Source organism: Melopsittacus undulatus, chromosome 3 (assembly GCF_012275295.1).
Source record: "Melopsittacus undulatus isolate bMelUnd1 chromosome 3, bMelUnd1.mat.Z, whole genome shotgun sequence".
NCBI lineage: Eukaryota > Metazoa > Chordata > Aves > Psittaciformes > Psittaculidae > Melopsittacus > Melopsittacus undulatus.
Genome location: NC_047529.1, coordinates 87,267,926 through 87,340,014, shown reverse-complemented (window position 1 = coordinate 87,340,014; position 72,089 = coordinate 87,267,926). Strand labels below are relative to the sequence as shown.

The 72,089-nt window shown below is 37.8% G+C and overlaps 1 protein-coding gene across 2 annotated transcripts; it reads left to right on the top strand.

Moving 5' to 3' along the window:
• Nucleotides 1-34,377: 34,377 nt before the first annotated feature.
• On the top strand, nt 34,378-67,534 carry THBS2 (thrombospondin 2). 2 transcript variants are annotated; one of them, XM_034060473.1, is made up of 22 exons: nt 34,378-34,396; nt 35,753-35,827; nt 36,735-37,291; nt 38,839-38,923; nt 43,498-43,691; nt 44,605-44,745; nt 44,988-45,084; nt 46,114-46,284; nt 46,821-46,997; nt 48,307-48,480; nt 48,919-49,046; nt 49,147-49,299; nt 50,307-50,525; nt 52,824-52,931; nt 54,739-54,898; nt 55,869-55,987; nt 56,623-56,857; nt 59,880-60,107; nt 60,562-60,833; nt 61,769-61,866; nt 64,220-64,359; nt 65,015-67,534. In XM_034060473.1, the coding sequence occupies exons 2-22, from the start codon at nt 35,758-35,760 to the stop codon at nt 65,020-65,022; spliced, it is 3,534 nt and encodes a 1,177-aa protein (XP_033916364.1). In that variant the 5' UTR covers nt 34,378-34,396; nt 35,753-35,757; the 3' UTR covers nt 65,023-67,534. The 2 variants fall into 2 exon arrangements, with proteins under 2 accessions (XP_033916364.1, XP_030904358.1); XM_031048498.2 differs by lacking the exon at nt 34,378-34,396 and adding an exon at nt 34,566-34,636.
• The last annotated feature ends 4,555 nt before the right edge of the window (nt 67,535-72,089 follow it).

Sequence of the window (72,089 nt, the reverse complement as noted above, 5' to 3'; positions counted from 1 at the left end):
ATTTAACTTGTAATATTTATTGATCACATCGCTGTTAGAAATAAGTGAGCACTGTTAAATTTATCCAATTAGAAAAGCTTTGGTTCTCTAGAGCTTTTTTTCCCACACAATTAGGTTAAGTGTCATTAAATCCCTCTCTTTTAAAAAATTAAGAAGAAAAAGGAGAATAAGAAAGAGGAGAACATTAGGAAAGATTTCTTCACTGGAAGGGTGACAGCACTGGCACAGGTTGCCCAGAGAAGTTGTGGAGTCTTCATCCTTGAGATATTAAAATGTCATCTAGACATGGTCCTGGGCAATTTGGTCTAGGTACCCCTGCTTGAGCAGGAAGGATTGGACAAAATGATCTGCAGAGGTCCCTTCCAACCTTCTTCTTATAACTGTATTTGAATCTGCACACTTCCATTTTAAAAGCTTCTAAATTGCAAGCTGAATTAATAAATGTGGGCATCAATTTCTTGTAGTTGCACCAGAGTAAAAGCACATCTTGTGAGACAATTAGGTTAACTGGCTGTATCTATCAGTATTCAAACAACAGGAAAAAAAAACCTGCTACTGGAGGCGGCACAGAGGTTTATATTTATGTTTTATTTTGGTATTTAAACACTAACATATCCCGGGCAGCCCAGAAAATACTGTATGGAACGCACGGGGAGGAGGGAGTAGCCAGTCTTCTGAGATGAATCTTCATAAAATTACATTTCTTGGAAGAATACCAAGGAATGCTGCAAATAAAGCACAGAGTATGTATAAAGGCACTCTTGTCTAGACCACTGAGGATTAGGTGTTCCTTATTTTTTCAAAGTAATGCTGTCATTTCTGCAAGATGAAACTCAGTCCCCAGAATGTAGTTACTGGCTGTAAAGTAAACAACTTCCCATGGCAATTATTAGTTGAGCTTTGTTTTTAGAAACAAAAGTAGACTAAGCATGCCAAAGCTTAATATTATGAGAGTTCGTGATCATTTCTGTGTATTTGACTTCTCCTAGGCCTCATGTGCACATAACCTGACATCACTGATTTGCAATGCATGTATACTCTTCATTCTGTTAGTTTGCTAACAGAATATTTTCATAACCTTCTGTAATTAACTGAAACCTAGGTCAAAATAAAAATAATTCTATAATAAGTTATTTCTCTTTGGAGTGATGTAGTGAACTTGCACAGACCTCTCTAGTTGACTCATGCATGGATCCAGCCAATCTAGTCACCAAGGCTCAGAGAGAGGATCCAGGTACCATTCCCAAAAGTACAGCTGTACCTAATAGAGACTGGGTGGTTTGTTTCTTTCTGGTTTTGTTTGGGTTTTTTTTGGTTGTTTTTTTTTTTTTTCTACATCTCAGCTGCTCATAAGCATTATTAGAAAGCTAGTCTTTATTTTCTTTTTCCTCGCACAAGTTTAAGTACTGCCTCCTCTGCAGGTGACTAGAGTACCATTGCCATTGCCTTGAAGGGATATGCCTCAAGTTAATCACTACAGCCTTCTTCTAACATTTTCCTGATTTTCTATAGGTGGCACTACTCGAACCCTCCAATATTTATCAGCTGTACCTGAGGAAGTTATATAACTACTCACAAAAAAATCTCCAAAACATAACAAAACTCAGCAAAAAGACCATGGTGTTTATAATTTAATAAAGGCACCATTTAATAAAGGCACCATCTGAAAACTGGCATCCTCAGGGCTTTACAAATGAGAAATAACAAATTTCTAAGCAAGACTAGTAATTCTAGATAAAGAATTGCAAATAGTTAATGCAGCAAAGTAAAAACTCTTCCAGGTTTCCTTCCCAGAGCCTTCAATTTAGTGTTTTTAGTGAAATTTGCAATTTTTTCTTTTTTCTTAGCAGTTTGTTGAAGCAGTCATTACAGCAAACACCAAGTGGTTTCATAGCAAAAATTAATAGTGAATTAAGTGAATCGTCCAATAAATGCCAAGAGTGGGGGCTGCAAGAAACAGTTTTATTGGTTGGTGAAGCTCCTAAAAACATTCCAGATAAAAGTACTGTTCCCCAAAGACTTGGTCTGACAAATTCAGCGTGTGTATGCAATGTGAGCAAAATGATTGTTCAGAGCTAGAACAAGGTATACTTAATGAGGCAACACTAAGATAAAATTCAGAACTACTCACTATTTTCCCATTAGGCATATGCACATAACTGGGTGAACACCCAATGATACAAAATTCAGCATTTCAAGCAACTTAATAATGAAGAAAAGATGTAGAATAGATTTTGCAGCTCTAGAGATCTGCGGTTGTGAAATAGATGATTCAGTCTGTAAAATTACACTAAAAATATTTGAATGGGGAATTTTCCTTTGTGCACAGTTTACAATAAATACTAGCTATGTATGAATTGAGATGTAGATAAATTATCACATCATAAATCTAAATAACATTTAATTATTATTAACTGTAAATTTTTGTGAGGTAAGTGGAAACAAGCTAGTTGAAACCTTTAGTAGCTGAATGACACTTCCATCTTACATGGATACTTAACAACCTGATCTCTACTGGCACTTGGAACATGAAGGTGGAATTGTTAATTTTATTTTATCGTACTTGAAATTGACTTACTCAATTAACCTGTAGACTTAACATTTTAAAGATGGAAAACACTCAGCTCATTCTCAGAGAATGCAGAATAGAAAACTGGCCAGATGCTTGAAGACCCTGGCTTCTGTAATTTTCCTATGCTATATTTTTCCCTACCTTATGCTAGACATATCACATCATTACACAGTATTTATTTTCACAGCATCCTTTCAAAGTGCATGCACAATGTTGGCAGTGGACTTACACTGAACAAGGTGCAAAAAAATTCCTCAAGAGATTGCTGTGGAATTTTCAGTACTTGTACACTGCCTTTGGTTTATCCCCAAACAAGTAGGTATTCCCAGGTAAGGATTTTTTCCATGCAATACTTTCTTTCAAGAAATTATGTGAGCATGCTCCTCAAAAGACTTTGGATGATTTTGAAGATTTGGGTTTGTAATTAGGCTTAACATATGTTCTGAATTGTCTTGTAGCACAAGACAAAATTGAAGATTTAAGATTAAGAATTTTATGTCCATGATCCAAACATTGGCAACATGCTCACTAGGTTCAAAAACACCTGTACAGAAATGGAGGTGAGATAAGGCAAGAAAGAATTCTCCTTCAGGCCACATCTAGAGATGATAACACCATGACAGAAAATGATAAGAACATTGAAGAACAGATGACATTTTCACCAGCATTACGGAACAGAAAACAACTTTTTGGAACACTGGGATTTCTGGACATGATTAGTAGACATCCATCAGAACATTTTGTTCAAATTATTTCTCTTCAGATAGTTATTGTATTTAACAACAGAAAAGGAGATTAATGGGTTTGGAATGATCACAGTATAAAACAAAATTATGTAATATTTCACTTTTATTAATATTGTTATAAAATATCCTCTTGGCATTTATCATTTTAGTAGAAAAGTATTTCCAGGACAATATATTTTCTAACTTCCATGAAACATATACATGTGAGTTTTCAGAAAACAGAAATACAACCATTTAACTGGAATGCTTTGCAGGAAAGTTACATCTTTCTTCTTGTCTCCCAAGCATCAGATGTTAACCTACTAAACTCTATCTATGCTTATAATAGAAGAATGGAAGGAATGACAAAATAAAATTGTTACAAGACTATGGAGTCAGTTGTGTACTCTAACCTCTCCCTTTGCCTCTAGCGTAGCCTGTGGACAGCACCATGACACTGCTGGTTACTGGGGTATGCAGCCAGCACTTTACTGTTATTCAGACCATGTATTTGTTCAATGTAGCCAGATTGCAGCTTCTTTCTGCTTAACTCTTCTAAGATATGGCTCTCCCCTTAAATTAAAACTCAATTTCCTAAATTAATAGAATATTTTTTTTCCAACCTAGAAAATTTGTTTTTTTTTTTTTTTCTTATTAATACTGTTCAAGGAAAACTATTGCAAATTCCCATTTTCTTAGGCCACTGTATGTTACCTCTTTCTTTGCATCTGTTCCCATATTTTATCAAACACAGCCTACATATCTTCTATTTTTAGACTCTTCAAGTCCAATCTTTATTCCCATTGTCATTTTTAATTCATTGCTGGAAAACCCTGCTCCTGCTAATGAGCTTCACTCTCATCACCTGTTAGGTTTATTTCAAACAGGATGTTAATTCTTTTTATTATGTTAGTGTTTTTCCTTGGGAGGGTCTCCCTGAAAGTCAAATCATTGCTTTTATTTAAGTATCCCCTTGGGATTCTCCTTTTGTGATAATACCTGCAGAAAACTTGATACCTCCTCAGCCAAGAGATTGATTAATATCATCCTGTTCTCTTAAGCTCTCCTGCATCTACCTTAGCTTTCATTGCAATATTAAATATAACATATCTTTAATTGGCCTAGAATTTGTCTTCTTCTGTTTCTGGTTAACTGAGTATGATTAAGACTCTTTATCATTTAAAAATAGACAGAAATAATCAAGAAAATTATAAACCAAAATGAATTAAATACTAAAAAACACATGTTCTTTTTCCCACAAAGGAATTTATCAGCATTTCTCTAAGCCTTACAAGTTTGGTTTTGAATAATACCTGAGAAATGTCAATGCTGAGAATGTTCCCAGAAACATCAGCTTTGCAGACTTTAAATGGAAGGGTTTTGATATTATAATTTAAATTATTTGCATTTGCAAGTGCACAGTATCTGAACTTTTAGAATGGAAGCAGGATAAACACAAAGAACTAATAGTCAAAACAGAATAATTGGTATGAATACAGGTAGGAATAAGCCCTCATTTTAACCATATGGTTTTATTTTCCCATGTTCCTTAACAGTAGAGGAGCAAGATAAGTCAGCATTACCTTTTTTTTACTGCCGATACTTCAGTCATGCCTTCTAATCATTCCACCAAAGAGCAGTTGTATGTGTAGGCAGATCAAATACTAAGCCAATGCTCCTAAGTGCTGTACCATTCAACTTCATAAGCATAATATAGCCCAAATTCCACCATGATGTAATCAGGGACATCATTAGAGAGCCAAAGTAAATAGATGGTATATCAGCTGATACACTTAGGCCAAAATATATTCAGGAAGAATTCTTCAAAGCCAAACCAGGAATGCAAAATGCATTCATTATTTGTAACATGTCAACTAAGTATTTGTTCTGTGTCTCTGCACATATTTAAATGTAGATCCACACACCATCAGCTTCCTCGCATTTTTCACTGGCAATCATGTGATGTTGTATGATTAAGTAAATTTTATCTATATATGTTCTTCCTCTTTGAAAATCATCATCTGGACTAAGTGCAGTGAAAAAAAAATAATCTTAGACATGCCAGTAACAATTTGTCTTTACAACAATCAAGCTAAAGGTGAAATTTTGTTTGTCCTCCCTGTTCCCTCTTTCAAAACTCACAAATACATATTTCCACTCCTGTGTCCCCATCACAGCTGGATCCTCAGGCTTTGTGGTGGCCTTTGTGGTAGGGTTCCCTTCTGGTTGCTCTCCTTCTTATCCCATAACTTTCATGGCCACAGGTTTCAACAGCAGCTCTGGGGAGTGTTCTCTCAAATATCTGAAGGACTGTGCACCCAGTTAGTTAGACTGTGTGCCCTGAGAGGCAGCAGCTGTTAACCTGAATCCCTGGGGTGCAAAAGTCAGCTGAGCCTCCCCATATGTTAAGAAGAATCCAAAACATAGGAATATTCATCCTCTCCTCCACCCCTATCTCCCATGTGTTTCTCTGCGTTTGGTTTTGTCATTGTGTATTGGATGCAGTAGCTCTGGGGAGGTAGGTGGCAGTTCTACAGTGTAGGACTGTAGTCCCTACAGTGGGAAAGGTGCCACCATGCTCCACCAGGCAAACAGGGCAGCTCTTCTTCACAGGGAAAACTGCACCACTTGAACTACTTAAGGAAGTTTTGTGAAAAAATAGACAAACAAACAAAACCCCACAACACACACAAAAAACAACCCAAAAAAACCCCCAAACAAACAAACAAAAAACCAAATAATGCAAGCATCTGTGTCCTTTAGGCACCTCAGGAAGACAGAGAGGGTTTGTTTCTTTATCTTGGAGTTAAGAACATCAATGATAATTTGTGTGCTTAAATGATTTTTTTGGACCTTATCCTTGAACACATTACAAAGGCCTGAGATTTGTTTAATCATCTTTTATTTTCTAGTTTCATAATATTTCCAAACACTTTTCTGTTCCTCTCTTCCGTGAAGCTCATCCCAAAAATATTTATCTTGGCTGACAGTGAAATTAAGCAGTGTTGCTGACATCTGTCACACATTAGTGGATTGAAAAGTTACAAGAAATAAATTTGGTTATCTGTGACTGGTACCATTTGAAACATCTTTTCACTTTTTTGTGACAATAGATGGCTTATGCCTCCAGCTTTCCAAGTATGTAGCTACTACTAAAGCCTTCATATGTCTGATGTTTTCCAGATGATAACCGCCACCAGACAAATATGTAAATCAAATCTATGAACCAGTTATTGTGGAGTAAAATTTTTTTCCCCTCTGACCAAAAAATATTTGTGAATGATGCATTTATTATCTCATCACATGGCAATTCTTGAAGAGACCAAAGCAACTTGCGCTGGGTATTACTGAAGCACAGAACAAAACCATCCACTCCACACTATATATTTAAATGCAGGAACACGAGTAGTTCTATTAACCTCAAAGAGGCTATGTAAGTCCTTAAAGACATGCAGACTTGCACTGAGGTCCAAGTAAGACTAATAGTATGAAAACTACTGAAGAACATTTTCTTGCTCTTTTTCCTGTGCTGTTCCTGTGAGAAAAATTGCATTTCACATTGCTGCTTTAGAACTCTTTATTCCTCTTTGGCTTCTTTTCATTTCTGTTTCATAGTTTCTGGGAAAAAAAAAATCAACTAACTTAAAAGAACTCATTTCATAATGTGTTTTATAACAACCTCATGGATTACTACTGGAAAATTAGTTCACTACACTTACAGACCTATAAAATCTTTAAGTAACCTTTCCCAGAGTGGTAAACCATGTATTTTTCAGTAAAGTAAACAAATGTAATTTTGGACACACACAGGGATCAGAGCTGCTGAGTAAGAAGCTACTGCACTGACTTTATGGTTTAAGATCCTTGAAGAAAGGAAAAGTTGAAAATGGGGTAGAATATTCAGCTGTGATTCAACTATGATACGACGAGGGGGGACAGACAACACAGAGCATGGAACATATGAAATTAACATACTCAGATAAGGCAGCGGAAGTTAACAGGAAAAAAGCTTCAAGGGGGAAAAATTTAGAATAGCATCAAAAACTTGAAGTGAACTTTGAAACTGTTTTGAAATTAACAAAGACCTCTCCTGACTAGTGTTTTTTGAGTTTGGTTCATAGTGGAAGTCAAGGTAGAGACAGCAAAAAAAAGTGTGAGTGAAAGTGCCAAATTAATTTGAAAAGTATTTCGCTTTTGTTTTCATAAAGGAAAGATTATTTTGTGATGAATATATGGGAACATTATATGGGTACTAGTTTTACAGATACACTAGCATGACCTCAAACTAATGTCAAATACAACAGATCGACATTCTGGAAGGGATTAATTGAATATAACTTTAGCTGTTTAAAAATTAAGCATCTGGCCTAAACTACTTATATAGGCTCCCCATACTGTTAGTGGAACAGACAAATATCTCCAGAGGGTGATTCAATCTGTGCTGAGTTTGATGTCTAAGGTAGGTGAGATCAGTTATACTTTGGAGGTGAGATCAGTTATACTTTGGAGGTGTCACTGTTTATCTACTGCATATAGGCAGAAGTTTAAGAATTAATTTTTAGGCAATTCAGGAGATAAAGTCCACCATCCCAGTCTATATTAACAGACCTTATAACACTGATCCTCCCTTAAGTGACAGATTTGTGTGGTTGCCAGTATCCATTACAGATTTGTTACGATCACAAACAAAATACAATGTTTTTAACTTTTCTTTTGTGAATAGTTCAGCAACAGCAATAAAAATCAATGTTAGGAAATTACTCAACAAGCCACAAACGTCATTAGCAAGAGCTTTCACAAGAAGTTCAGACAAGTTGAACAAGTAGGCTAAGAATTCAGTTTTATAATTTTCCTTTTCATATACATCCTCTGCAAGAATCTTGTTCTAAGGAAACCATTGACCCTTTTTTTTTGAACTCTAAAGTACAACTCTCTCTTAGGTCCTGCGTGACACATTACACCTGTCAGGCTGGCATGCTCTGTGAGAAAGCACAGAAAGTTCACTTGCTTGCTTTACTCTGTTTTCTGCTATTCCATTTTTTTAAATGTTTTTTATTATTATATTTATTTTGCCCACCAGAAGAGAACAGTACCACAATACTGCTTATGAAGTTCCACATTCACTGGAGTGCAGAACTATGTTCATTTTGTATGCTTTATTTTTGGTGTGAAGATTCAGATTGCTGGGAAAAGAGGTTCTGAAGGAAAGGGTGGGAACAACGATGGGTACTGGAGGATTCCTCTGCCCTCCTTAGCCACTGCACTTCCCCTCTTATTGTCATAGGTCAGCGGTTAGAATCCTCACCGTGGATTTGAAACTTTATGTGTAGTGGAGGAGACTACCCATATCTTTCACATACTGTGTTTTGTCTGGTTTTGTTGTTGGTTTGGGTTTTTTCTTTTGTTTTGTTTGATTGGTTTTAAAAGAGATTGGTTTAAAACAAAGTGTCTGCTGTTGTATATTTTAAAGAGCCTTTAGGTATGTGTGACGTGGGCTTTAGTTAACTAACAGACTTGAGCCCTACAGTTCTTCAGCTTTTTAAACAAAGAAGTACCTATTATTTTTATTCTGATCACAGTGAGCCAGGCACTGAGATACCCACATTTCCTCACGCATATCTGAGATACCCAGGGAGGTTCAGACTCGGCTTCTGTAGCTTGCCTGCCTACAAGGTTGGGCAACAGATGGAACGAAGTTTTTTGGGATCAGTTTATGTCCCGTTTCCGGCCCACAAAGCTCTTAAACAACAGTGAAAATCAGAGTAAGTCTGGATACTGCTGGTGTTTAATGAGACCTGTGATACCATTTCTGCCATCTTAAGTCTTTCTTCCCTACTGTTATATGATTTCAAGGCAGTTAATCTGAATCTGTAACTCCCTTTTTATCTAACAATAAATTATGAACACCAGTATTGTCTGGAATGTTTTAGAAGAATCATGGGAGGACCACAAGTTGCTCAAAAGCCTGCAATTCAAGTAATAGGATGCTGAAAAAATTTTCCAGAGATGTGTGGTTAATATTCATCATGTGCATTTTTTCCATCATGACTAAAAAAGCTTTTAGGCCAGTCTTGCATTCCTGCTCACCTAATCCAAATGATGACACTGTGCAATCAGTCACAGTGAACGAAGTGTGCTTTGTAAGCAGTCAACACTTCTCATTTCCTAAGCCTGCTCCAGGACCACTCATCGTTTACTTGCTGAGAAACATGACATTGACCTTCCTGATTTCTGCTGGCTGTCTCTGATTTGTAAATCACATCTAGAGAGTGAGTACTCTCTGATAAGTACAGAGTTATCTCTGCCACTGCCAAGTATTTCGCTTGTGATAATTTTTCGTTTTGTGTTTCTTTTCTAAAAGATATCTCTACATAAAGATGAATGTTTCATTGCAAAAAAGTTTCACTGGGAGAATGGGGCAAATATGTGCTATTTAATTTTGCCTGGAAGAATCATAATAGATGCCTGTGAAAAGGGGTCTGAAACTGCCAGTAAGGGACTAGGCATCAACCAAAAGTGAAGCAGAAGCAGAGAAGAATGAGATAGCACAGACAGGGCCCTGCTGGGCTCAGGTGTTCCCCAGGGACAGAAGGAGCTATCCATGGGGGTCTGCCAGGGCAGATCCTGGCATCCAGGGCACATCCCACCCACAGCCAGCTGCAGGGCAGCTGGAACACCAGGCGAGCCCCAACCCCAGGCATTGGTCACCTTCCTGGGGACAGGGATGGGCTGAGGATGGTCCAGGATGTGGGCCCATTGTGGGGGGTGTAGGGATCTGGGCCTGCTAGAGGGAAATCAGGGTCAGATATGCCTCAGGAAGAGGCAGCAAGGCTGAGGGTGGGAGCCTCAGCTGAGGCAACCACCAAAGGAAGCAGCTCCTGCCATGGGCAAGCCAGCCCTATCTGCTACTGGCTGAACCCCTGGTAGGGGTGTGCTCAGGACAAGTCCCAACAAGGACTCTTTGAGTTGCTAATAGCAGTGTTTCTATCAACAAGAACATATATAGTGTTACTGTTTCTACAATGCCTTAGGTATGTGAGGCATTTTATTGGCAAAATGTAAGATATATTTAGTTACAAGGCAGGAGATTTCTCATAGCTGAGCACAATGGGCAGGGCTCCTCAAGCAGTGGTTTGTGGCCAAGCTCTATCTGCAGAGCACAGCCAAGTAGCATCATGCCACAGTGGCTACCAGATGTACATGAAAAGAAAAAGACTACTGGCTACTTAAGGTGAACACTCACAGAGTTCCTGTGCTATTGGATCATCTGAATCTGACACTGATTTGCTGAGTTACTTTGTCTTTTTACTCAAGATGCTAGGGGACCCAGGATGCATATGGGCATGCAGGACAACCTGGGAACATCGCATTCTGATGGACAAAAGAAGCATTTCTGTTTTTTTCCCTAGATGATGCTCAAGGCTTCTGGCTCCTGTGCTCTGCAGGACCCCATTACTGTTTGGTCTTTAGCTGTGGGAATTCTTAAAGAGCCAAGGCCACGTAGTGAGCGATCCTGATACCCTGAGCCTTATTACTGTAAAGTAAGAAGATTGTTGGCAGGCATAAGCAAGGTCAATTGTCTTGTTAGGCCTCTGTAATTTTCCACTGAAAACGTGCAGAGGATGATCTCTGCCAAAGTTGTAGTTTCCCACTGTATTTTTAGAGTAAGGTATTTAATCACAATTATAACAAGTTATAAACATTGGCTTTATAAACGGTAATAACCTCTAGACTAACCAATTAGAGCTCAGCATCCAAGGCTGTTACATAAGAAACCTAAGGGTGTAAGGTTATAAAAGGAGCACTGTATCTGAATAAACTTTTACAATCGCTTGATCACATTGATCGTCTCCGCGTTGTTTGTGACTCCTGTGTCGACACTTAGCTTCCTACTGCAGCCATTTCCAACTGCCTTGCAACATTTGGATAAGGTTCCAGTTATTAAGGGAAGCATGACAACATAGATGAAATAGGAAAAAAACCAGATACCTCAACAATGAAACCATCTGCATATAAAGCAAAACCACTGCCTTTCTTGAGCATTATGGTTCCACTAATGGTATTGTGGTGTCAACTGTATAACATGAGAAAAGAATAAAGTGAAGGTATGCTTCTCAGCTTTCCAGGAACTGGGCTCAGAATTCACAGCTCCTGCTCCAGTCTAATGTCTGTGAAACTGGGACATCCTACCACACAAGAAGACAAAATTTGATCTCCCCAAATGTTCACACTACTTGATTACAGGAGTCTTTGATAGGTCAGAGACTGAAACAGCAATCCAGCTGCCAGGGAAGAGGCATTTCCCCATGAGTAGCAATGAACATCCTTTACTGCTTCAACAACAGCTGTTGTTCAAGAGTTATTGCTTATAACCAAAACACTTTGCACCTGAGAAGAGCAACAATTGACAGACTGAAAAACACTCTTCTACTTGAAATCTGAGAAGCTACTTCAAATGCTCAAAGGGCTAGGGCACCCCTCCTATGAAGACAGGCTGAGAGAGCTGGACTTGCTCAGCCTGGAGAAGAGAAGGCTCCAAGGAGACCTTCGAGCAACCTTCCAGTACCTAAAGGGGGCCTACAAGAAATCTGGAGAGGGACTTTTTGTAATGACATGTAGTGTTTTGGCAAAAAGGAATGGCTTTAAATTGGAAGAGGGTAAATTTAAATTAGATCTTAGTCAAAAATTCTTTATTGCGAGGATGGTGAGACACTGACACAGGTTGCCCAGAGAAGCTGTGGCTGCCCCATTCCTGTCACTGTTCAAGGCCACGTTGAACAGGGCTTTGAGCAACCTAGTCTAATGGAAGGTGTCCCTGCCCATGGCAGGATCTTTAAGGTCCCTTCCAACTCAAATCATTCAATGATTCTATGAATCAATATGTCACTGTCATTTTCACATTATCTGAGTGAAAACAAAACATCTCTTCCTTCAACTAATCAACAGAAAACACGTGGGAAAGATGAGAATGTTCATAACTTTAAAATCCTGCATTCTTTAATTAATTATAGTATATTGTCTCAACTTTATGTTTGGGAATTTAATATTATGGTCCACATAGTATTATTTATTGCATAAAATAAAGTAGCATTTTATAGTCATAGGAAAATGCTGTTTATTAGTTACCAGATACGCGTGTATGAAGAGAAATGTCTTCTGAGCAACTATTTCTGTGCTCTGGCGGGAACTATCTTTCACCTCTTTAACAAGCAGCTGCTCTCACAGCATCCCTTCCCCTTTCTTCAGTTCTCCTCATAAACGTGTATATTTAGGTATTTATTTATCACCGTATAGCTTGTTAGTTTGTTTTTTAAGTTCTGCAGAACTTGTTCCAAAGTACTTGAGGATCTAGACTAAATTGTTTCCCACATATCTGTTATCAGCAATGTAGAAACCAATTCTCTTCATGATATTTCACTATGATACTTAGAGTTCATGCTACTACATCCTTGATGTTCTTTGCCCAACATCACAATTTACCGTTTAAAAGATAAATTAATTAAATAGGAACACAAATCGTAGTTCAGTGTTGGAGTCTGTGTTGTAACATTAATCCTAAACTACAGTGGAAATGTGTGAGAGTTTATTCCTTATGAGTTTTCAAAAAGCCTTGCTGAGTTCTATCTCCTAGGTGGTGAGCAACCAGTGCTCTAAAGCTCAACTATTTCACTCCTTGTTCCCTTTAGAATTCACAAGCCTTCTGACCAGTGATGCCTCTAGGGTTTCTAATTAATAAATGCTGAGACCACAGGATGCAAAGTAATAACCTGATATGGGCTCATTTTTCTGATTCAAATGAATGAAAAAAGCTTTAGCCTTTTAACTTAGTCTTTCCAAATTTCACCTTTAATCAACCACTGCCTAAGTCATCCAAGTTTTATGCCAAAGCAAATGTCTTCTGTTTCCCACAGCTGACACACTGTTGGCTTAAAAGCATAAAGCTGGCTATCTATATCCTGTGTCCTGAGTACTTGGTGCGAAATTGTGTGCCCAGGATTGACTTTTCTTTGAATATATATGTCTCAGTGATCTGGAAGCACATAGATCTGGTGTGAGTGACTTGAAAGTCACAAATACTTCTGATCTCTGCCTAGATTCTTTCCCAGAAAACTGCCACTTTAAGTTTGAAAGATAAGCTGTAGTTTAATTTATGGAGTTGGATTAATCATATAGGAGGTTTCACATTGACTTTGAGTTCACATTCTCCTACAGAAACAAACCCAGTTATTAGTGATAGTTCTTTCATTCTTCCTGAATTCTTTAGAAACATCTGGCCTTTTATAGTTCCCTGATAGGAGGCAGGCATTTCTGCCTTAGTGTACGGTAACATAATGTGTTATTGTAATGACTTAATTACCGACAAAGCAAAGTGATGGGCTGACACAATAGCCATAAAACATCTGAAGTCTAGTTGGAAAAAATACATCTGATGAAAAAGATCAAATGAGAGTTTGTTTTCCTTTTCCTTCTTTTTTTTTTTTTTTTTTAATGCTCATGGTAAATAAGACTCAGAAGACCTTACAGTATGAGAAATCTTAATCTGCTATTTCAATTACTAATATATAAGAGACTGTGGGATGAGATAAATTATGCTACTGACTGAAACAGGAGAATACAGCAGATTTTTTTTTGCAATCTGTACCTAAAAGCCCAAGGGAAATGCATAATAACATCTTTGATATTAGTTTGCAGAATGTGAGAACTAAAGTTCATGTAGCATAAATGTAATACACAGTAGAGCATAAATGAACACACTTGACCTTGAGACTTGATAAAGCACACACATTAATGAAAGCAAATGACTAAAAAGTTCAGTCAAACATCTTTAATCTTCTTTTTGGTTTTAGCAATTCTATTATTTTACACTACTTCTAAAAAGCAGTGAAGAAGCCATAATGTAGTTTTCACTTGCAATAGTAGAATAGCCCTATCAACTTTGAAAATTTTCATTTGTATTATAAAAATTGCCTGTATTCCTAGCTGTACTAAAAAGCATGTAAGTTTGACAGCTCTCTATTAATTTTAGCTGTATCGGTTTCTCCCTTCTTTGCATTATTTTATACATATGAGGAAACTTCAACACCAACACACTGAATAGTGTCATAAAGAAAAAGGCATGTAAACCAAGGCATTTTCTTAGAACTTTAACTCTTATTTTAAGTAAACAGTAGTAACCTATGGGAGTGTGTCCTCGTGAACCTGCTCAGGGGTATTTGTTAGCATTAGGGTGCTGTATCTGACTCAGGTGCACATCTGATGGCACGAGATAGAAAATACCAACTTAAATGAGTTTTCTAAAATCGAACTGTATTTGTTGGTAGGCAGACATTAAATGCCTTTAGAAGTTACACATGTTTGTTCTTTCCCCTAAAAATTGCTAACCTCCAAGTAAAAGAATCACAGTGAAAATACACACTTCTAAGTAAAACACGGGGTTTTAACAGTAATTATGATTCTGCAGTTAAAGCTGCTTTAGCTAAGTGCTTGGGCATATGCTAAATTTCATGCACATGTGTAGCTCTGATGAAAACAATAAATCTAGTCAGGTTGTTGTTTATTGGCTTATACACTTTCCAAGGTGAGAGGAAAAAAAAGAAAAAAAAGGAGAGCTAATGCAATTAAACTAGCAGAAATTTGTCACTCAAAGTTACCGTAGTCTATCATGGCACTTATATAGGAACTTATAACCAACACCATATGGTTCATGTCAAGGCATCTGCACTCCATGCATTGTTAGCATGCAACTCTGGGGTGGAGCATGACAGTCATATTAGAGTGGCTCCGGAATTAAAAAAGCAGGTCCATTACAGAGCTGAAGGAGAATGAAGAGAGCTGTGCTCCAGAGCTCTGTTCTTGCTTTGAATAATGGAATTGTGTGTACACAATGGCACACAGTACGGAAGAGTGAAGAACAGCTGGTGTTTCTTCTTTGCAGAATTAAATACCACAAAATAAAACCTGCTGGAGAAATTTATGTTTTCCTAAACAGCAAGTAATAAAAGAGCAAACTCTACTTCCCAGGCTCTGTGTTTGTGGCCATATCTTCCTCTCTGGAAGACAGATGGACTGGAAAGGTATAGAGTCTTACACTTGTTTGTAGGGTAAGGGAAGTGAGAAAACCTGTGACGTTCAAGCACCACCACTATTCTGGACCAGTTACACAAAAAAAAGCACTTTTCACTGAGGTGCAGGGTTTATAGGTAGCATAGAGTTATAGGAATAACAGAATTCACCAAGCTCCCTTCTGGTCTTACGGGGAGCAGAAATGTGCCATTGGTGATGGCAGCATGCTCCCACTTTGCAGTTTATATACAAGGAGGGCTAGGAGAGGACTGCTGTGGATGCAGGCTGTATCTGAAGTTTCAATGCTTTGAGAGAGGAACGGGAAGTTTTCAGTCGCTGGTCTGAGATGCTTCTCTGTTTTGTACCTTTGCCTTTCTTGCCTGTCACTGTGCTTGGCTCAGATGGGAAGAGAGGCAGCTATGTGACAGTGTGAAATTTTGTCATAGCACTGCTCATCTCACTGGCCTCACCATTGCTGCTTCATTTCCAGTTGTGTGCCCCTTCTGTAAAATCACAGTGAGGTGGTGAGGAGGCTCCTCAAGGCAACTTATAGTAAAGTTAAAAAACACCCAACTGAACCAAACACAGAAAGCAACTTGGATTTTGAAGAAATTCCACTACTTAGACTTCTGTGATTTAGGAAATCAGTTTGCCCTCTGGAGATTCTCAGAGATTAGGTTTCTCTTCCAAACCCAGTGCTGACTACAGGGCAGTTTGCAGAGAAGGCACATTCCTTTTCTAGGAAAACTCAGTAACGTTAATATGCAGTCCGAACCGGACAAAGCAAAAGCAGGTGTTCTGTGCAGGAGGAATGAGGTTGGGGAGATGATGATTTATGTTTAGAAAGTTTAATTTTTTTTTCCAGACTTAGGAAAGTTCCTTTTTTATTATTATTTATTTATTTTTAGTAAAAGTTTTCTGAGAGGAAAAAACCCTGTGGTTTCAACAGGATTTTTTCCCCAATACATATTACAGTTGTGCAAGAAATCTTTGTCTCTCCAAAATTTACTTCTCAAAACTGGAAGTGCTTTCATCTTATTGCTTCACTTTACTCACTTGATGACACCATGCATGCTCCCCCTATTTCTTGCTAGACACATGAGGAAAGCCACAAGCACTGTATTGCTGACTTTCCAGCAATGTCTAGTGCCCCTGATCTATATGTGTATTTGATCTACGTGGATATCACTGTGAAAAGCTGCATTTAATTACTTTTTCCCCTCAAGCATAAGGACTACTTTTTTGTTTTTAACAATAACAAATTCCAGAAGCAGGCCTCAATTAATAATATCTTGTATTTATTTATTTAATTATATATACGTGCATGCGTACACAAACCTCTCTCCTTCACATTCTTCCCATTACTGGCTGGGCTAACATTTTTAAAAAGGAAAAATATTTCATAAAAACTAAAGACATGCACTTGCCATCTGCACAACTGCCACTCAGTATAATCTAGCAGTTGTGGGGGAGAGCCCTGCATCACTTTAAAGTGCTTTTATTTATTCTATTGAGTTGTTTCATTATTGATTCATATAAAATACAGAAATGTTCTTAAAAAGAGCTACTCTCCCCTGCTTCCCACTGATGTAGCTGTTTTCTGTTCCTTCATGAACTGTTGAAGAAGGGAAATAGTAGGAAAAGACTTTTAGTTCTAGAAGCATTTCTATATGACAGTAAGGACTGTCTGTCATATCTAGACCTGGAGCACCTCTGCAAGTCCACCCTTCTAAATACAAGTGGAAAATGGATTCATGTTTTTTCTCTGTCCTTTCCACTGAATTTAATAAAACGTGCTGCTACCATGTAATTACTCAAACACCAGGCTAGTCCCTCCACCTGGTAGAATGTATCTTCTGTAGCACAGTAATGTTGTTAGCACCGTGTTGATCAACTCTGCTTATAATTGCTCAAATAGGATATGGTTATTTATTTCACTGACTTCCATTGAGTTCTCTTTCTCTGTTTTATCACTGTGCTTTTGGTTTATTTGGATTACATGGCCAGAGAGTACGGCAAATGGCTCATGAGGAGATAGCTTCTATTGAGAGTCAGTCTGTGAAATAACATGATTTCAGCTGAATGCTTATCTTACTGAGCCAATAAAAGACAGGGAGTCTTATTTCATTCAACAAAATATGAGTGGAAAGAATGTTTTTATTGACTTCCTTTCCAACTCTACATAAATGAAGTCTTCATTTCCACACATGGCATTTCTCAAAATACAGGGCAATAGTACATACCAGGTTGGCTCAGGTAGAACAGTACCAGCATCCAAAAATTACATTGCTTTTCCAGTAGGCCAGAGAAATATGTTTATTAAGTAACGCAAGTAATGCATAGGAAAATAAATGTCTTTATAACACTTTAAGTTTTTTTTTTTTGTTGGGTTTTTTTTCCACTTTTTCTCTCGTCTTTACATTTTACTTTCTGCAGCTCTCAATCATTTCTTTTCTGCCCATCTCTTTGGATTTCTGGTGTAGATCACCCCTATAGCAAACATCACATGCTCTTTGTGTTGAATTCAATCTGTACAGAGAGCCCCATGTTTTTTGTGATGCATATCTTACAGTTACATAAAGAGAATTCTCTATAACTCACCTTCCTCTTCAGACAAAATCATCACTATTGAGGAATCCCAGTCCCAGCCTTTCCAGCTGTCTGGGAAAGAAACTTCTAAGTCACAATCAGCTGAATCTCAGGACGTCAGCAACAAAACCAGCTTCTTCAGGAAAGCAATAGGGAAATTTCTGTTCCTAGTGAAAAAAACCATATTTTGTCCTGTTCATGAAAACGGTTCTGCTTTTGTCATTGTACCTTCTTACAGCTTTCTCATTATTTTGATCCTTCCTTCTTTCCTGCATATTCTTCTCCCTTTGCAAGCTTCTGAAAACTGTTCCAATTCTCAGCATGTTTCTTTAATTCCTCCTGAAACAACAGCCCCCACCCAAAATGTTTTCCTTTGTAATCTTTGGAAAAGATTAGATTTGGGTGTAAATCACATGCAGGGCAATGTGGTAACTACAGATAGGAGAACTAAGAGCAAATGAAGGAAAGAAAATTGACAGAAGTATTGCAATGGTCTTTTCCCAGCTGCATAGGCAGGGGAGATACTTAAGGGGCTGCTACTTTCATAATGTACTTTCCAGAGCTGTGTATATTCTTTAAAATTATTCTATGCACAAAACTTGGACAGAGTAAACAGCTGGAAATACAGAGGTAACTGCATTCAGTATCGGAGAAGGCTACTACAGTTACTCTAGGCTCTGCACCTACAGTGTGATGGTTTATACATCAATAACTCTTGGTTCCTGTTCACGTCTCACAGGGGTCTCAACATTCACTACGCCAGTGTCAACATCATGGGTTCAATCCCATTTTACTATCTGACTCAAAGGAAGATCAAATAAATTTTGGATGTATCTAAACATTCAGCCTTTTCAAAAGCCACAAAAGCTTTTGTTAAGTGATCGAACTGCCTTTGAATCTGGACAGGGAATGGAGAAAATCTGTCATCTGAAAATCATGCTTGTGGGCTAAGTCTTCAAATGGGCTCAGAGGGATGTGCTGAGCAAATATTTAGATTCTCCTAAGTGGAATATGGAGACATAATTTGCCTTAATTGAAACTGTGCACCACTTTTTAAGAAAAAAATGTGTACTTTTTTCTGAAATACGCAACATGTCCACTCCTCAGTTCCAGCAAACCAACATGGCCTTGACACAGTCACTACAGAAAAGCCAAATGAAGTTGTACTGAAGTTGTACAGGAAGATTCATGTTCTCCTAACTGTCTGCAAATTTGAGCAATGATTTGAACAAAAAATGCCTGCATGTATTTACTATAATTTTACAAACAAATATAGCACTTGAATATGCAAACGCACCATTTTGCATGCAACTAAGTGTGAACAGTTTTAGCTAAGTTCATTTTGAGCACAAACTGAGCTTTTTCTGGTCATCTAGTAGAAGTCAGTCACATATCTTGCATTTGCTGTAGCTGGGAACATTTCTTCATTTGCCAGCTTCAGAGAGCACAGGTACTCTCTTTTTTCTAAAGAAGTGCTGTGTTTGTTTTATTTTCTTGGAAAAGATATCCATGGTTCAGATATAGTCAGTCACTCCTTAATTGATTTCAAATGCTGAGATTCAATGTAACATGAATTGAACCACTAAACTGTACTTCACCCACTACAGATTTTCTGTTATCCCTAAGGCTGTGGGATACAGTACTGATGTGATACTACACTCCTGGTGTAGTAGTGTCCACTGAAATGAAACACATTGTGTTGGTCATGTAAAGCAGAAGCTCTTATTTCCTTCAGAGACAGTGACATCTGGAAACCCTGACTCTCATGTTACTGTGAGAAGGATCTAGGGAGAGCTGAGAAGCTGCAAGTGTCATTTCTGCATATTGTAATTTTCCCAGCAGGGGAGTCCTCTCAAAGTAAAAAAATTCACTTTAAAGACTCTGACATGTTTAATGAGAAGTAAAATAAATGCTATGTTGCAGATGTGCAGGTCCAAAAGCATTATTTTCTTTTATGGCAGGCACACCCCTCTCATTCCAAACATTTAATTAGATCTACCACCATGACGAGAAGAACTGAGAGAGGAAAAATAATTGTGAGCACTCAGAAAAATATCACAGGTAAGGGAAGAAGGCAAGGAAGCACCATACAAGCTTTGGTTACTCTGTTCTAGAAACCACTGAACCAACTTCAGATGATTTCCTTTGCTAGGTTTGAATATTTAGGGAGAGGATTTTATTTTGACAAATCAGGTGCAAAACAACTTGGCAATTGCAAGGAACAATTCAAGGACTGATCAAAAGAACAAAACCCCTCATTACAGTCAACACTCATGTGGAGAGGTGAAAGTGAAGGGAGTTTTATTTCTGCCATGTCCAGTATCAATCACTCCATGTCAGTAAAGACTGCTTCCTGTGCCAAATCCTCAATGCTAGTCAGTGAGAAAAATCTGCTTGCACTATGCACTTTCTGCTTCATCATCTGCACCGCCAATAGTAGAACACCTATGAACTATGGAGAATGCTTCACATCCTTAATTCCTCCACTGGTCTATTTTTTGACATATGCATATTTTTTTCTGCAAAGTTGTCAAGATTTTGTCCAAGATATCTGACACAAGCCAACCAACATTCTAAATTACTTAGCCTACTCTCCATTCAATTTATTCTCCTCCACTTTCTTGGATGGGAGAAACAGATCCAATGGAATATGCAAAAATGTAGTTTCATATTTCTTGACTAAAATATTCCAGAAGTCTTTTTTACAAACCAAGACAGAGAAAGCAAATAGCTGATGGAGGTACTTTTCACAGTTGGCTAACCACAATATATAAACATACAGTTATGATAAATACCAATACCATTTTATTCCCAATTAAAATATGCATTACAACACCCAGAGGATTGCTGTATTCTCAATATTTGCAGACTTTTAACTCTCTGTTGTTTGCAATTTTTAAATTAGATTGACTTGAAAGTGCCATGGGTGCTCTTCAGTGACTGTGTGACTGTTTAGAATTCAGAAACAAATGATATGTTTTCTTGAAATGTCTGAGAGTATCAAGATTCCTCCAAGAAGCTTCTAAAAAGCCTTGGAGCAGATGCAATCTTAAATTTTCATGGTCTTAACTATATTTTCATGATATTTCTCTGCACTTTATTAATGCAGAGCATGGGAAAACACAAAAGCTGCTACTCAGTGTAATTTTGAAAACCAAGGAAATTAAATTGACCTGCCCTTTTCTATTCTGCCTCTGGAGCACCCTCTTGCATTGTACACCTTCTCTCTCCCTGCTTCTGAGCCCCCTGCTATCTCCTTATGCTGATGTCCTGTATACTTTCCTTTTGACCCAAAAAAGCAGCTGAGAAGCATCTGGAAGTGTCTCGAAGAACCCTTTCTACAGAATCTGTATGAAGGACCCCTTTGTTTACACAGCATAGTGACTTGCTGTGTCATCTTCTTTATATTCAGGTCTGTTGGTCAGAAAGTATGCCAGTATAATCCTAGCTACTACATCAGTGTTAATTTCTTTGGAAAGGATTCTTAAAATAAAACTGGAATCTGTATAAAGATTTTCAAGCACCTTGAAAAAGTCTTTGCATCTAAAAATGCTGATGTTATATGAATTGGTTAATAGATAACCTATGAGATCTTGCACATATAATTCATGGCTCAACACAGCACTAGGATGAGATCCATGCAAATTTTAGGCTCTTCCTTACAACCTCTTGCATTCTTATTTTCTTACTTCCTTGGAAGACAAATCACAGAAACACAGAATCATTTGGGTTCAAAGGGACCTTTGGAAATCATTTAGTCCAATCCCACTGTCATGGCAGGGCCACCTAGAGCAGTCTACCTGTGTCTGGGTGGGTTTTGAATGTCTCCAGAGAGGAGGACTCCACAACCTCACTGGGGAGCCTGTTCCAGTGCTCTGCCACCCTCAACATAAAGTTCTCCCTCATGTTGAGGTGAAACTTCTTGTGTTTTAGTTTGTGGCCATTGTTACTCATCCTTTCACTAGGCACCACTGAAAACAGTTTGGCGCCACCCTCCTGGCTTTGAGATATATCTGCCTTTGAGATATTTAAATCCAGCTTGCAGGCCAGAAAGTAAGCATAACACATTTCAGACATTGCCCAGTCTGGGTGACCAGATGATGGCTCAGGTCACTGATGTACACACTTTCTGTGAAGTTGTAAATGCCCACATGAAAAGTCAGAAAGAGGCCCATTAGGCAGGAAGTGGGAATAGTGCAGGGTCTCCAGAGGTCCCAGACGTGAAGTTTAGCTTCACTGGGAGCAGTGTGCCTCTTTGAGCCTCTGAGGCACCAAGTCAGTGCATGCGTGGAGCTATTTTGCCCCTCAATATTCACATGTTGCTTCTTTCAATTCATTTTCCTGGCTGGCTTTACGCTTCTAATTTGAACCTTGAGAAAATTTGTATGTGAACCCCTTCCTATTACCTGTCTGCCTAAAAGGCTATGGTTCTTATGTTCTTGAGACATATCCAAAATGTCTTGGTTCATTTTGGGAAAGGCTGAATCAGGGTTTGAGCCTTAGTTGTACATATAAAATGAAAGATCATGTGGCTTTGTGTGCTGTTCTATGGGTACTGTATGGAGGGAACTTTGGTATCGATTGCTTAAGCAACCTGGGACACTAACCCTGGTTTGCTGTCTCAGGAGAGCAAAAATTTTCCAGTCAGGGTTATAAGTGAATTTTGAACTACTTAGAACAGTCATATTTGAAACAGTAAGTCACTGTCAATCCCAGCTATAACTCAGTCTTTATTCTGGCACTGTTCCCATTTAATTCTGCGACATTTTTGGGTAAAGAATGATTGAAAACTGAACATGGACATTAGAATTTGTTCCATGTACTATAATGCTGAGACACTGCATGCTGCCTTGTCAACTCCAGAAATGCATGTTTTCCTGGCAAGACTTCCCAGTTTGATGTATAGTTCAGTGACCTTTTCACACTCTTTTCCAAACACACCTATAATGAGGAGTTATTTATGGCCATCCTTTAAGTTGAGGAGCTCTTTTCACTTCTGTCTCTAGGACACAATTTAGCAGTCATCTTTTGAGATTCCTCAAGTCTCATGGGTAAAAGAACAAACAAAAGTATCTTATGTGTTTGTAGTGCAAGAAGCATCAAGCATTTCCTCAAGAATATTTACTCTTAGCTGAGCACTGCTGCATATTTGCATACATAGAACTGATAGCTACACTCTGTGAGGAGTTATTATTATTATTATTATCATTATCAACAAACGTCAATTCTCTGGAAGACCTAAGTTCTCCAAAAAAGACTGCTTTCCACTTCCAGAGGTTTATAAAACAAGCATCATATTATATCTTCATGTTGCCTGCTTGAAACTTAAACTGAATATTTACTGATGTTTTCCTGTCATGCTTTAAGATTCAGAAAAATGTACTGATGACATTTCAGTTTGTATCTTTCCACAAGTAAGTCCAAATTATTTTTTTTAATTAGCACAGAAGAAAAGGATTTTTTATTTGCTCAACTGTACCTAACTTCAATCCTTTGGACTAGTCAGACACTGAGAAAGAAATTTCTTAATAGAATAATCACTCAACAGATCACGGCCTGACTAGGAAAAATTCCTTGATCCTCCCTTCCTAAGAACATTCCTACGCAGTGAGGGTCAAGTTTTATTTCCTACTGACATAAATCTTTTCTGTTTGCTTAATATTTGGTAGTGTAGTTAATCTGATACTTATCCCTAGGCATTGAGTAAAAACTGCTATACATATGATAAGAATGTTACAGCCGGCGCAGATAACAACGTCTACATTGAGGGTGTCTGATTTTCTTTTTATTTGCTTTTAATTTTTTCCCATGCTAATAATCTAAACTAAAATTTTCTTGTTTTAAAGCTGTGTCAGAACTCAATTCTTAGGATTTTTCAGGAAAAATAGATGGAATGGTTTTTTCTGAGGTTGGAATGAGCAAATACATCTGATATCCCCAATTCATATGTAAAAGCTGTTTAGAGGAAGCTTTATGTCCTCATTTTTTAATAAAAATTAAAACTTCAATTGGAAGAGCAAGTAGACTTACCTGGAAACATCAAGAATGCAGTTTAGGGGTTACTTTGAAGAGCTGATCAGGGGAGTCAAGAGTGTGGGAAAGTAGTGCTGCTCAGGAGATAGCAGAAGGACAGCAGATCTTGGGACTAGAAAAGAGAGATGAAGGCAAGAAGGAATCTTGTGATTGGTGTCACATAGAGGGGACAGATAAGGGTAATGGGTTAGATAAAAGAAAGACAGAGAAGTATAGTAGCAAGAGAAGAAGAAATGGTGTTCAAGAGAGAAGCTAGATGGCTAGAGAATACTTGCAGATAATTTTAGCACCCTCACTGTCGAATTGAACCTTTAAATTTCTAAGTCCATGGCTCCCAACAGGTATGTGTGAAACCTGTAGAACAGTGTAGTAGGACCATCCTTGTCCAAAGCCTGAGTCATTACCCAGCTATCCACTCTCTCTGCAGTGTCTGGCAGAAGTCTATACTGATGATCCAACCTGTAGGTAAACATGGTTTGAAGGAATTTCTGGGGTTTTTCAATGGGTCTTATATCACTTTGTGAACCTCTAAATAATGAAGCATGGTACAATATGGAATAATTTGTTCCTTTTATCATTCCAGCCTGCCTGTTTCATGGGTTTCTCTTATGTGTGACGGGCTCAATGTCCTCATTCATTCACTCTGGGATTTTAAGTATTCATTCTTCTTTGCCTTCGCTATTAATTTTCAGTATCTGCATTTTCCACTTTTTTGTTTATTTTTTTTTGGGTGAGTACATGTTGAATTGTGAGTCCAGGTAACAGCTATTTCATCAAAGAACTCACAAGAGACTTTAAGCGCAGGAAAATCCAAATGGGCCTTCAAAATGTTAGATAGACTGTAACACTTAAGGAAAAATCTGTTCAGGCTTATGAGAATAATGTGTGAACTTTGACATCTCAGTCATTTAATGTCACTGCAACCTTTAAAGGCATGATTTCTTCATTTTGGTCAGCACCATTGGCTCTTGTTTATTTTAGATTTGCTTTTAGGAGGGGAGAAGTCATTCTCTGGAAATGCTCTGTCTCTGTGTTGACCACAGAAAGAATTAGTCTAAGGCTGGCTAAGACTTGTATAGCCAGTTTTTGAGTTAAGTGAGAAAAATATTTTTTTTGTAGTTGCCATCACAATTGGAATTTTCCAAAATCTTAGTTTTCTACTTGATGTTTTTTCTTCCTTAACAATCATAATCTCATTAGTTTGAAAAGTCTCCTTATGAATCTTCTCATTTTCTGAGTGGAAATGAATATAAAAACCCCAAACAACACAAACCAAATAATCTTTTTTTCATTTAACTTTTTTTTTAAGTTTACCTGGAAAATTATGTTCTTTGACATCTTTGTAAGTTGTAATGAAATTGCAGAATTGACTTAAACAGGAGAATGTCTAAAATGTCATTTTTAGACAATGGACACAGTTCCATGATCCTGTGCCATAACCTGATTACCACTTTTACAATGCACAGGCATAAAACAAATCTGTTTTTTATCATGAAGGCAGATGACTAAATGCAGTTGTGAAATAGATTGTCTATAAAGCAATTCACTAAGGATCAAAGACAATCTCAGGCTGTCCTTGTGTTATGAGAGCTCTTAAACACATTTCCTTTTGGCTGTGTGCTCAGCCTTACACAGACTTCTATGATGCAGAAGTCTGATGATGTTTTAATTATATCTGGGACTGAATTTCTAAGAAAATCAGCATTCTAACTAGGCCAAGCCTCAGAAAAGAGCATTCATTGTCTTTTTTCCAACAATAATCTGAGATCATTTTCTTTTGCAGCACAACAGCCATTCTTCCACAGATCTGACTTTTGGAGGCCATGTGTCTAAGGCAGTTGGAAGCTGCTGATTTTCCTGGCAGAACTAATTGCTGCAGATTCATATGATAAAAGTCAGACTGTGTCCTACCAGAAGCAGAAATCACTACTGAATGTTTAAAAGATGAGAGACACCCTCTTAACTGAGATAATAACAACAGTCAATGAATAACTTGTATACCTATGGCTATACCACTGACATAATTTGGCGGATGTTTTTCAAGATTGCTTGAACTACAACCCCTGTAAGCTCACTTGTTACTTTCTCTGTGGTGTGTTAAAGCTGTCAATCTGTTGATCATCTCACTGCAGTCTTTTCAGCTACACACGATAACAGAGACACATACATAAACCAAATTTACATCCTGTTCACACTGGCCTGATGCACACCTCTGGGGAGAAAATAGTGAAAAGGCAAGCATACACTTCAGCAGCAAAAAGCAACTAAGAGCCATGTGGTGCAAATAACCTTGTCCTATGGTTATGTGACATTCATCAGCTCCCTACAGATAGATGGTGGTTTAAGAGGCTGAAATCAGTATTCAGCTGACATATCTTTCTCCATAGTCTGTTTATCCCTACAAGGAATTGCAGCTTAGCTAAAGAGATTGCACTATTTCCATTTACAGAACAGAATCCACTCCTTCAGGGGTGGTGTATAGCTTTACTTTACAAACCAAAAGGCTGAAACAGTAATTCTAAATAAAGGTCAGGAAATTAGGTTTTTATTAATTACTAAAACCTTGATTTTCAACAAAGAACCTCAGTCTAATTTTGGTACAAAAAATGTACATGCAACTATTCATGCTCCAACTATTCCACTAATTTACGTGTACTAGAAATGAACCTGAGAAAATCATAACAAGAGAGTACTGAGGAATTAATACAGGACACAAATCAGGACTTAGTTTTCTATCTGTGATGATGTGAAAAATAAATAAATAAATATATTTTTAATATCTAATAATCTTTCACTGAACTCAAAAACACAAGCTACAAACTTTATTATTATTATGAAAAAGGGTCCCCATGAAAAACGTGACTCAATTGGGTATAATGTATTGAAAATTATAGCTACAGTTCTTAGTCAGAGAGGTTGGCACAGGGAATATACCTTACTGTCCACTTTCTGTCTGAAGAGAAATGCAGTACAGCATGTCAGGAATGTTTCTTCAAAATCAAATCTGAACAGGACTATACCTTACCTACTAGCATCTTCTTATCACAATAATATTATGCAAGCCATACAGAAAACTGAAATTTTAGACTAAGTCTAAAAGCCTTTACTCCAAGCAGAAATCTAATTTACCACCTAGTATCTAAAATTCAGTGTCAAGAATATCACTTTCCCTCTCAAGTTCTATAAAGAATGGAAAAATAACCCCACATAGAAGCCTATTTCCAATGAATTATAGAATTACATCTCCACAGACTTATTGTCTAGGGACTAATCACACTGAAGGTGTGTCAATTTAATTAAAAAACAGAGATCCAATTACTAATTGCTTCTGAACATGGAAGCCAATGGCATTTCAGTATGATTTTAGATGTCTGAAAGAATAAATAAAGATATATAGCCGGATTTATGTAAAAAGGATTTACTTATACAGTAAGTTCCATTTCAGTTGAGATAAGAATATCAATGTGTACACAGAGACATCAACACCTCATCTTGATAAGTGTAACTGTACTTAATTAAAATTATTTAGATTTTTAGGGCATCTTCCACAGCAAATTATAAAAACACCCTCACACATGCCTAATCTATTAAATGCATAGTTCCATGAGGGAAGTAAGAAATATTACAGCCATGGAAGAAAGGAGTAGATCTTGCCAAACACTTTCTTCCTAAATTCAGGAGTTGTATGACCTTGAAACAAGACACTAAGACTCCTGAGTTTTTCAGATTACACAAAGAAAATTGAGGTGTCTCATACGAAAATATTTTAACTAAATAAAATGTGAGAACATAAAAAGTAGTGAGTATATTAAAGATTTGTAAAGGGTCATGAGCTAATAACTAATTGAACAATACATTCAGCAGTATGCTAGGATTATGAAAAAGCACGTAAACCTTGGGCACATACATCAGCAAATATTGGGTAGAACAGGAAAGATATTTTTGTCACTCATTTGACTTGAAAGCTGTATCCATTTCTGGTGTTCCTATTTAAAAAAATATACACTAGTTTTGAAAACAAAGGGAGAAGGAAATAAAAAAGAAGAAAAGAAAGGAAAAGGAAAAGCAAAAAGGAATAAAGCACATTGAAAAAGAATTATAACTTCTAAGGTGGCAGAAAAGCCCAGACTCCCAGACTCTGACATGCTCAATATTTACATCACCCAATAATCTCTGTACCAGGATTTAGAAGGAACTGACACAAGAGGTTCCAAATCCAGTAGCAAGCAATTTGAGTAAATCTTCTCATCTGAGACAGTCTCACAGGAAATTAGAAATATTAATATAAATATACTTTATAGAGGAGAAGAGAGAGCATCTCAGACATCAGTAATGTGAAAAGAATTTAGAGTAAATGCTGAAACAAAGAATAAGTGAAGATAGGGAGGAAAACTGGATAAAAGAAAGATGGATTTAGCAAAGGAAGTTAAGATAGATCTTGCAGAGAAGAAAAATGCAAATTATCTAATGCTGTAGTTGTTTGTAAAACATTAAGCCCAGTGGCAAATGGAGAATCATCAGTTAAACTTAGGAAACGAAAATTAAGCATGTTAAGAAGATAATTTCTCATTAGGGAAAAATGCAGTTAATTCCTGCAAGGTAAGTACCAAGCAAGAATATCAATATCAGTAAACAATTCATAGGTTAAATTATATCACTGTTGATCAACTGTATTTTTTATTGCCAGAGAACAAGGATAGAAATAGGAAGGGTACATTTTGTATAAAGCGGAACAAATAGCAGTTTCCTTACAGTGTTGAATGATGTAAAGTCAACTAGCTCTTGAACAGAGTGAAACACAGAACTAATTACAAATAAAGAAATAAATAGCTTATGACTGATAGAACTATCAACTCTGCAACAAATATGTGTGGAGAGACAATGTTTTTTTTCTGGTGTATGCTGTAATAGGTACTTTTACAATTTTTCTAGTTTCCCCAACATTTTTGTTATATGACTATACCAAATTGAGTAGTTGGTGGTTATCATCAGAGCAAATTTCTCCATGTTCACTTTTCAAAACACAGGAATGCAACCCAGGAACATAACAGCAAACCCAGTTTTCTTCACTTTTGAACTATTTCAGAGGGGTTTTTGGAATTATTAAATTCTACGTGGATGACAGCTTTCAGAGCCATTTGAGAGCAAAATGGATGCTTATAAGCACAAACACTATAGAAGGCCCCACTTTTAATACCTATGCCCAAATATTTGTTTGGGAATTGATTGTGTACTGACAGGGGAGCTCCAATGCAGCCATCTGACTTTGACTATTCACATCTAAGCAAGATGATTTGGATTTTAAATAGTCATCAACAATGCAAGTAACAGCTATATGTACAAACCCAAGTAATGAATGTGCTAGCGGAAGCTGCAGTCTGTGTCGATGTTCTTATGAGCAGAAAAAGAGGCAAAACACTGAGTTAAAAAATAATATAATATGGGAATTATTTGTTCAGCTTTAATCATCATAATCATTATCAGGCCACAGCTGAATGATGATCTTTCTCCCAGTTAGAGACCCACAGCCAGCTGTGGTAGCTTCATGAATTGATTTCTTTCATCTCTTCCCTTCATCCTGTGGGACCCATGACTCCATCTGTGAGAGTTTTGAACATATGGAGAGATATCAAACCCCCAGACAGTTCCCTGTGGCCTTTCAAATTTCATGCAATCAATTTCAGTTCTTTTGAGTATGCTTTTTTCCTTGCCCTGTTGGGGCTTTCATCCGTTTGGTTTCTCTTCCCAGTTGTGCCTCTTGGTATTTTCAGAGTCTGTGAATCCCATGTTTCAGGGATACACTGTACCTGGTTAGACCATACTCTGCTGTTGGCCAGCCATCCTGCTGCACCTATCGAAAAATGGAGGGCAACGGGAAGTGTGCAGATGCCCAGGCCCTTGCCGGGAGGTGGGAGAAAGCAGCAACCTTGGGCATGGGTCTGTATGCCTGCCTAGGAGAGGAGCTCCCACCCTGTGCTTGCACCTCAAGTCCCCCCAGGATGGTCCCCTGCAGTAGTCAACACATGCAGCAGTGAGACATTTCATGGAGCAGTTGTGTGGGTAAGGCAAGGACATGTCACAATTCTGGTGAAACAGAGATGCAGGTCTCATTTCAGTAACAAAATCTTTTTAGACTGAGATCATTCAGACATTTGCTATAATAACTTGTTCAGCCCTCAGTAAGTATTTTATTTCACCTAAATAAGTGAAAAGAAGGTAGGCAAAAGCCTTCCAAGGTAGCTTGGCTCTACCTCCTCTTGAACTGAATGGCATCTGGTCCCCTGAGCAAGTTTTACAATCCAGCTGGACCACTGAAGATATGTTTCAGTTGTATCCACTTGCTCCTCAGCTAAAACTACTATCAACTTCAGTATGTTTTACTTCTAAATACAGATTGAATCCAAAATTGAATCTAAAAGCTTTTAGATTTGGGTTGTCTTTGAATACATGTAAATATAACAAACCAAATTCCATTTGATATACAGTACTGCAAATAAAATAAAAATTATATTACTACAGCCTGGATAATAAGGATACTCTTAGCTGTTTGAAAGTCAGTGCTGTAGTGGCGTATTCTTTTCCTGTTATAAGTGAAAATACCTATACCTTTGTGATAGAATGTGAAACTGTGTAACTAAGTTGAATAAAAGAAGATCTTTGGGTAAGAAATCTGCTCCAAATCTAGCAAAAGGCTTTTTTTTTGTTTTTTGTTTTTGTTTTTTTTGGAACTCAGAACAACAATGTTGGATTTACTGAGCATTTTCAGTGCTCATTTGCATTGAGCTTGGTCAAGGAATGTTCCTTTTTGGAGGCTGAAAATACTTGGCAGCCCTAACATGTTCAGCAGCTCACATGTGGGGAAAGAATACAAAAATTCTGTAAAATGGTTAAGGACACGTTTAACTGTTTGTAGATGGGTATTTATTTTGCCATATATACTGCAAGGACAGGGTAAAAAGTGTTTCCAGATTAAAGTTTCCAACCATGAACTAGAAGCCCAGGGCTCCACTTACAGCTCTTTCCATAAGTTATTGTGTGACACCAGTTAAATCATGTAGGAATGAATCTAACAAAACATTTAAACATGTGCTTAGCTTTAAATTCAAATTCTTCCTGCTGACACCACTGAACAAGCTTTTGTGTATAAGCATGTTGTTGAGTAAAAATGAGGTTTGTAAATGGGTGGTAGCAAGATTTCCCTCTTTGACAAGGTTATTATTAAAGTATACCAGCTGGTACTCTACAACTCATGTCCATTTGTTCTGACAGAATGTGTTAGTATTTGTGTCTGGATACATTTTGTACCTGGAAAGTATTTAAGAAAGGCTGGAAATAAAGCACTTCTTCTGAATCAAAGAACAGAAAACTAAGTACCTGATTATGATGCCTATTTTTACTGACTACTTATTCACCAGAACTTAACTAAAGCATACATAAAGCTTTGTCAGAAATAACTTTCTCCCTCATCATAGATAAATTCACTGTCCCTGGTGTAATTTATTCCCTCATTCAAAATCTTCATTTAGCTGGTGTACTTACAACATGTTGTGTGAGGAACCACCCAGGTCTTTCTTCCTACCACTACAAGCTCATGCAAAGACCTGAATGGCTGAGTCACATGCTAATCTGAAGCAATTTCTTCAGTTTTGGACCCCCGATATAGTGAATTATGAAAATCAAACCTCGTCACAGCAAGAAAAAATTTAAAAAAATCATGTTTGTGGGACAGCATTTCAGAAAGAATGTTTATCAGCATCAGGTCAAGATCAAGGAATGCAAGGTGAGACCCGAAGGATTCATCATATTAGGGCAACTACATTCATTCCAATTAGTGGGCATGCTTTTTGGGGGGCACAGGGGTGGTGGAAAGTCAGCATTTAACCCAGCAAAACTCATGGAGTTCATCTTCTGGCATCATGTTACAGTAACTTCAATTTTATCAGAAAAGCAGTCTGAAATAAATTTCTAGTAAGTATAGTGTATTCCAATTCTTTAATGGGATTTTTTCAAATGTAGGAAGGTTCAGGTCTTGCCTCAAGATCAGCTAAGTCAGAGTGCCAGGGATGACCTCCTAGGCAAACCCAAGCATTATTTGATGAAGATCCATCAAATCACAGTTCTTTCTGAGATAATGCCATATCAGAATCTTGCCATTCCCCAGTGATTTTCAGTAATGCATGTGATCTTGCATGTGATCCAGAATGGGCTTATGCAGAAGAGAAAAGAAGCCAAAATCCAAACAGTAGAGTGAAAAAGGCAAAGAGGGGTGCATAAGGAAATGAGAAGTTAAGGACCTATGCTCTTGTCTGATGTGCCAGTCTGAAGCAAACTCACTGAAATGTAAAACACTAAAGAAGACCATTAGTATAAGAACTACTGTTACCTCACCAACATTCCTAAATATTAGTAAATATGACTTTATTATCTCTCTAATTACCACTGCTTACTTTCACTCTGTATTAAAACAGCAGATAGAATGAGAAATGTGAACGTAATTCAAATGTTTGCATGTGTACATTGGCTAGCTAGGAGAAGCAGAGTGTGCATTCACTCCTGTAAGCCTTTCTCTCAGGAATCTTGGAAATATGAGGATGTTTACCTCTTCCAAGGTGGCCAGGGAAAAATGAGTAGTGAGCATTTCCACAGTTGTGGAAAGAACAGAACCCAATATGTCTTCTTAAAGGTCACCATCCTACATATAAATCACTCAGCTTGAAACAATATGCTATCAGTCTTACATTCCTGTAACACCCACAGAGATGGAAAGAAGATTTTTGTTGTGAGGTAGCTGGTTCAAAGCAATCATGATGAAATTTGTCTCCTTTGCACTGTTCTTCTACTGACTTAAACATTTCCACTGTAAAAACTCTTTGCACATGAATGTACAAATAGCAAACTGCACCATCCCAAAGATACCTTCTAGGTCTCTCAAACACTGCTGCTCTCTATTCTCTAGCTGTAAACCCAAAGCATCTTCCTGGTGAGAGTTGTGCCAGTGCTGTTCAGTCTTGTGAAAAACACACCATACAGCTACACATATAGATATAAAGACTAAGTCTTAATATGAGGGGGTAGGGAGGGGATGAGTAAACTCAGTAGAATTTGAGGTTTTGTGATCTTCATTAGCTATTTTTTTTAAATTCTTGAGGTTTCTCAAAACTGAAAACCAAATGTCTTAGGAGGACAAAAAAGCCCCCTCCCTCCTAGCTTGGCTCTGTCTCCTGGACCCTGTGAGAAAGAGGAAGGCTCCTTGGCTCCTGCTACCCTGCAAGACCAAGGCCAGCCAAGTTGGAAGGAGCTTCATGGCAAAAGGAAAGGCAGCAATGCTTGCACTGGCATTGCACTGGTGTTTTCTGCTCTAGTGACAGATTGAACCTTTGAAGTTCTTTGAGACTTCCAAGTTCTGCAACATCAACACTTTTTTCTGCTGGAATTTCAAATTGTGATGAGCAAAGTTGATGAATTCCTTTATTTATTTTGTTTATTTGTTGTTTTTTTTGTTAACATTTGTGGTGTTTATCCATCTATACATTTGACAGGGCTCCATTTCTTGGATTCTGTAGGCAACTCAGCCAAATTCATGTCTCTTCGCATCAGCTGCAGGATCCTCCCATTTATATTCTGCAACCCCAGTTCAGGTCTCAGCAGCAGGGACCCTGGTCTCCTTGTCTGAATCCTGACAATATGCAGGACAGGTTCTGTGGACCCACAGCAAGGATCCATTCTCCTACTCCCCACAGAGCATGGTGCCTACAGCCGTGCTAGCAACTCCTCAGCATGGTAACCTGCAAGTACCAGGATTGGGACTGGAGCCCTGGTTTGTGGAGATACATTCCAGCTCTCCAGACTAGAGTGAGAGCAGCCTAAGAGTAAGATCTGTATGCTTTACCTCCAGCAAACCTTTACAAAACTTTACATCCAGCAAACCTTTACAGATAGGGGTGTGGGGGTAGATGGGTACACGTCTCGCCTTTTGGCTGCTCTGTAATTTAAAAATAAAGCCTTTTAAAATGAGACAAATGATTTAGCGCTCGGGAAGGTCGAGTTTTGCCGCAGTGACGGCAGAAGCACCGAGCTCTCAGCCGACGAGAGCTTCGCGAATCTCCCGGCCGGTCCGGAGGAGCCGGGAACGCGCTCCATGCCGTGGGGACCGGCATCGGGCGGCCGCGGCGGCTGATCTGGTCGGGCTCACCTCCCTTCTGCCGGGTCCTGGCGCCGCCTCCCGGGGGCTCTGCCGCGCCGGGGCTGCCGCGGTCGTCCAGCCTCGAAACCAGAAGCTCGACGGCACACCCGGACGCTCCCCCACGCTGCGCCCCGAGGGAAATACTGGTCCCAGTCCCGCCTCCCGCACCGCCCGCGAAGGGCGGTCGCGGGGCGGAGCAGGGGCGGCCCCGGGCCCGGAATGGCCTCGCAGGTAGGCGAGCGCGGGCCACACGGTGGGGAGGGGGCGGCGCGGGGGCTATGTCACGGCCGCGAAGGGGCGAGCCAGGGGCGCGCCCCGGCACAGCTGATTGACAGCGGGGGCCCGGCCCGTAGCCCATAAAGGCAGCGGCACAGGGCGCGGGGCCGTGGAGGGACTTGTGACGGCGGCAGGGTACTGTGCTCTGCTCTCCACCGGTAGAGCCTCAGCGCGCCGTCGGCTCCTCCATGCCAGGTGAGGCACAAGGCTGGACGGCGCCGTATCCCCCCCACCGTAACACCCCCTCGGGGGAGAGGCGGTAGGAGCTGCTCCTGAAGGACCGGAGCTCTCCGTGAGCAGCCGTTCCCCGCGGGTGCGAAGGTAGCAAAGGAAGGGACCTGCTCCAGGAAGGGTGATCTGAGGCTGTGTGTGGCTTCTGCCCACCGCGCCGTGCCCGCAGGGATGTGCTCCCGTGAGGGATGCGCTGGGATTGAGAGGGGAAAGAGGCTTCGTGGCATTGGCCGGTAGCTGGCTGCAACGGTGCTTCCTCGGGGCGACAGGTAATAAGAGCTCCCCGCGAGACAAAGAAAGTATAGGCGGCGAATGCTGGCATCCCTTGCGAAAATATGTGGAATTAGCAGTGTTGAAGAGGTACGGCTATATCCAGAGGCATGGACGTCTGCACGTTCCAGTGAACGCCATCTGCTCCATTCATTTTGAGCGTAAGCACATCTGGAGATGCAGCTACGTGGCTTATAGCTGCATAGTGCTTCAGGGCAAAAATGCCATCATGTTAAAAGGCACTTTATCCAGCTATGGTTGGGTACAGAGGGTTATAAGAATGGATGGATGACATATTACATGTATGTACAGGGAGGAGAGAGGAGTTTGTATGATATCACTGAAAAAGTTATTGAATAGTAAAGCTAGTAGCCAAAACCAATATATAGTGAGATCCCATTTTCCTACAGGGAATTTCAGCAGAACACTGTGCTCCAAAATAAAGATGGAGCTTATTCTCCATCTCGTGTAGTGGTGTCATGTTGTCCCTGTGCCAGCAACTGAAATATTGTGGAGAAAATTGTGTATTTTATGTTTGTCTTTCCCTTTTTCTTAAGGGCATTTACATAAAAGGAATTTTATCATCCACATTTCCTCTTCTCTTCAATTGATATCATGTTTTACTTCTGGCATCAAGAGTAACCTCAGAATAAGTATTACAAAAATCAGAGAAGATAGAAATTCAAATTTTATATGTATAGTTGCTTATAATGAGTGTTGTGTTTATGGCATTTCATGAGATAAATTGAAATATTTGTAGTCGATAAATATTCTTTCCCTAATACTTGCTGCTTTTTTGTTTATTCACAGGAGTTATGCTGCAGAGGAGTGGGCTCTTGTGGCTTGCTATCTCGATAACCCTGTGGGTTTCCTCAAATGCTCAGGGTAAGTTCTGATGCTTCTTAACTAGAGATTTAGTAACTCACAAAACTAAAAGTCAGTGTAAAACATTTGCTTATCTGAGCTACAGTGGGCAAAGTAATCATGTTGTATTTTTTAGAAGTGCCTAGAATAGTAGTTCCTAGTGGTGTTTTTGATAGATCCATCTTACTACGGCTAAATGAAGTTTCTCCAATAATAAATAAATCTAAGAAGTAATTCCTGTTATACTTTCCTCTCCAGTGTAAATGTATGGTGAAAGTCACATGTAAACAGAGTCGCTGAGTCTGATGAATGCTTTAAAAAGATAGAGGTAGAGAAATAGACCTCTACAGGCCAAATATAAGTAGAGTATAAGCTGGCACAGTGCCAGACCCTCATTTGCATCTGACTTCTTGGCCTGAGTCATTGAAATCAAATCTCTTGCTTCCTATTGTCATGTGGCCACATGGCTTCTCATAATTTGATTTTTATTAGCTGATAGTCAAAATATAAGAATTTGCTCAACTTCCTTATCCATTCATATATATTAAAAATATTTAATGAATACATTGGTAGGTGCATCCTGTGTAGGCATATGTATGCAGCATATATATGTATATACAAGTGTGTACTCAAGTGCTACAAAATGTATAGCCATATGTTTAGTTATATAGCCATATATTTAGTTATATAACCAAACATATTTATACCTATGGACATTGAAGGAAAGAGTTCTCATGTAAATGAACATGTCACTGGAAAATACCATTAACTGGTGTGCTAGTAGGAGCAGTTATGTTTGTGGAGGAATTAAACTGTTAGGATCTGCTGATCCTTGCACCTGCCATATAGTTGCAGTTACTAAGTATAATGTGCAGAGTTGTTTAAGACTTTTTGTAGACACATTGTCACACCCTGTTAACTCTTTCAGATGGTGAGAAGGAAGAGGAGACTACCTTTGATTTACTTCAAATCAGTAACATAAACCGAAAGACAATTGGAGCAAAATTGTTCCGGGGTCCAGACCCCTCTATCCCAGCGTATCGTTTCATTCGGTTTGACCATATACCTCCATGTAAACCAGAGAAATTAAAAAAGATTGTCAAACTCATACGGCAGAATGAGGGCTTTATCCTTTCAGCCACCCTGAGACAGGACAGGCAATCTAGAGGCACTATCCTTGCTTTAGAGGGTCCTGGCATCAGTGAGAGGCAGTTTGAGATCATTTCTAATGGCCGTGCCAACACCCTGGACCTTATCTATTGGGTGGATGGCTTCCAGAACGTTATATCCTTGGAAGATGTGGACCTTGCCGACTCACAGTGGAAGAACCTCACCATGCAAATAACAGGGGAGAACTACAACCTCTATGTTGGCTGTGACCTTATTGACAGCTTCATCTTGGAGGAGCCTTTCTATGAGCAGTTGAAAGCAGAGAACAGCAGAATGTATGTGGCGAAAGGGTCTATTCGGGAGAATCATTTCAGGGTAGGTAACCTGGAGAAGCTTGGGTCTCTGGTGAGGTAAAAAAGTAAACTCAAATAGTTTGAGAAGATGCAATAGGCACAGTTTTGTTCCCCAGCAGCTCTTGGATTTGATGGGATCACAGGTGTTCCCAAACAATTTCTCCAGAGTGTGTTTTTATTCATTGCTGGATCTGTGTTGTGCGAATCTGGGTTTCCTGAAAGCAAAGGACTGGTAAAACACAGACTAGATCCAGGCAAACTGTACAAAGCCAGTTTATGGACTTTCCTATGCAACCATCCACTTTTTCTTTCCAAATGTAAGACTGTTAAACATGTTGCATTTTTGTGGTGATTTATAAAATTCTTTGGGAATTTCCTGAAGAGGTATTTTTCCATTGAATTCTATCCAGGTCATAGAAGGCTGTCAATATTTTTAAATTTTATTTGAAAGAAGGAAGAAACCCTTTTTTTTTTTTTTTTAAATGGAGCTAAACCATGTGGTATATTGGTCCATCCCCTAGCAGAATATCTTTGCTTGCCATTCGGGATAACCTTTTCTTTCAATTAAAAACGAACAACCAAACAACAACAACAACAAAAAAAAACAGGTATGGGGAAGAAAATTAGAAATATTCTGATCAGTCCTATACATGAGAGAGGTTGTTTTTTTTTCCCCCTTTTTGTGGAAAATATTAATCCTTTATATTTTGTTTTAAATTGAAGCAATTACAAACTTTCCGATTTTCCTATAAAATTAAAATTGCTGCCTACCTCATATAGTGGCCCAAGGATGGCTTCTTTTCACTCACAGCTGAAATCAAACTTGAACTCGTGTCTTCAGAAATTTCCAAACCCCTTTCTTTCTCATCCTGTTGTGCCACCTAGTTGTCAGCTAGAGCGTGACATGCTGGACTGTGGTTCCATGGGTGACCAGTTTTGGCAGGGAAGCCAGAAGTTCTTGCCCACAACCTCTCTATTCCTGTCTCCATGACTATGTTTCTCCATCAGTTGTGGTCATAGAACTGGTTCTGGAGCTCTACTGTTAAATGGATCATTGAAACAATCTGATTTGAAAGTAATGTTTTTTCTTTTATTTTCTTTTTCTTTTTTTTTGAGTGAAACATACTAGTTCTGGTTTTAGACTGTTGTCTCATGGTAGTGTCAGCACATTTGAGGAGGCAGTGAAGTACAGTGCATGGGAATGTGTGGCTGAGGACTGAAGTGTGATGGGACAGGAACTTCAAAAGCTGGCTTTATCTCATGAGGAATAACTCAGAGCTATAATCTAAAATGTGTTATGAGCATGGAGTTTTGAGCTCACAGCTGATCAAAAACTTTTATTATGACAAATTTCAGAACATATCTGGTTTTCCTACTTATAGCATTGAAATTGTATATAACAAAATTATATTTTTGCTATTGTGTCAGGTTTAATGTCTTCTAGATTGCTTTTTACATATTTTCTTATGGCTAAATCCAATCACTGGCATGGCATTGAGGCAGATCTGTTATTATTTACTCCCAAATTGGCCTAACTGATTTTTAATTATTTTTTTATTATTATTACAGGGTCTTTTGCAAAATATTCAGTTAATCTTTGATACTTCAATAGAGGATGTTCTGCGTAAAAAAGGATGCCAGAGAAGCCAGTCAAGTAAGTCTTTTTACCTCATTAATACTGTTTGGTAAACTCTGAAAATCAGAAATGTCAATGGTGATGTATTATCCTAAAGCTATGCAACATGTAACTTTGAAATTAAAGAGAGAGTGAGCTGCTTTTTGGTGGTAATAGGAGCATATTATTAGCTGTGTTGGGATAGATTTCTACAGTCTAGCCTACTGTTTTTAGTTCTTATTGCTTAGATTTATAAATCAGCCCCTCTTTTTAAATCGGGAGACAAGCTGTCAAGCAAGGAATTAATTGAAATAAAAGGAAAAAATGCATACGTACGAAAATATTTGCATTATTCCGTGAGATGTCTATGATTCTCTGAGCACAACAGTGGTAATGTTGCTTCTGAATTTTGCTCCTGAGTGTCAATGGGCCCATGAACAAGTCTCCCAAGTCTTAAAGATGCTGAATTCCTCCACAATAAGTTTGTTGATTGTGAGAGATTTGGGGTTTGAAACCCAAAGCATTGTCAATCAAAACAACCTAAGAAAAATAAGGGAAAACAAAAAAAAACCCCAAAAACCTAAGAAGTATGGAAGGCTTGTATGTGACAGCCTGATGTGTTCTTGTTAGTCAAGTTTGTGCTGACCTCACTAGGAAGGGAGCCCTCTGTGTATGGGAGTGTATTTGATTCATTATAAAAGAGTTATGAAAATCTGTCAAGTATTCACTGAGGTTTTGTATTTAAACTCATGGGAGGTGCTGGCTATGTTACTTTCCAGTGTTTGTAACTAGCAAGAGCTCAGTCAAGAATCAGCCAACAGAGTCCACTGGAGGAATCTGGTGGGTGCACAAGGCAGTCAGGACTTCATGGTTTTATTTGAAACTCAAATCATTTAAGCAGACTGTACTCAACCTTTTTCCTGTTTATGTAAAACCTAGAAATTAAGCAGTAATAGGTCTTGACTTCTTCAAAGGGGGCCAAAGTACTGAGACCTTATACTGAAGTCTCTATGTGATATATAAATGTGTGTATATATCTATATAGAGGTATGTATGTTTGTGTATGCACAAGAAGTTTAACTGATCTTGATAGTCTGCTTTTAAATCTTGATTAAAAAATATTGGATGGTTATTTTATACATCCCAGAGGTGTGCCAATGTGTTAGAAATGAGTCACATGGGCTAGAATGGAAGTTGGCCTTACACGGCACAGGCAAGAAGACGTGCCCTCATTTGTTGGTTGTCATCTCTCCAATCCAAGCTGGTTTTTGTACTCGGAAGCTACTGAGAAACTACTCAGAACTACTGATTACTAGTTTTCAGCTTTGTTAGTGGAATAAAATGCTTGAAGAGCATAACTGCTGTGGGAAGAGGGAATATGTATTTTGGGTCTAGTTTTAATCCAAGTAACAGAAGGATGGTTTCAGAAAGGATGCAGTTCATCTATCATGTTTCATTTACCAGTATAAACAACTCCCAGAAGTTGAGGTAGAACCTTGAGGGCACTAGGTTTAGATGGATTGAACCAGCAAAACCAATTAAAGACAGTGTCTATAAATCTTTTCTATTATTATCAATTATTACAAAGTAGAATAGTGTGACCAAATGTTTTGAAATTTCCCCAAGTAGAAATGGGACGTTATTGTCATTCTACTAGGAAAAGGAAGCTAATGGAAGCCTAAAGGAATAATTGAGCTCTACATGCTGATACATACCTTAGGAGGAAATCTTATGCCCTTCAGTGGTTGTAGACAACAAATAGTATTTTCTTAAGGTATTTTTTTTAATCACATCTGTCAACTACCAAATTTTCAGGTCTGATAAATTATAAAGACTTGGGGTTTTGTTTCATCCTTCCTGGGAATTATTTAGCATACAGCTCAATTCACAGTTGCAATTCACTTTGCAACACCAAAAGGATGCTACAAGGTGAAAAACTTGAACAGCAACAGAAGAAAGCTAATAGCACACTGTGGCGTGAGGCCATCAAAATCACTTGATAGGCTAGTTGTGTGCATGGATGATTTTCTGATGTTGCCTATACAACTTAATTACCACAGCTGAAAAGCCATGGCCGCAAGGTACATATTTGCCCATTTTGATGTGCCAGTTGTTGAGCTGAGGTACAGGCACTAAGATGCCATATATATGTGTAAGTGTCCCAAAACAATGTGGTGGATGTTAATAGAGAAGTGCCCTTAGCTCTGAGGAGACAAAAAGCCTGCTGCTTTTTCAGAGACTGAACTATGTTTTTATGTTATATCTTTAATCCTAGTGTGAGAATGTGAGGTATGGTGAAATGGAATTTTGGGATTGCTGTTAAGTAAAGGGTAGAAAAGTATTTTTGTAGTGTGGAGGCTGCAAGTCATAGAATCATAGAATGGTTTGGGTTAGAAGAGGCCTTAAAGGTCATCTGGTTCCAGTCCCCTGCCATGGGCAGGGACACTTCCCACTAGGCCAGGTTGCTCAAAGCCCCATCCAACCTGGCCTTAAACACTTCTAGGAATGGGGCAGCCACAGCTTCTCTGGGCAACCTATGCCAGTGTCTCACCACCTTCACAGTAAAGAATTTTTTGCCTAATATCTAATCTCAATCTCCCCTCTTTCAGTTTAAAGCTATTCCCTCTTGTCTTACTGCTTGCCCTTATAAAAAGCATGTCCTAAATACTTTTGGCACGAATTTTACACAGTGCTGGGTAGGACAGATGACAAAAAACATGCCTAAATAGGCACATCAGTAAAATCCCTTCTTCTGCTAGGTCAACAGAATTACATTTGCATATGTGAGAAGATGCACATTTGCTTTTCTGGTTTCTCATTTTAAAGATGATCATGTGGTCCTTAAGAAATTAGCAGGAAGCCAGCAGCAGAGAACTGATATCCCAGTGATCCCCAGGCATCTTCTTTCAGTCACTGCCAAGTACCAGTAGGAAGTGTGGATTTACTTCTTCTAACATAGTTTTGGTTTATGTTTCCTGCTGAGATTGCAGCTTTATTAATGTCCTCAGAATGTTCTGGTCAAGGCACACTCCATGTTGGCTTGAAAAATATGAAATTAATGACCTGAGAAGTGCTATGAGGGAATCTGAGAAACCTAGTGTTTCAGTGTGGTAGGAAAATTGCATTCTTTCCAGTGAATCAAAAAAACAGCTGAAATAAACAGTTATGACACAGTTCTGATGTACTATGTGGTGTATCGGTTTTCTCGCATCCTGTACATGAAGCTGGCCAATTACTTCAGCTCTGGAATACTGTGAACAATTTTTTGTAGACCTTGGCTAGTGGCAGGTACTTCATAGCTAATTTAAAAGTACGTCAAGCCAATCATTTTAAATATGGTTGAAAATTATTTTTTTAATGTCATTTTATGAGTTGGTTCTATGTTTTTTCATTTTCAGTTTTCCAAATGAATGAAGAATACTTTTATTTTCACTCCTTGAACATTTAAATATAACACTTTACACTTTGTAGTCAAGCATAAGATCAAGCCCTCAAAATTTTGAAGCATTGCCACCTTCTGTGACTTAAAAACACTAAATGATACTGGGGTATTTTGATGATGTGTCTTTTTGCACATGTTCCTGTTCTGACATCTTCTTTTAAAACTGCAATATCCTTTCTTCTCTTTTCTGTTATTTGGTAATGCTATTTACACCATTACTAAACTTGGTAAACAAGTCTTTATCAAGAGACAGGGCAGTATGGATTTGAGTATGGCTGATATAAAATGAAGGAACATTGGGCTCCTTAGAGAAAGCTTCCATGGAATCCATAAGATATTTACATAGTGGAGATTTAAATGCTTAACAGAACACAGACTGTTTTATTTAGTTACCTGTGTTCCTCTTTTATTAATTACTGTGGATGCCTTCTGTTAGTCTTTTTCAAGAATTTGCTAGACAAGGAGGTCTTGATACTACCGGTCCAGTTCTTCAGTTGTCACTCTCTAATGCATGCAAGTTTTTGTTTTCATTACAGGCTGCCTGATAGAGGAGTATTTAGAGTGACAAGTCAAATACTGAGCCTGATCTTAGCTTGATCTTCATTTAATCTCAGAATTAAACTATCCTTATACAAGCTACTCTGAGTTTTATACCAGGCACTGCAATACAGAGTAGCTTGGAGACTGGTTGAAATGTCATAATTTTTCAAATTTGACACAAGTAACTATGGAATTTATAGGAAGAACAAGGACAATGACTGTTTTCAACGAAGCTTTTCCCTTCCTTCTTGTCTGCATCAGGGAATAATGTGATAAGTCATGAAAAACCTGAAATTTTTCATGGCTCTGAGTGGATAAAATGGGTTGCCTTTTGGTACTGTGACCTTTTGTTATGCCTTCTTCATAAATTAGTGTGCTGCAGTGCCAACTATGTCTTAAAGTGAGGGCTGTATGAGACACAGCTTGGCTTTTAGTTTTGAAAAGGGAAAGCTTCTAATTGGAACCAGCTGACATCTAACCTCTCTTTTATTCATGGGTATAATCTGGCAAGAAGCTGTGCCAAAACAGATGTGTTTAGACCCTACCCATGGGTGCCAATATGTGATTTCAGCAGGAATCTGTGGAAGAACTTTATGTATGCTGCTCTTCTCTTTCCCTTTCTTGCTACTAGCTGAAGTGAACACCATTAATGAGAGCACGGAAATACTTCACTTGAGTCCTGCTGTTACAACTGAATATGTGGGCGAGAAACCACAGAAAGCAGAGTTCTGTGACCGCTCCTGTGAAGAGCTGGGCACGATGTTCACAGAGCTCACTGGCCTGCGCATTGTGGTGAACAACTTAGCTGATAACCTCCAAAAAGTGGTAAGTACTGTAAAGTGTAGAACTTAGAGAAGTCTGCTGTGCAGTGCTCTTTCCCTCTTTGCTTTACACCAGAGGTAGGTAATAGATTTCTGTATTGCACATATATACCTGTTATATGCATAAGCATATGCATATATAATTAAATTATATATTAATATATTGCATAATATATTAACATTAATATAATATAATGTAATAATATATATATACATATATGTATATACACATATATACACATATAACTGTTGGTATATCTACATAATGTAGAGATGATCTGCATTTTCAAAGTGAGTAGTTAGGTAGTTCTTGAGTATAATACTCAAACAATGGCTTGGTTTTTGCTGACTGGATTTAAAAGAACACACATGCATGCATTCATACACAGGAGAGATCTGTGGTTGCTTCAGGTTTGGAAATCAAAATTTAACAAACCCAACCTTGCCTGTGTACTACTAAAACAGTGTTACCATGTTTATGCTATTTATGAAAACGTCAGCAAGTGGCTAACCAGGGTACCTAAACATGAAGTATGATGGTGACATTTTGCTGTAGTCTGTCCCTCAGTTAATTCTTTCTGAAGGAAGTTTATTACTATGCCAGATATCTCAGGTCTAAAATCTTACCATCTAAAGAAGAGCTGTACTAGAGGAAAGCAAAATCGTGAAGAACAGATTTCTTAGTATTGTGTGACTGGTTTTGTACTGTTATTTGAAGACTTGCTATGCTATATTCCACTATCTGAGGTTATCTTTATGTACATGAATATGTGAAAAATTACTTCTTTTTCTTTTTTTAAGAAGGAAGAATTAAATCCACTAGTGTCGCAGTTGTTTCTGTTTGTTGCGTTTTTTTTTTATTTAAAATGTTTTGCTTGCAAAGTACACAACTTATTTTCATTTACTTTGTCCCCTAGTCTGAAGAGAACCAAATTATGTGGGAATTGATTGGACCTAACAAAACACTGAAGAACCAGTCTGTTTGCTGGCAGGATGGTCGTGTCTTTGCAGACAATGAAAGCTGGATTGTAGATAGCTGCACCAAGTGCACCTGCCAGGTAAGTTTTTAGAAACATTATTCTTTTGTAGAAATGGATAGTGGGTTTAATTGAGACCAACTCTCCAGGTCAGGTCACATTTACTGAAGAACTTGACCTAGATGTGTTATTTTTAAACAGTAGTTCCCATGTCCATGACAGACAGAATAACTTGAATTTCCACACATGAAATTTCCCCAGATGCTTACCTTTATTTGCCTCTGGATGTGAGCATGTCAGTAAATTACTTTCTTTGCCTGTAGGATTCTAAAGTTGTATGCCATCAAATCACCTGCCCAGCAGTCTCCTGTGCTGATCCATCTTTTGTTGAAGGTGAATGCTGTCCAGTCTGCTCTCATTGTGAGTATTTAGCCAAAGAGAAAGATACTGTCTGGCAATATTTGAAGTCATTAGTAGTTGTTGGAAAAGTCAAAACAGGTAAGAGGTAAAGGCAGGTGAGATCAAATATAAAAATTATATATACATAAAGATCATATGAAGTAACTTGGCTGCTTGAAGCTACCTTCTGGAGGAGCTGGTCTCTTCTCTGTGATTATGTTGGTTGCTCAGAAGTAAGCTGATAATTTGCCTAGCTAAGTTGGAAACTAAAGGTTAGATACATGCTCCTCCCCAGTTGTTTTTCCCAAGTCTGGACATTCTGATTTTTGTTGGTTTGCAATAGCACTGTGCACTGCAGTTTTATTAAGAGTGCAAGTTACTTTTCCTCTTTGTTACTGTAATTCTTTTAGTCAGTTTTATTCCTTCTCTGTCATATTGGTTTTACTTATAAACCTTGACAATCTCTTCCAGATTTAAGATGGCATTGCAGGCTGTGAACTAGGCTTTAGAGTGATAGCAGTTTTAATAGTTTCACTGGTTAAGTGACTTCAGTGTACTACACAGGGCAGTTACAGAAGATGATGGTTGCTTAGATGCTCTAAGTAAAAATGTATTGAAATATAGTCAGGTATTTTTGGCTGTTCAGAGCATAGGGTATACTCTTACAATGTGCTCTTGGTCATGTATGCTGTTATGTTGTGTTAAGAGGTGGGGCCACATTTCATTATAGTGACCTATATTATGAAGTCAGAGGCAGTTGGGAAGTCAGATTTTTGGCTCAGTCTATTCTAGAGATAAAATGTTCTTCCTCCAAAGGTCAGCGCCTCAAACAAACACTGCAATCAAGTTCATGAAGATCCAGTATTCTTACCTGGGCAAACCTCTCATTACATTAAATTATAATTCTCTAAGTTCAGCGGCAGTCTGGGAAAGCAAAATTAGAAAAAGGGAGATCTAAAGGGCAAAGTTCATGTTCTACAGAAAGAAAAATTAAAATCTTCTGAATAGGATAATAGTGATGCTAAGCAGGTCTTACCTTTTGTTCTGCAGCTGATGACAGTGAGGAAGGCTGGTCACCATGGTCAGACTGGACAAAGTGCTCAGTTACGTGTGGCTCTGGGACTCAGATGCGAGGAAGGTCATGTGATGTGACCAGGAGCGCTTGTACAGGCCCACACATCCAGACAAGGATGTGCAGCTTTAAGAAATGTGACCATCGCAGTAAGTAATAAAATTTCTCCTTTCCATTTTTTTTTGTTTTTACGTTTCTCTAAGTAAAAACAAACTTAGAAGCTTAGTCTGGATTTCCTATGAATGCTCACTAGTCAGGGCAGTATGTATTTGAGCATTCATGTATGCATATTTAAAGTAGCTAATGTTAGATTCTTTGTCATCTCAACCCTGTCAAATATTTCTTCTTTTCCCCACAGTGCCATAGGTATGTGCATCTGGGCTTAGATCTGTTAAGCATAAAATAGTGGGTCATTATTTTTTTAAACATTATGAAGCAGCCTTGAGCAACCTGGTCTAGTGGAAGGTGTCCCTTCCTGTGGAAGGGGGATTGAAACTGGGTGATCCTTCTAACCCAAACCAGTCTGTGATTCTCTGAACAGGAGTCTCGTTTGAAGTGAGTTTCAAGACAACGCTGAGTTCATAGTCATGGCACATGGGGCCATGTTTTAATCTTGCTGTTCACAAATGAGCTTGCATTACTGATGCAGGTGGGCTGTTTCTTGAGTTTTGATCTTTTCTCACAGTACGTCAAGATGGTGGCTGGAGTCACTGGTCTCCCTGGTCTTCCTGTTCAGTTACCTGTGGAGTAGGAAATATCACCCGCATCCGCCTCTGCAATTCCCCTATTCCCCAGATGGGTGGGAAAAACTGTGTGGGAAATGGGCGTGAAACAGAGAAGTGCGAGAAGGTTCCATGTCCAGGTATGTCTGTGGCCTTGAATCCAAGGCAATGCAATAATAGTCCAGCTAATTTTTTTCTCTTTATTTAGATCTAAGTTACAGTGAATTTCTGTGATAGAAAATATAATTTATAGCTTGGTTTGAAATAACCCACAAGGGTTTTCTTAAAATGAAGACAGCAATGACGTCAGAGGTTTTGTGAACCTCCAAAGTTGTGATTTGGCTTTAAACATGAAGAGTTTGAGAAATTTTTGCTTTATAACTTAGTGATTTATCTCTGCATATCAAAAGTACAAACACTATCTAAAAGGAAGCTTTTATTACACATGTTAGGAATAGACATACAGTCCCTTAGTGGCCAGGTTTCTTGAAAGTATGTATACACATTTTACACATATTCAACTCCATTTTTGTTATAATTTGCTTCATCTCCACTCTTTAATCTTTTTAGAAACCATTCACTCTATTCACTTTCACTTTCATATATTTTCCCCATCACTCTTTTCCCTTTGTTTATATTTATTTTTTCCCCATCCTCTGTTCAGTCTTTCTATTCTACTTACAGAATATGAGCTTGAAACAGACATCAAGCTTCCAACCCAATAGCACTTAAATAGTTATATTAACTTTTTTTTTTTTTTATCTAACTGTTTATGCAAAGTTAGGGAAAAGGTTATTTAAGGACACAAATCATGGCCCCTGTGTTTTTTTTTCAGTACCAAGAACACACACAGAGTTTGATTCAAAGATGTTTGTATTTCAAGAAAATTCAGGATTGATGAAGGAAGGATCAGTAGAGTTGTACCAATGCAAAACATGCACAACAATCATTGAAACAAGTTATTTATACTGAGTCAAGGAATACTGCTGAAGATACACTGTACGGATTACAAACCAAAAATGATAGCTGCAGCCTTACCGAGAATACTGTTCCCATTAAAAAAGCCACAAAGCTCAGGTCTGGCTCAGCAGAAGTTTATATCCTGTGATCACATTTTGCTTTACGTACAAAATTTGAAGCTTAGTAGGGAGCTTTGAAGACACTGTATTTGTTCTCATCAGCTTAAATGGAAATACACCATGCCATTGGGCACAGCATGTTGTTTTGAAGAGCTGGCCAAAAAATGCCTATAAAGCAGTTGGGTATTTTTTTGTTTGTTTATTTCTGAAACATTGCTATCTCAGTGTAAGGCTGTGCCAGCATCTTTCTTTCTATGTGCATTGTAAGAAACTGTCTCCAGTCAAGGATCTGAAGAAATGGTTATCATGGCACCAAATGTTGTCCCTGCTATATTGCCTGTGATGCTCTTCTCTTTTCTACATGTCCTAGTGAATGGCCGGTGGGGTCCTTGGTCTCCGTGGTCTGCCTGCACTGTTACCTGTGGAGGAGGAATTCGTGAGAGGTCTCGCCTCTGTAACAGTCCAGAGCCACTGTATGGAGGAAAGCCATGTGTGGGAGACACCAAGCAACATGATATGTGCAATAGGAAGGATTGCCCAATTGGTTGGTGTTTAGTCATTCTTTATACAGTCTGACTAATTGTTGCCATTTCTGTAATGGATAATTATTAATTGAAACTATAGAAAACTACTAATTACACCTTTGTTTTGGGAAAGCATGTTTGACTATTTAGGGTTCTTTTTAGATCAGTGAGATTTTTATATATATTCTTAATACTTATTTCTGAACAAGGGTGCATTTCTTCAGCAGGACCTCAGTATGTTGTAAAGTATTCAACTGGATGTAGCTATCTAATATTATAGTTTTAAATCAATACTATATTAAATGAGTTTAATAACCATAATTCTGAGGGTCCTTATAAGAATCTATTGCCTCAGACATGAGTTAAGCTAATGAACAGAGAATACCTGTTTCTTAAATGAAATTTTACACGCCTTTTATGCTCCTAACTTAATATACACTTTTATGTGTCTTTGCCAGATGGGTGTTTGTCAAATCCTTGCTTTCCTGGAGCAGAATGCAACAGTTATCCAGATGGGTCTTGGTCATGTGGGCCATGCCCAGCAGGTTATCTTGGCAATGGTACTGCCTGTGAAGATCTTGATGAGGTACTGACTTTGTTTCCATTAACATCAGAAAATCACTGAAATGTTCATTATTTGGGAATTACATAGCCATCTCATTGATTTCTTCTTTCTTTTCCTGCAGTGTATAGCTGTGTCAGACATTTGCTTTAAGGTGAACCAGGTCCATCGCTGTGTGAATACAAATCCAGGTTTCCACTGCTTGCCATGTCCTCCACGTTATAAAGGAAGTCAGCCCTATGGGGTAGGGCTGGAAGTTGCCAAGACAGAGAAGCAAGTAAGTGATGTTGAAGACAATTTGAAGGTTTTGAAACTAAGTAATTCCCACCTGAAAATATCTATGAATGGAAGCATGTGATAAACTTTGGTACCAAAGATATCCTGAAATAGATAAACGCTGTTTCAGATTATTTTGGATTTGTTTCAGAGTATTTTGGATTTGAGTAACAAAACACTGATTTGCAAGTTGATTTTTTTAAGGGTTTTATTTTTATTGGCACCTGCACAGTTGTTCCAAGTGAGTGCTAAATGCCAGGAACAAGCATTCCCCTGCTATGCTCTCCTTTCTCTCAAGCATATATACCTACTCTGGGGATTGGAAACTAAAGAATCAGTATCGTCCTCTCCATAGAGATAATGCTGAGAATGTGGATGTCATTAGACATATGTCTGAAGTTCTTACTCCATAAAACAACACCTCTTAATGGTGAAAAACAGAAGTGGAAGTAATATTGAAGACTATGGTTTGATAGACAAGACAAAAAAGGTTAAAACAGATGTCATGGGATGCCTTCTCTTTGTTGCTGTTGAATCAATCTGTGGTTAGTTCAGTGTATGAAATCTAAATGTAGAACATCTGTGTGAGATTCTCAGACACTTAATGAAAATACATTCATTGTACATGAGAATTCATTAAGGTCTCTGATTTAAGAAAATTAGATAGTCCTTGCATACTGACAGGCAAGAAAGACTGAAGGGAAAGAGGTGAGCACATTTTACTTTCTGTTGCAGTTAATTTCTAGGGATTAATGAAGTCTGGATGAAAGCAGAGTTCTGAAAATGTTAATCACACACTTTAATTGCTTTTTGAATAATGTCCAATTTTTCCTGTGGTTTGTTTTAATTATTTTCATTGTACACGTTGTCTGGAGTTGTGAGCTGACAGAGCAGTATAACTTACTAACCACAGTCAAAGCATAGGCATCTAAATAACTGCCCTGATTTTTGACAAAGTTAAGGTGCACACAGCTGACTGTGAGTTTCAGTGAATATGATCTCTTACAGGTCTGTGAGCCTGAGAATCCATGCAAGGACAAAACACACAGCTGCCATAAGTCTGCAGAGTGCATTTATCTGGGCCATTTCAGTGATCCTATGTACAAATGTGAATGCAGGACAGGATATGCTGGTGATGGGCGCATCTGTGGTGAGGATTCAGATTTGGATGGCTGGCCTAATAATAACTTGGTCTGTGCTGCTAATGCAACATACCATTGTGTAAAGGTAAGTAAAAAAAGTTGATGAAAATGCCATGCAATAAAAAAAATTCTCTCCTTTTCCTAAATAGTTGAAGTAACACTTCTCAGCATCAAGCTGGCAGTTGCTTTCATTAAGCTGGCAGGTGAACCTGCTTGGATATTTAAAAAAATGAGGAAAGAAATACAAAAATTACTTGAGTTATAGACCACTCCAGTGGTTTAAAACAAAACAAATACAAATCAAGAAAATAGGAAAGTTTGAAATCAGGCTGTTTGAGAGAATCAGGTCACTCAGATGTAATCCTTTTGAAGTTGTGAGTCTAGGCTTTATCAGCAGAAGATTTTCTGGTGGAAATTTGAGCCTCAAATGTTGATCTTCCTCACTGTGGTCGATGTCTGTTCATTGTGGATCCAGCCAATTCAGCAATTGCACTACATGTATTCCTTTTCAGTTCCTGTCATCGGAATCTGCAACATATTGACTCAAGATGTAAAGCAAATGATTACTTTTCACAAAAAATCAACATGCTGAACTCATTAGAAAATACTGTTTCCAAAGGTTGATTCATGGTTTCTATAATATATGTGTCATTCTAATAGACACAAGTATTTCATTTAAGGGCTCCCCTTCCAACCCTTCCAAAAAACCTTAAAAATGGCAGGTATTTTCAGGTACTTATATTCATTATGAAATATTGAGGTTGAGTAACTCAATTAAAAAGGAAAAAACAATGCTGCTTTCTTGAGCTAATAATGGTTGTAAATTAACTTATTATCTAATCAAAACTATATGAATAAAGCAAGTAGATGTAAATAAAAACAAAACCTTGGCAATATCTTTTAGTGTGAATTTTATATTCATTCACATGAAAGTATCATTTTTTCATGAATATTTGTCATACGAACACACAACTTTGTGGATAGGTGAACTAAAGAAGCCTATTTGTCAGTAGGTTTTTGCCTGAAGGTTGAGTTCCCAGGTGGGAGGTGCAATGTCTAAGTTCTTTCTAGTATCTAATAACAGACTTCTAGGGTGCACTGATAGGATCTTTCTTCTCTGTCCTGTTATCTCCTCTTCTAAAATTTATAGGAACTTGCTACCCATGATGTCTCTACCTTACTACTTGATTTACATGAAACTGGACTCAAATCTATAGAGAATTCAAGAACAAAAACACAGATACAAACATACAAAGTGTTTGGGCAAGTTTCAACTAATTTGTTTCATTATTTCAAAATAAGGATTTTTTTTGTATCACTGGTAACCAGTGTTGAGTTGGACCGTCAGGCTGTTCACAGGTATTTGGTATAAAAGTGCCATAAAAAAAAATCAGAGTTGCATTGGGGTTTTGATATTTATCACAAATTTTCTAGTTCTCGTCTACTTGAATTACATACATTATTAGAAGCATTGAAATTGAAAACATGGCTAGGAATCTTGCTATAGTATTCATTTCCTTAGGATATGTGTTACAAAAAAAGGTATTTCTTCATGCAATTGGCAGATTCGGTTTTGATACAGTAGATACAGAATGTGAGGAGTGAGAATAACAGATGTATTCTTAGCCAGTGGTAGAACTGCAATCCATTTTTAGCTGATTCTAGTATTTTTAAAAGGAATACATCTTAAAAGTTTAACAAACTATTTCACTTCTAATTTTTTTCAGTGTAACGTAAGACTTGCTCATTTAAAATAAAGACTTGCTCATTTAAAATAAAAAAGCTGTGATACAAAGTAGAGGTACATTTGCCTTTTGTTTTCAATGCTATGGGAGCACGAGATTGCCATGTACTCTTTTGCTGAACAGTATAAAGTCACATTTTCCAAACCCCTTTCTAACAATGTGCCCCTTCATTGCTGTGTACTACTTTGTTCCATTAACTTTCCATATGAGCAACTATTACTGAAGATCATCTCCTGGCTTGTGTCTTTATTTTTCTGGCAGCCAAACCTGGTCATTTTATTTGTAATCTTCAAACATACTTCATGAGTTGTCTATAAAAAGTTTATGTAAGAGTTCATGTGTGTGCATGTGGTGTGCTTGTTCTCTGCTAGATGGTTTCATCTTAAATTTACTGGAAACATTGCTTTGACAGAAGGAGAGATGGGAAATAGAATGATTTGCAGATGCATTTCACTTACTTTACAGTATGAAAGCAGCAAATGAACTACTATCTTTGGCAGCAAACAAACAGACACTTTCAAAAGTATTTGTGATTGATCTTGTTTTATAGTCTCTGGTGTACCATATCTACTTTTCTGCCCAGGCAAGTCATTCTGACATAATATAAACATAATGCACTGATTATTTCTTTTGGCCAGGATAACTGCCCCCTTCTGCCTAACTCTGGCCAAGAAGACTTTGATAAAGATGGCAAAGGAGATGCCTGTGATGAGGATGATGACAATGATGGTGTCGAAGATGACAAAGTAAGATATGTTTCTGTGTCTTCAGTACACTTGATCTAAGCATCTGGCTTTAACAAAAACCATTACAATAGATGAGAGCTTTATTGTTCAGAACTTCAGCTGAATTATTCTTCACTGCCTTCCCTGGATATTATCTGGTACACGGTAAAGCTGTGTTCAGTCAAAGGAGAGTAGCATTGTGAAGAGCAAAGCAGCCTGGGGAACCTGGGTGTGAATTATGTTCTCCATATTAGTTCTGGGTTTAGTGGTGTGCATAAAAACAGATCAATGAAAAGTAGCTTTGGCTTTTGTATTTTGCAATGGGAGAATGGTAGGTCCATTGTATTTGAAAAGCTGGTAAATACTACATCTGAGGTGTGTTGGAAACAAGGGATGATGGGTAATAACTATAAACACAGCCAGCATCAATCGGAAATAACACGGGGAAAGTACCTAGCCTGGTTCATACTTTACTCCTCTACATCTGCCAGCAAAACCGAAATTAATTTTCATGTAGAGTCCAGAAGATAGACAGTCAGTCTAAACCTGTTCTCCCTGTGCATCCAGCCAAAGGACAGAGGCTCCTCCAGAGTGGGATTCACCCTGCCTATTCTGAACATGTTGCAAATGAGTGAATTGGTTTTAGTTCACTGCTCCTCTTTGTTTCCTTCAGAGGGAGCCTACATGCCCAAGAGCTTCAGATGGTCAAAGTTGGGTTAGGCCTGTGTTCATGTAATGTTTCTATTTGGAAGATTTCAAAACCAAAAGAATAATTTGATAAAAGAATATGTTTTTGTACATAGATTTAAAAAACTGTAGCCAGAACAATTGTTTTATGAACAATATATTTTTTTAATTGCCACTACATCTTGTCCTAGAGTATACAATTTATTTCTGAGGAATTTAAAATGTGGTAAAAAACTATTTCTTAGTAAATCACTTTTGCTTTAGCAGAAAAAAAATGAGTTTAAATTTTTTTTTCCGTATGACCTCCTTTCAGATTCCATGATGCTGATATAGCCCTTACTCTCACTAATTAGGTTTGGTTTTATTGTTCTTTGCTTTCCACACCAAGTACTTCCTTGTGCCTGTGCCCGTGTGTAATTTGAGGATGTGTGAAACATAGGAGTTCTTGTTCTGGCAAACTTCCAAATTATGGAATAAACTAAAACAAAATTTTCAAAATTCCCCTTAAAAGACATGGTCTCAGGGAAAAAATATTCTGAGTCAGTGATGGTCTTTAAAATTAACTTTGTTTTTTTGAAACTTATTGCGTTTTATTATCATATGCAGTATAACAGACCCCACAAAAAAGTTAAACCTTTTTTAAATTGAAGAATCAAAATATGTGGTTTTAAAAGTGAGAATATTATTGCTAGTTTGTTCCAAAAAAAAAACCTCAGAGTAATAATTATTTTTTTTCTCAGAAAACATAAACTGCAGCTGAATTTGGCCTGATTTTGCAACATGTTCTGGTTTTTTTTTTTTTTAATAAAATAATGCATGTACAAGTAATACTCTTTTGTTGAAATATTAATACAGATCCAATTTAAAATGCCTGTTCCTATCCTTGTGATATTTGAACATATTCACATGTCATGTACAAAACCAGCCAGTGAGTCAGGCTGTCCAGATGGCACCCCATTCCCACCAAGATTTTCAGTGAAAGTACAGCTTGTCCATTAAATAAAATGTGGATTAATAGTTTGAATTTTAGTTGGGTTTTTTTTGGCCTCTGTCCAAGCTTAAAAGGAAGAGTTACCACTTCATAGTATGCTCTCATGAGTTGTGATTTACATTCTGAAATCTTCTATTTCTTCTTATTTAGGACAATTGCCCTCTTCTGTTCAACCCTCGTCAGTTTGATTATGACAAGGATGAAGTTGGTGACCGCTGTGATAATTGCCCCTATGTGCACAACCCTGCTCAGATTGACACAGACAATAATGGGGAGGGAGACTCATGTGCTGTGGATATTGATGGAGATGGTATGCTTTTAATTTTGTTAATTGTATGCTGTTCTATGAGTACACTTTGCATTATGTCCAGTAAGATGGGCTACATGCTTTTATACATGGAATAAAATTGGGTATAACAGCTCAAAAAGGCAGAAGAGAAGACCTGAATTTCATCTGTTCTGTGTTAGCATAGTTGTCCAGAAAGTCCCAAGATAGTTACAATGGATATTATTGAAGAATAATTCACAGCAAGTCTTTTATCAGTGTAACCCTAAGAAAAAATATTTAACTTGTCTGTGTTCCAAAGTAATCAGTGCCTAATATAACATTTCTGTTGACTTCTTTTTGCCTTTTTAGGGAGGTAAAAAAATATCAGAACATCCAGGCGTTTAAGACAATGCCTGTAGGAAATCAATCTGCTTTGCTGTAAGTATAAAGCAAAGCCCATAGTAATCCAAATACACATTTTTGTGTGTGTTAAAATAATATTAAAGGTGCTTATTTCATCTACCAGTGCGTGCCTATATGACTCAGATTTGATCAGATCTAAGGAGGGGGAAAAGCACTTAAATGTCTCTCAAAAATTTGTGAGAATAAGGAAGTACTAGAAGCTGAAGAAATCCAGTTTTGGTAAGAGTTTAAACTTCTGGATGCTTATTTGACTTGAATTTCTGAGCATTTTGAAGTCCTCTCATCTCTGTGATCTTCAGGTTCTTAGTAGTACTTAAGATAGATCTGAATTTGAAGACAAGTGTAATCATATGCTATTGGCTGAAAAATTATGCAAACATCCAGGGGCCATATAATATAGGAAAGGGTTCTTTTATCGTTTCCAGAGAGATATGCCAATATGTTGCAGTAGTCAGAAAACTTGTGAACCCTTTAAGAGCCTTAGTTCTTTACTAAGGACTCCTACAGTTGTGTGTGTGGCTGTCTGTGCTGGATGCTGTATCATTCTGATTTTTTCAATCTTTTTTCCTTTTTTTTTTTTCCTTCATAGACATTTTTAATGAACGAGATAATTGTCCTTATGTCTATAACACAGACCAGAGTGATACAGATGGTGATGGAGTTGGTGATCAGTGCGATAATTGTCCCTTGATGCATAATCCAGACCAGGTAAATGTTAGAGATAATTTCCTTAATGGTAATATCAGAACAAGAGTAGAGAATTGTTATCACTCCCCATTTACTCTAGAGCTGAAGAAGAGAACCTGTATTGCTAATGTTCACATCTCAGGTTGTCAGATCCCTTTTTAACAGATTGTTATGGGTTCAGCAGTACTAGATGAAATGAAGTAGAGTGATGATGTCTTTCAATTCATCTTTAAGGCTTTGGTGAACTGCTTTATTGCCCGATGGCAAGTGATTACAGCCTCAGGACTGCATTTGATATACCTGAGTTTGATGGTCTATGTGCAGATAAGTAATGTCAAGAGCACAGAAGTGATAGGAAAATGTTCTGCCCAGACTGACACTCCCATGCGATCTCTAGAGTAAGAACAATGAAGCTGATTGTGGCCAAGGACTTGCCTTGGAAATGTCTTTGGGACCAGATCTTGTGCACTGATGACAGGATAAGTGGCCATACTAGTTTGAAAATGTTTCTGTTTGAAGCATGGTTGCCATCATAATATCACTTTTCCTCAGAGATGTCCTTGAAGAGAAGTGGTGAGAAGTTAACTACCAGGCTATCTGTACTTTTGTGTTTAGTAACCCTAATAAATTTACTCTTCAAATTTTTTTTGGGGTAGACTGATGCAGATAATGACCTTGTTGGTGACCAGTGTGACAACAATGAGGACATAGATGAAGATGGCCACCAGAACAACCAGGATAACTGCCCTTACATCCCCAATGCAAACCAGGCTGACCATGATAAAGATGGTAAAGGAGATGCCTGTGATCCCGATGATGATAATGATGGTGTCCCAGATGACAGAGACAATTGTCGTCTTAGATACAACCCCGAGCAGGAGGACTCTGATGGTAAGAACAATAGCATATGTATTTAATTTAGTTCTTGGTATCCAATTATCTTGGATTATTAATACATAATAAAGAGAGAGACTTCAGATCAAACCATGCTGCTTTTGACATTTGAGGCACCATTGACTTCAGTGGAACTGAACTGTCCAATTTGGTCCAGGGTCAGAGCAGTAGAACAGAAGAATATCTTTAACAAATATTAAAAGAAAAAAAACATTTTTTTATATACTTATGATTTTCACTTTGAATTGAAATGTTAAAAATCTTGGAAAATATTTCAAATAGAAGTTTTAAAGAAAGGAAAAATTATCTGTTTTTCTTTCCAAACATTATCTTCTGAAAAGCAGAATAAGAAAAGAATATGGTTTACTGCTCTGTTTTATTTTGAAAACCAGACTATTTCTCCAGGTTTTTTAGGTCTAAAATGCTTTTTAATTTTTAACTATTTTGATTTAAAAAAAGTTTCTGTGAGCAGCTTTTCTCAAATTTGCTTTATAAGTAGCCTTAAATATGTCTTAATGATGTATATGTCTGTTTTTAAAATAGTCATATCGCAGTTTAAAAAATGGATACACAGTTGTTCTTTTCTCCAATTCTGTGGTAAAATGTTGCTGGTTACTCTCTTCTTGGCAGTATTTCAGTAATGAAACAGTGATAGTTTCATAATCATAAATGTAATTTAGAAAATATTTATGATCTACTGAAAACCACCATAATATGTCTACATGTAATGGCCCTTGTAGTAGATACAGGTGAGCAATTTCTGTTCTGAGTTATTATGCAGCTTGCTGGAGTCATTCTATGTGAAATTGAAAGAAGATTTTAACACGTACACAATGTGGTTTCATGTACCTTTAGAAAGATAAAATTCTGAGCACTGACTCTTTTCCCTCTGGCAGTAGGAAGTTTGTAGTCAGTAGTAGTTTTTAAATTACTTAATCCTTCAGTCCAATTACATATTTGGAATATATTTGTACTTGCCAGTCTCTGGAATCACCCCTTAATTTCAGAAGTATTCCAGAATAAAGGTGCCCCCACCCTGGGATAGTTTGTTGTAGTCATCTGTCATCTGGATCTTGTGAAGGAGGCTGCATTTAAGTATGGAGTAAGGATCACAAAAAGCATAAATATAAACAGTTTAGCCAGCTCATCACTGTCATTAGTGGTAGGTCCAACAGAAGTCTTGGAAAAGCAATAAATAAAGCCAAAAGATGCTCCCACGCTCTGAAGATGTGAGCTATACCATATGAAGATGAGACCCTGGAGAGAACTGTTGGACATGGCTAGGTAAACAAACACTTTCTAATTTTCCTTGACATGGAGTCAATGTTGTCAACAGCAGCTCAGTACCAAATGAACATCAGCAGGACTTTTCAGTGAATAATTAGATTCTCCTGTGACTCAAGAATTACCTCTTTCATATTGGCAAGAGAATAAAATTGGAAATTCATTCACTTTTATCCAATAAGTACTAAGACAAACAGGTGCAGGAGCACACAGCTGGTCAGGATTTGAAGTGCTCCATGGCTGATTGCCAGAGTGGAAAATGGGACCACTTTACCATGTATCTGGACTGCAGAGTGTCTTTGAGATACTAGGTGCTTCATATTTTCCTATTAATTTTTTTTTTGGCTGTTGCCTAAAGCTCATTCTGCTTTCTCTGTGAAAGCTTTATACTTGGACAATGCTGTGCTGGTTAGGCTTAATAATGTAGCTTTCAATTTTCCTGTGAAGCATCTAGTAGCAGGTCAGTATTGAATGAGCTGGATCATTGCTATTTCCTATTGTGTTAATTCCCATGTACTTAGAGCAGTCACAAATAACTTAAATGCAGCTGCACAGCTCCATGAGGATAGAAACAAATTAGCTGACAGTTCTGGTTTTATGTTAGTACCCAGTGTAATATCCAGTGGTTTCTGTTATAAAAGTTGGGGCCATTTGCAAATTTGTTTCTGTACTTGTCTAGCCAAGATTTTCTGCTATATTTTCAAGTGTTTGTACTGTTATATGCCACTGAATAATAGTGGCATTGGCGATGAGTTTTTTTTTTTTTTTAGATGCCTTCTTTCAGCACCTACTATTCAAGGCAAGGCATCTCTCCAATATTATGGGTAAATTAAGAAAGGAAATAATTTTTTTCTTTTTTTTTAAAAATACTGAGTATAATAAAAATACTGGGCAGAAGCACACCTGTAGCTGAACTCTATGGATGTATTTTTAGGTTCTCTAAAAACTTATGTAATTCGTGTAACAAAACTTGGTATTTTCATTTCTCTAAGGCTAGTCCTATTGGATACAGTGCTGTTTTATTTTTTCTTACATATTCCTGAAGCACCACATTTTCTTTAAGACAAGTTGCTCTACCCATAAGTGAAAGACTAAGAGCATCTTTCAAAATACTACAAAATATTGCAGTATTTTACTGCAATACTGTCTCCACTTCTTTTGACATCTGGGTGACACTTCTGCAGTCTGAAGCACCTTAGATGAAACCAATCTTGAGACAGAGATAAAAGTCTGAAAATATTTAATATCTTCAGTAGTATATACAGATTTAGTAATGTGCAGGAAGATTAAGTTTTTAATGCTATTGTTTGAAATTATTTACACTGCACGTATTAATGAGGCATTTGTATCCACATCTGGGACAAATCAAACTGAAAATGTAATACAAGAATTAGTGAATTACATAGACATAGTAAACTTCCAACTTTTCCCACCCTGATTCCAAAGCAGCATATAGTCTGGGGCCAGATTGATCATTGTCATAAACCACTGACAGGACAGTTTATTGACAATTTTGGCCCTGATCTAAGTTGATGATTTCTTCCAGTCATTACCAGCAATATTTCAAATTGACTTTTAGAGAATGAAGTTTTCTTTGGAGTTGTTTGGAGTGTTCTTTGAGAAGCAAGAGAATAACATACTTGTTTATCACAAATTTCTTCCATCATTGGGAGAGCTCCTAGGAAGACTGAATAAATTATTAACAATTGCATTTGTTTATTCACATTGCTTATAGGTGATGGCAGGGGTGATATTTGCAAAGATGACTTTGACAATGACAATGTTCCGGATATTTATGATGTTTGCCCTGAAAACAATGCCATAAGTGAGACTGATTTCAGAAAGTTCCAGATGGTCCCACTGGACCCCAAGGGAACAGCTCAGATTGATCCCAACTGGGTTATTCGCCACCAAGGCAAGGAACTGGTACAGACTGCCAATTCTGATCCTGGAATAGCTGTAGGTGAGTATATGAAGACAGGCACTGTCTTCAGAAAATGAACCAGTGATTGGGTGATAGGGAAAGGAAAAAAATAAAAGGTATATAAACACACCTTTTTGGTGCTGCAAGCTTTAGATGGATACATGGGAACAATGTATATGCCCAAATGAAAACCAGGTAGATGCTGTTTGCCTTTGACTATGTATCTGATTACTGACTGAAACAAACATAAAATACCCAGTTGAAGAACTTGATATAAGTACAGTGTTTTCAATGCCCCTTGTAAACAACTTATTTCCCTCCAGAAGCCTCCATGTAATAGGTAGGCAAGTGTAATTACTTCGTCTCCTACAGGTAAGAAAACACAAAAGTTTATGACTTCTAGCAAAACTCAGGATAGAGCTGGGACTCTTTGGTGGGGGTGTCTGGGCTCAGCATGGTATCTCAATGGTTTGTTGCTTTTGTCCTCTCCCAGGCTATGATGAGTTCAGCTCTGTTGACTTCAGTGGGACGTTCTATGTTAACACAGATCGTGATGATGATTATGCTGGCTTTGTGTTTGGCTACCAGTCCAGCAGTCGGTTTTATGTTCTGATGTGGAAGCAGGTCACTCAGACCTACTGGGAGGACAAACCCACCAGGGCTTATGGCTATTCTGGTGTGTCACTCAAAGTAGTAAATTCAACAACTGGTGCTGGTGAACACTTGAGAAATGCCCTCTGGCACACAGGAAACACACCTGGACAGGTGAGAGATTTAAAACTTCAGGCCAACAGTACATGATTAATATTTTAAGAAGAAGGGAGGTGTCAAAGAATTTCCTTTCCACCTCAATTTTTGCAGATGTTTATCAGCTTTTCTTCAATTCCCACATTACTAGTGTCAATAATATTTGCATTGTGTTTCAAAGAAAACATTACATGTATAAAAAGCTACAAATGGAAAAAATTACAAAAGGGAAGATGTGATGTGGTCCAGAGAAAGGAGTGAGAGGTCTCAGTTATCCACAAATCCTTTGTGAACTCTGTATTGGCACTTGCTTCTTTGGCGTTCCAGCTTGTTTCGATTATATGTGGTTTAGAGTTCAGTAGCCAGTGACAGCCAAAGAGAAAATAAATGAAAACAGTGAGAAAAACTGCTGCTGTTCCAAATAGGGCCCAGCCATGGAAGAAACTCATGCCTTTTGGAAATTAGTGGAACTTTGTGTGTAGATAGTAATTTAGAACTTCGGGGCTCCTTGCAGGAAGAGGACCCTGACTCTGTGGAAGCAATTTCAAGGAGCAGACCACAGGCAGTAACATCTGTGCAAGCTGCAATCCCTCTTCTTTGGTGGAGTCACTCATGCAGATAGGAGAATTAACACTGACTCTGGCAACATGGATGTGTATGTGCAAACAAGGGCAGGACTTCCTAAGGGAAGTCAGGTTTGATGCTGTAATGGTCTTCAGTGACTTCAGCTATGAAACTACAGATGAGTAACTGATCAATAATTCAAGGTGTAAATTTTCGTTACTCTCCCCCTATAAGAGAGGTTTGGGGATCATACCATTAAATATCGAACTCTATTTTCAGTTTCATGCTCTGCAGCAAATGAGCTTTGGTTGCAAGTACAGTTTCTATAGTGGATGTACAATTACTGGAGCACAGTCTGTTCTAATAAGCCATTTGTATTCCTACTATAGGTGCGTACATTGTGGCATGATCCCAAGAACATTGGCTGGAAAGATTATACTGCTTACCGGTGGCATTTGATTCATAGACCTAAAACAGGGTTAATAAAGTAAGAAATGTTTCTTCACCTCTATTTTCTGGTAGCAAAACTTTTGTCTCTCTTGATATAAGAGTTATGTTATCCGTTTTTTTGTCAGTCCTGATAATGATAATAGTCATGTGACAGTTTGTTACAGTATTTTGGGGACATTTTGTTATCCTTAGAATAAGTTATTTTTCTTTTCAGATGTTTTCAATTTAGGCTAGATGGTTCAGTATTTACATCAGATAAATATTATTGCATTAAAGAAAACAAGAAATTTCTGGGAAAAAAGAAAAAAAAAGCTTTCCTGTAAAGGAACCAAAAATTCCAGAGCAAAACTCAAAGCAAGATTAGAACAAGAGATTCCTCCCCAGCCTCTGGAATTTGAATGAATGAAATTAATCAGAACCATCAGAATTGCCACAGGGAAGTAGGCCAATGGCCTGTCTACTTCAGCATCCTGTCTCCCATAGTGGCTTATATGAAATGCTGCAGAAGCAGCTATGTGCACATCTGTAATGCACACAACAAGGTGCTATGGCATATGACTTTCTTTAGAGCCCAGCTGCTTATTTAATATTCCAAAGAATGAGCATTAACTGTCCCTGTCAGTTTTATCTTCTACTAACTACTGGACCTGTAAAGGATGTTTTCCATGTGGCACAGTATGAACTTACCTCTTAAGGTCTTGTTTGTGCCTATAACAGTTATTCATTTGGTTGTAAGAGAGAAAGGGTAAACAAATTTAGATACACTAAGTTGCTAAAGGTTACCTGTTTCTTGGAAAGAAAATAATTTCTTTATGCATAAAAGTATTGCAGTGCAAAGCATTGGCTGATACAGGTCAAAAGGAAAGTTGAGTTTTTCCTTTATGTTGCTGGTACCTGTATCCTCATTTGCAGAATCTGCTTAGTGTCAGACAATGCATGTTTCAACTGATAACCCATTAGATTATTCTAGCATGACAAAGTCTATGATCCAGGGCATTAAATTCCTTAATTCTTTAGGGTGGTTTTATAGATAATAAAATCAATGATTTCACTAATATAGTCATGAAACCATTTTATTTGTACAAAAATAGCAATTTCTTATTAACATGTTTTGAGCTACACGTTCTTGATTTGTTTTTTTGTTTTTTTTTTTTTTGGTGGGATGAAAAATTTATTAAAGTCTTTCCATATGTTTTGGGGTTTTGAAATTTCAATAATTACATTAAATAGGGTTACTTGAACATGAAAACCTGTCATTCTTTTTGCTATTCTTTTTACAGGCTATTAAGTACAGATTTCAGCATGCGGTTTCTTACTTCTCTTTGGGCATTTTTCAGAAAATAAGACACTTTAAGATATAGCAAGTGCTGTATATGAATTTCACCCTAAGCAGAAATCTCCCTAACCTTTGATTTATAGGAAGCTGTTCAAGTGTTTTAGTCTTCATATGAAGCCATGTATTTCTGCTTTGTATAACTAATGTATTAATTGAAGCAGGACCATGATCCCTTCCTCTAGAGACTTCTCTAACTAACAGACTATGGAGTTGTTTCTTATTTAACCCTAAAGCTATTTTAAGAGACTGAGAGCCTAAGAACCTTGACTGTCTCAAGGTCTCCCATGAGAAGTGGAGAATCCAAGCTCAAGGAACTGCAGTCTATCTGATAGAGAAGGAAAATGAAGAAATGTCTTCTTGGTCTTTTGGCTTCAAGTTAGATGCCCAAAACACTGCAAGAAACAGTCAGCTCTTCCCCCTAAAACAACAAAAAACCCAAACCAACCCACCAAAACCTCTACAGACACCCCCCTACACACACATGTTCTCTTTCTTTTCCAATTTATTATTAGTCATTTGTGTCAAAACCCTTCCAGCTATCATTGAGCTCTTAAAATGTCTGAAATTAAGATTCAGCATGTCTCAAATTAATGTTTTGTTTTACTCAAGGGATGATTCTTACAATTTTAGATGTTGGCCCTTGCACCTAAAGATAAATAAATCAGCCATTCAGACAGCTGTAAAGATGACTTTGCTAAGTGATGTGGCAAGGTCTTGTGCTAACCTCTGAGTTCACAGGGACAAGGGCTTATCAATGAATGCTAGCACATGACATAGTTCATTCCAGGAGACATGACTTCTAAATAAAGAATTGGGAAATCTTTTGCAGATGGTGTGCATGAAAATACTCATGGAACAGCTCCACTGCTTCTGATTAATGTGTTGTGGCTGCCAGCCAGGTGGGCGTGAGATAGAGATGAGAAGTGATCTTTACAATGCAGTTGGGTTTTCTGGTGCCTTGTTAAAATTAATTCTGTTTTAGTTCTTGGGAACTGTCAGCAGCACTGAACACTGTATTATCCTTATCTAATTTAAATTATGTTATTCTTTACAGAGTTTTAGTGTATGAAGGGAAACAAGTGATGGTGGATTCTGGACCAATTTATGATACAACATTTGCTGGTGGACGATTAGGTCTTTTCGTCTTCTCTCAAGAGATGGTCTATTTCTCTGACCTCAAATATGAATGCAGAGGTTAGTTATAGAAAATGTCTGGGAAATGCTGAAGACTTTGTTAACCTGTGGAGCAGAGTGAAATATGGAAACTAAAAGTATCCTCTAGTTACTGAAAGCAATATATAATACCATAACATGGAGTAAACCTTGATTTATTGAAATACCATGAATGCCCTTTGCCAATATAGTAATCTCTATTTAAATAACAAAAAACAGATGTTTTAATACTACCCACCTGGAGAAAATGAGATTGAAATCTCTTAGTCAGATGCGTTCTTAGAATTCTCTGTATACATTCACTTTCCTTTGTAGGCTATTTCAGTGTGTCCTGCGGGCAGAGCTACTTCTGGATCATTCAAGAGGCATGAAGGGAAAAGCAGATATTTTTTATTGAGCATGTCTGTCTATAGTGCCTTGTCTGAAATGTTTTCAAATATGAAAATGCTTTCCCAGGGTTTCTTCTATATGATTTTTATGTACATTTAGATATGTAGTTGCACATACACGGACAATTACCTATTTTTATATAAGTGCCTTCACATTTGTAGGACATGCAGAACAGGAAACATTGTGGGGACCTTTACTGTATCATGGTGGAGCTCTGTTCTTGTTTGTCTACCTAACCAAATAAAACAATCACAATTAATACTTTTTTTTTTCTGATTTCTTTCAGATGCTTGAGCAATGGTTGCTGCATTACCAGCAAAGTACTGTAAATGCTATGCAACCTAGACACCTCAGTACATCCTGGTACTCCCAGTTTCTGTTTTTGTGTACCTCCTGTCCTCTGTCCTCGTGCTCCACTCACCAGGTACCTTCCTGCTGACAGGAGTGCCTCAGCCATCCCTTCACCCAAGTGCCTTCTCACAGCCAGGATTAATGAAACCTAAATGTGAGCATCTGACCCACCACTGAAGCAGTAGCAGATTGATACATTAGAACACTTCTGTAGAGTGAACACATGGGGTTTTATTTGTCTTTTTTTCAAGGAATGACGTTTACATATAAAAATGTAATTAGTTAATGTATTTATATATATGGAGAAAAAGAGGGGGGTGATGATTATCAGTCATTGTCTTTAAGTGATGAAAACTGTGTTTGAATAGCTTTCTGGGTGTATGATTGACACTTGTTCTGATCAGGACTGGACTTCAATAACACAAGGCTTCTGGGTCTAACTTTAGCAAAGTGATGGAGGGCTACACCAATGGTATCTATAATAACAGTGAAAATGTCTTTGGATAATAAAGATAAATTATGAACACTTCTTGATCCAAAAAGATGCTCTTTAGCTGATGAAGATGCTTTTAATACACCTATTAAAATTATAGTTGGTAGAAATGTCAGATTTGCCACTTAAAGCCTAGGAAAACCTTAATTCAGGCCAAACACAATCTAGAAACTCCCATGTGAAAGGGAAGAATGAGTCATGTAAACAAGCAAAGCCATCACTATTGTCTGACTTTCAAAAATTTATTTCCAATTGTTCTGTTACCATCATATTTTGCATTCCCTTGTAATAAAGAATATGCAGTGACCATGTGGAGCAAAATGAACCTGAACCACTTTCCCCACCTCTGCTGCAAAAAGCACTTTGAGATCCTGAATCGTAATGTGGGTTTTTGAAAAGGTGGCAAGGCCACTATTACTTAATTTGGTAATGTATGAATCTAAGGTTCCACTTATAAATATTTTGTTAGTATTTATAAAGATTATCACACAGAGCTATCTTCTCTGATAATTTATTTTAAAGCATGTCATATAATGCATTGGTAATACATACACAAATAATATTTTAAAGCTGTTTGTAAAAGCATACCACAATATGTAGATTTTGTCAAAGCATGGTATACACTTAAGCATAGTTTCATGGGTTATGTTCATGTATACATTAAAGTTGAATAATAATAAGGAATTTATAATTGGAACCTTAATATATATATCCAGTTACCCTAACTTTAATATTTTGTATTGATACCTATGTCTGCTGTATATAGAACTTCTTAAAGAATGCTAAAGGGATACAAGTGTTTATTCTAAACAGATACAACAGTTACTCAGATATACAAAAGTATAAACATGCTTAACTTTGTTTGTTTTGTTTTGTTTAAGTTGTATGAGCTTTGTTCAAAAAAGAACACACGCTGGTGTAATTTTATTCATAGATGGGTTATCTAATGGAATAATACAGTACCTCTGCCACCTTGTAGGGCAAAGTGAGCTAAGTTCTCTCACTTGAAATAGATTTTGTTGCTATATTCATTAGAAAGGAAACCACAGTTACTGGCTTTATTGCACATTTTATAGTGTTCATATTATCAAATCTTTTTTTTTTTTTTTGGTGGGGGGCTGGATTTGTTTCAATTTTTTTTTCCTGTTTTTTGTTTGCTTTTGTTTGGGTTTTTTGCCCCCTTTTTAAGGTTTTTAAACTTTTCAGTTTCTTTTTTTTGGTGTTTCAAATTGTGTACCTATGTCCCAAGCAGAAGGGAGGGTGACCTCATTAAATGTAGTGATTGTAATGGCTGTGTAGGGTTTTTTGTTTTGTCAGAGACAGACATCAATGTGGGGAAGAAGATGTTAATATTTGGACTGTATCATAATTTTCCTATTCTATGTAAATTATTTATGATGTTTTTTAAATTTCTAATTTTTTTTTTCCTTGCAAGTGTGTGTGAGAGAGTGAGATCAATGAAATTTCATTTGTTTTGCCAAAGATTGTAAATAATTATTTATTTGTTCACATGGACGGAACTTTATCATTTAACGTCCTGATTCATTTAGTCAGATCCTCATTTATATATATATTAAGAAATTAATGATAGGAAATAAACTGTAAAAAGGTTTTATATAAAAAACTCTCTTTACCTTTTTTATAGTTAAAATGCTTCTTTAAAGAAAATATTCCGTTCCCCAAAGTCCTCAGTTAAATAATCCACCTGCCTTACTATAAACCAATTTGTTTCAAGCAAACCAGCAAATCTGTTGCTTGGTTACAAATCACTATCTTCTAAGGTTGTAAACAGCAGATTTCCAGCTCACTCTGACAAGAAATCATTCCCAATGAAGTCTTTATTTGGCAGACTATCCCAGGTTTTATTTATAGCATTGCAACTGAGAAGCAGGAACTGGTCCTGCTTCTCTGAATTGTGTCTTGGCTGATGTGTTTGAACAAATACATGATCCTTCTCTGTAACTGCTTCTGCTGTGAGTCCCGTCTGAGTCTGTGATTTGTTGCTGTGAGTGAGGATTGCCTTCCTGCTGGAGAATTTCAGGACCAGTGAATCATCACTAACCAAATAAAATGAAAAAAAAATAGCATAAGAGATCTTTGCTAAAAGTAGGAACTGCTCCTAGGAAAGGGAATCTGAGTTGGATTAAGCAAGTAAGAATGCCCAGCATGCCAAAATGCTGATTTTGAGGTGTGAACTCAAGTCATATTATAACTATATTATATATATAACTGTAATATATGTCAGATGATACATATATAATTATAATATATAATAGCCCAACTATATAATTTTCTTGGCCTTACAAATATCCCACTGTTTGTTTTCCCTGGATTCAGTTCCAGTGCAAGTACTCAGAATACTGCACAAGAAAGTCCTCAGGACAGTCTTTTGATGAGTCTTTCAAACCAATGCAAGTTCTCAGTCATGTAGAGAGGTGACTTTCTTTTATTTATGCTGTGAGGACATCAATGATTGACACTGTTCAGGTAATAGATCAAGGTCTTGTTACCCAATGTTCTCAAGAGTCCCATTCAAAACTCTAGTATGGACCTGCAAGACAGTTTTGAGCATGAGCACTTTGTGATGATTTGAAGTGGGGTTGGGGTGGGGAAAGCCTTTTGTGGCAACCAGTCAGAGCCCTGCAATACATATCCAGGGAAATAAAATTAGTGAAAATATCTGAAAACATAACAGCAGCACTGCAGTACTAGTACAGTGTGTCTATGAAAAATAGGAAAGGACCAAAAATGCAAATTCTGTCCTGTGAACGAGCAGGTTCACATAAGGCTGTGGCATCCCCTGTCTGTTGTTCGAACTATAGGCTTTTGAAGATATTCAGAAATATTTAGGTAATTTGGAAAAACGTCCATATTTAAAAGCTTTGCAGCCTCTGTACATCTGATTCTTAAAGAGATGTGGATCTGGAAAAAGAAGGCCTGAAATCTCTGCAGAAATCTCATTTTTCTTGTAAGGGGAAGCAGAGTGGTCACTGATCCTGCTACTGACTCCTGTGTGATACAAGGCAGATTTTTCTTTTTCATTTCCCAGAGCATCACACTCCCACCTACTAAACATCAGTCATAATTTTCATCCCTTTTAAAATCCTTTTGATAAGTTTTATGTATCTTATTGTTTCTAGTCCAGTAAAAAAAACCAACAAAACAAAACAGGAAATAATGAAATCCTGAAATTCCCCTGAAATTAGCTCCTGATGAAACTTCTTGACCACGTTTAAAATGTTTTTTTTTTCAGATAAACTTTGGATAAACCTCTGAGTTCTGGAAGGTTAAGCTGAGCTCACAGCACTTAAGGTTGTCAGTCACATTTATGATAGTTCTTTTCAAGAAAGGAAAGAAAAATATCTACCAAAGGATTATACCTGTGATTTTGCACATCAGGCAGCTCAAATATTAGCATAATGAATACTAACATCTGTGTCTACTCCCTGCTAGTTACACAATGGGAGCAGAAGCTGAAGAGACTATCACAGTCAGTGGGTCAAATCCTCATCTTGGTCAACTCAGTGGGAGCTTTTCTACAAACTTGAGTGATATCTGGATGAGAATCAGGGTTCAGCATGTGCTGCAAATGTCCACAGAGGAAGAGTTCTAATGTTCACATGGGAACATCTGCTCTGTAAAGCCATTTGAAAAATAACTAATTATGGAACAACTTGGCACAGTGTTGTTCCCAATACGTAGAAGACCACCCCTGTAGATCAGGAAGGGAGTTTTTGAAGGAAAAGAAACCTGGGGCTGTTTAAACCAAAGGTGCTTCTAATCCATTTCTCTGCTTCTTTAAAGCTGTCGGTACCAAATGCACCAGAGGAAGGTGTAAAATCTTTATCATTAAAAATCATGCCTTTTGATGTCTAGAAGGGAAACAACATTCTTAGCCTCAGGCAGTTAATGGGTGGTTTCTGCCTTTGTGCCTGCATGGCTTATTTTGCACTAATATAACTGCTAATATTATTATTCATATAAATATCTCAGGTTTTTAATCCCACTTCTTAGCCTATTGAGAGTTTAGTATAAATTTCCTTTTACCAGTTTCAGGTCTGTTACAGTTTAATTTCGTTGACAGGCTTTATTTGTCACAGGCTTTGGGAAGGAGGGAATAGTATGTATTTAATCATAAAAACTGCATGTTAGAAAAAAAAAAGAAATACCCTGCTTTTCTTTTACTGTTTTTGTGCATGTGTCTGCAATGTGTTCATGCAGTACATCAAAGGTCGAAGAATTTCCTCTGCTTTTTCTGAAAAGCTTGGCTGTCATGTTGCAATTCTGTTCAGATATAGGATGCTACTTATGGTTATGGTCTTCTCCAAGTCTCTCTGATAAGCTCTTGCAGATAAATGTGATTCTGTGCTTGTCCTGTTCATAGTGCTCTCACTAGTCATCTGCTACAGACCACAGCTGAAATCGGGCAAACGAGTTGGACAGATCTTCTGCAACCTTATCAACAATCATCAGTCATTACCCATTCATCTTGATGTTTTTAGAGCTAGATGTGAATGTGTTTGGTGATGTGCCTTTAGAAGCAAGTGAGTTTCTTTTCATGCACCTGCTGCCATTTCTGGACTCTTTCCAGCACTGATGAATACACCAGTCTCTGGATACTGGGGGCATGCATTGCAAATCACACTTCAAATCTTAGCAACAGCTGTAATATGGAAACTTGCAACTTAGAAATTGGTTTTAGTCAATCATTCAGTAACTTTTAGGTGATATAGTCTTGATGCTCCCTTTGTGAGAGATTTCCTCTCTTTAAATCATGCTGACAGAAAAGAAAACAAGGGAGAATGTGGAAAGCTGCAGGCACGGACAGCTGCTGCAGTGGATAATTTTTGACCTACAGCTTTTTATATATGTAAATAAAAAGGAAACCCAGATTTTCCAGTTCCATGCCAGGCAGGTTTCTCTTAGTCTCCTGACTGATTATTCTTTTTTTTTTTTTTTTTTTTTTTAATTCCTGGAGCTGCTGCTGCCTTATCAAAAGTAGCAACAGCACCCAATAGGAATTTCAGGAATGTATCTGCCTATCATAAAGAGACAATAATTCAAGATATAGCAAAAACAATACCTCAGCTTGCTTTAAAAGATATTTAGGAGCAGTGACTGCCAATTGTTAAGACATTCCTTTCTGGTGATACTTGAGTACTTTAGAGTGGAGTGTAGAGCCCAAGCAAGTTAATCTGTCCTGGTGCAGTGTCTCTGCTCTAGGATTTTGCAGACAGAAGGACCACCCAGACAGTTGTGGATGTAATCCAGTAGGTTTAAATATATGCAGAAGCTCAGCCTTGATGCTAAAGAAGTGGGGACAATACCGATAGGTGTAACCAGTGACATGCAGAAGTTCACTAGCTTTCTCAAGTGAGATTCACTTAAAAATATATCGACAGTCACTGTTCTAGTGTTCTAGAGAGCACTTTTCTGTTTAAAAAGAGAAGTTCCAATGTTTATAGGGGTGATCAGGAACAGGAAGAACCCCAGAATATTGTTAAATGCTCAGGTTAAGCACTGCACAATTTTCAGAGAAATGAAGAATCCATGGGCAATAAAATGGCAAGAGAACACATTCTCATTTTTTTTTTATTCCTGGGAATTGTTCTTTTTCATTAAGGGAGAAAAAAAAAAAGCCCAGAAAGAAAGAATCACTCTGCATTCAGTTTTTTCATTAATATATCAATAAAAAGCTTCCACTTGTTTGAGAAGGAAACACCCTCTACAGTACACAGAGAGGACTATTATGTATACAGCACCTAATCCTTCCTTTTTTGGTTTATTCAATATAATATTTATGCTCTCAGATCACCTTACATGATGTCTCGATTGAAGACTGGTGATCAGAGTTTGAAATAGACCTTAAATTAGTATTATTAATTAAATGGAAAGAAATCAAGCCATTCATGGTTATAGATAGGTAGACTGTCCAACCCTGAGTAGGAACTGTATCTTCCATCACTGGTGTAATGGTTTGAGCATGTTTTGAGGGTGTTTTTTGTTCAAGGTTTTTTCCAGCCAGGTGGAGGAGGGGAAGCCGGGAGGAAGGAGAGACAGGACACCTGACCCAGGCTAGCCAAAGAGGTATTCCATACCATAGCACGTGATGCCCAGGATGCATACTGGGAAAGAGAGAGCTGGAGAGGAAAATGGAGGAGGGAGCACGTGGTGCGCGGCCAGGCAGGGTGGAGTGAGTTATGGGTCGGTGGCTGGTGGGGTGTTGTATTCTCTTCACTTGCTGTTTGCTGTATCATTATTATTTGTAGTACTAAATGGCAGTAGGGGTTTTGTGTTATGCCTTAGCAATTAAACCGTTCTTATCCCAATCTGTGGGGGCTACATTCTTTGGATTCTCCTTCCTAACTCTTCGGGAGTTGGGGGACTTGGTTTAAACCACGACAACTGGACAATCAAGAAACTTATTGTTCTTCATGCCTAGCATCAGCCTTTCTTGTGGTGTGAGAAGATAATATCTGCTCTGTCTTAAACATGAGAGAGAAGGAAGCTGTGGCTG

Excerpts from the sequence above, each read along its gene's own strand:
- THBS2 (XM_031048498.2), top strand. Across the intron at positions 52,932-54,738 it reads ATGGTGTCGAAGATGACAAA|GACAATTGCCCTCTTCTGTT; the intron begins GTAAGATATGTT and ends CTTCTTATTTAG. Across the intron at positions 60,834-61,768 it reads CAGGAAACACACCTGGACAG|GTGCGTACATTGTGGCATGA; the intron begins GTGAGAGATTTA and ends TTCCTACTATAG.